General features: G+C 42.1%; 1 long non-coding RNA gene across 2 annotated transcripts; it reads right to left on the reverse strand.

Annotated features, from left to right (window-relative positions):
* Positions 1-13,154: 13,154 nt before the first annotated feature.
* LOC149874923 (uncharacterized) lies at positions 13,155-39,382 on the reverse strand. Of its 2 annotated transcripts, none has more exons than XR_016439990.1 (4): positions 39,337-39,382; positions 38,666-38,738; positions 28,053-28,138; positions 13,155-13,685 (listed from the first exon to the last, which is right to left on the reverse strand). It is a non-coding gene; the product is annotated as an uncharacterized LOC149874923 (long non-coding RNA). The 2 variants fall into 2 exon arrangements; XR_016439989.1 differs by lacking the exon at positions 13,155-13,685 and adding an exon at positions 24,651-24,922.
* Positions 39,383-72,089: the final 32,707 nt, after the last annotated feature.

A 72,089-nucleotide genomic window follows, 5' to 3' on the forward strand; every position in this document is an offset into this window, starting at 1 on the left:
AGGTGTGATTGCTCTTCATGGGACTTCCCATTCACATTGAACACTCCCTGAAATTACACAAATCTCTACAGTCTGCTGTGCTTATGGAAAATTTCAAGGATTCTCATTTTGTACAATCACTCAGATATAAGGGAATAACAGTTGCAGAAATCAGACACCTAGAACATTAGTGTAGCGAAATGAAAAACTCGACTGCATGGAGTCCCTGCATTCTACATGACTGGAAATATTTCAATTTTCTCCTTCCCTCTCTCAGCACCAGCTCTTTGCCAGTGTAAAGGCCTTATTATACCTGACACTGTAAGCCACATGTAGGTTGATCATTGTTAGTGCTAGTACAAATTTAGCAGGGTTTCTGGTTGTAGCCATGTTAGTCTAAGGACATAGGCAGGCAGTCTTCTTTGGGTAGATGTGATATCTTTTGTTAGGTTAACTGAGTAGTTGGAAAAAAGTTCTTTGCAGGCTTTTGGGCACAAGCACCCTCCTTAGTTCAAATTTAGAGCAATCACATGTTCCAGCCAGCAGGGGTCCAGAGGACTGAAAAGTAATAATCCCTCCCTTTCCCATTTCAGGCTTCCCCTTGCTCCCTGGATCCCCCAGCCTCCCTGGCCTCCTCTCTGTCCCCTGCCAGTTATTCATGTCTCCCTGGTGTTTCTGTAACAGGGGAGCATGCAAGGAAGGTTTAAGCTCCCTCTCCAGCTGGTGGGCTTCTGCTCTTCTCCAGGCTGAGCCTGCTCAGAGAGCAGCAGCAATGGCAATGGCTGGGCAGGCAGCCCTTCCCTGCCTGCTCTCCTGGGAGAGACAACATGGGCAGCCACAAACAAGCAGGAGTAGGTCTGGAGGGGACTTCATGAAATCGAATCCAACTTTCTTCTCAAGACAGGCTCAACTTTGATTAAACTATCCCAGTCTTTAAATACTTTAAATACTTCCTTATACTTTAAATATTATATTTATCTTAATGGTAATACTGTTGGTTTAATGTCATGGTCAGTAGGAGAAGACTTCCTTTAGCTTTTTTTTCACTGATTTACTGTATAAGGTCCAAAACTAAGTATATTAATTCCAGCAGGAAGTTTGATGGTTACTGAGTTAGAGGTGTATCTTGTCCTAATATCACTATAGGCACTGAAGATTTTAATTTGCAAATACAGATCCTTACAACTTCTACTTTTTCCATTCTTCCTTCATCTCAATACCATCATTCTAATTTTCATAAGGATTTTCAAAAATATGCCTAATTCCTTCCTATGCTATTTTGTTTTCTGCTGCCTTATGCTGATCTCAGCTATTCTCCTATTTGAGTGTGTTGATTGAAAAAATGGAAGCCACATTTTATGTTAATTTAAATTGCTATCTGGGTTTTATAGGGGTTAAGTTGATGATGAGGTAGTTAAATTGAAAGGGGGAAGAATAGACATCTGCAAGAAGGAGGTGTGATTATGTGATCACAATCTTTTATTCATCAGAACACAAATTTATTGAGAATTATAATACCAATACGGATGAAACCAGTTCCAATTTGGTATTCAGCAAACAGCAAGGGCTTGATTCTATTGTTATGTATATGCATGTAAGTCAGGAATACCTTAATTAAATAAATAGAATTATACTGATATAAAACCAAAGTGATCGGAATTAGGCTGTAGCCTATACTGCCGGCATGAAAACGGGTGCTTATCTAACCCATCATTCTTCCATCCTGGGTAGCAGCATGCAAGTTTTTATGTTAATATGGAGTTTTCCTCTCTCTCAAGGAGGAATGAGAATTCTGATTTAAATATTGCTGAAGAAGGGAGGTCAGGAAGCCATAAGGAAAAAGTTATCACCCAACCACAATGCTAGCTAGTGCAAAATGGAGCCAGTTCAAGAGTACAGGAGTTCAGTGAGCTGTGAGATCCCATTCCCTCTTTCTTCCTTCAGGGTAGGAGAAGCTAAGTCCCCATACTGCTGAGTCAGCTTCCTTTTCCAAAGATCCTGGAGGATAGAAGTAGCTGTGCCAGTGAGAACTTTTACCTAAATAAGAGTACAGTAATTTTAATCTATTACTAATGCATAATTAAATGCCTTGTGGACAACTTCAACTTTATGAGTATTTCAGATTAATTCAGTGACCACTGCTGATAGTAGAGGAGGAAAAAGCTGTGATTGTAGAAAATCAAAGTTTATTTAGTTAATATAAATTAATTTTCTATTAAAAATAGCAGTATGCAATAATGAGGAATATATCATCATCCTCCCCCTCCGTTTTCTCAGCGCACTTTGAGTCTCATTCAGAAATTAAACTGCTATATAACAAAATAGAAAGGTCATAAGTATTTATAGCAAATATGGACACAACTTCTCTGGAGGACAAAGTAACTCAACATGACCATGCAACTGAGATGTAGACCAGTTGACCATTACTGGACACACAATTGTGCTCTATCACAATAACAACTTACAAGATCTTGGTCCCAAGATCTGTAAATTCTTTATATAAAACAAACCAATTTCTAAGCCAGATCGCAAATCCTTGAGGAAGCTGGGACCTTACTTTGAATAGCACAAATTCCACTTGTTTTAAGTGGAAACAGCTGCAATCTCTCCATTCTCTCAAATGCAGTGGGCTGAGAAGGGTGCCTAGGCAGCTTTGGGGCCCTTCAGCAAATTTGCCCCTTTGGAGATTATTAAGAAGCTGGCCTAAAACCAGGGTTTCTATTAGAGGTGCACCAATACATTGGTCTGATATTGGAACTCCACTGATATAAAGAAAATTGACTGTATCGGAAATCGGCCTGATGTGGCTGATAATTTGGCCAATAAATTCCATGCATGATGCTGCAGCACAACACACTTGCAGAGAGGAGCACAGCCTGGCAGCTTGGAGAGCTACATGCAGCTGGTGTGTCTGTTGTGGTGGAAGGGGAAGGGGAGGGAAGGGGAGCGGGAGCAGATCAATGCCCTCTGTGGTGAGGAAGGGAATGGGGCTGGGGCTGGGGCTGGGGCAGGTGCTGCCCAGCCAGGGTGGCGCAGATGCAGGGTGGAGCCATGGGTTGTCCAGGGTGCATGGGGAGTGGGGGCAGCTCTTGCCATTGTGGCAACCCTGAGAGGGCATGGAGGCGGCTTGTGCCTCCCGGATTTGCATGGCATGGGGTGGTAGGGCCAGGACTTCATTGGTGTCTTCCTGGTGGGGGCTGTGCTGGGGGTGGGTGGTAGTGGCACTGGGTGGAAACTATGGTGGGGGCTGCAGCCACCACAAATTTCACTGTAGCCCCTGATAGTCCCCCTCCCAGCACTGCTACCACCTGTCCGGAGTGCAGCCCAGCCCAGTCCCCACCAGGAAGGGCTCAGCACAGCTCCATTTCCAGCCCACAGCTGCAGCCTGCCCCACCCCATGCAGGTCTGGGGGCACAGGCCCCTCCCCATGCCCTCCCAGTGTGCATGCAGAGGCAGGAGCCACCACCCCTGCCCATGCCTCCTGGATGAACTGCAGCTCTGTTTCATGCCCTATCCCACCCCAGCTGGCAGTGCCTGCCCCAGCCCTAACCCAGACCCCCTGCCTCCCTCATCTCAGGGGGCATTGCCACCTCTCCCAGTTCCAAAACAGAGAACCAAGCAGTTACAGCCAGGGCACCAAGGCCAGGACTACAAGGCTTCTGGCTCCATATTAGAAAGTCTGAAAGCTCTGCCTGGACCCTGGATTCTAAGAAAAATGTTCTAGGAATACAGTGAAAGCCAGCCTTGGGGTCCATGAAAGATCATTCAATCTAAAAAGTTCATTATTGAACATTTAGCCCTCAACATTGGAAATTTTGAGCTGTATCATTCTGCTACAAGCTTGAATAATAATTGCTGTAACTTATACTATTCTAATTTATATGACATCATCACAGAAAAGCAAGGAGGTTTTAAGAATGTTTGCTTCTTTCTTTTTAAGTCCGGCACAGAGTCAAAACTAAATATATGAGCCAGAAACATTAATCAGAGCAGCACTTGTTAAGGAAATGTTGTCAGTGTGCATGATCAGCAAAAGGCTTAGGAGATATTATTGCTGTAGCATTACAGTGCCAGTGGGAGTGCAAGATGAAGTCAAGGACTGTTTCATCTCTCTTGGCAGGTGCACTAATGCTGAAGGAACAATGGGGTATTATCGCATCTTATTATTTCTTTTCCTGCCACTTTTGGTGACTTATAGATAGTTGGAGGAACTCACAGAGACTGCGAAGACTTATCAAAAACATGCTGTTGTGAAAAAAAAAAGTTTTCCATTCACTTCAACATGCTTTAGGTCTGACATATGGATTAGGATTTTGGTTGCCCTTAGAATCATAGAATCATAGAATCAATGAGTCAGAAGGGAACTAGACAGATCATCAAGTCCAATCCCCTGCCATGGGCAGGAATGAGCACTGGGGGTGGGAGGGGTCATAAGCCTATCCTGTCTCTTCTTGAAGATTTCCAGGGAAGGTGAGAGCACCACCTCTCTGGGAAGCCTATTCCAGGCTCTGGCCACCTTTACAGTGAAGTAGTTCTTCCTAATATCTAACCTAAACCTGCCTTCCCTCAGCTTGTGGCCATTGTTCCTGGTGACTCCAAGAGGGCTCTGGTGAACAGACTTTCCCCAAGTCCCTGCTGGCCCCTGATAAGGTTGTAGGCAGCCACAAGATCCCCCCTCAGTCTCCTCTTATGGAGACTGAAGAGATTCAGGTCCCTCAGCTTCTTCTCATAGGGCTGGCCATGGAGACCCCCAACCATATGAGTGGCCTCCTCTGGACCCTCTCCAGGTTCTCCACATCCCTCCTGAAGTGCGGTGCCCAGAACTGGACACAGTATTCCAGCTGCGGCCTGACCAGCGCTGCATAGAGGGGGAGCAAGACCTGTCTGGATCTGTTAGTGATGCCCCTGTTGATGCATGACAGGGTGCGGTTGGCTCTGCCTATTGCTTCATCGCATTAGTGACTCATATTCATCCTGGAGTCAATCATGACTCCAAGATCTCTCTCTGCCTCTGTGCTGCCGAGAGGGTGAGCCCCTAACCTATAACCATAATGCTGGTTCCCTCTCCCCAGGTGCAGCACTCTGCCCTTGTCCTTGTAGAACTGCATACTGTTCAGGTCCACCCACTTCTCTATCCTATCCAGGTCTGCCTGGATGCGGTTCCTGACTGCTGGTGTATTCACTTTACCCCACAGCTTGGTGTCATCAGTGAACTTGAGCAGGGTGCTCTCCACACCCTCGTCCAGGTTGCTAATGAAGATGTTGAACAGCACCGGCCCTAGGACTGAGCCCTGGGGGACTCCACTGCCCACACCCTCCCAGGTTTACATTGACCCATCCACCACAGCCCTCTGGGTGTGCCCCTGGAGCCAGTTTGCCACCCATGTGACTGTGCATTTATCAATGCAACAGTCCCTCAGCTTGCCCACCAGAATTGGGTGAGACACTGTGTCGAAGGCCTTCTGGAAGTCCAAGAAGATGACATCAACTTCCTCCTTCCCATCTAAGCTCTTTGTTACCTGGTCATAGAAGAAGACCAGGTTCGTCAGGCAGAAACGTTCTGGCACAAACCCGTGTTTGTTACCCCTCAACATCACTTCCCCTATGGGGCTCACACAAATGTGGCCCTTGATAATTTTTTCAAAGATCTTCCCCAGGATAGAAGTGAGGCTGACTGGCCTGTAGTTGCCAGGCTCTTCCTTCCTCCCTTCTTGAAAATAGGGACCACATTGGCCCTTTTCCAGTCCTCAGAGACTTGGCCCAAGCACCAGAAGTCCTCGAAGAGTCGTGCTAATGGCTCTGCAGTGACACCAGCCAATTCCCTCAGCACCCACAGATGAAGGTCATCTGGACCTGCTGACTTGGATACATCTAAGCCCTCCAGGTATTCCTTAACTAGGTCTGAACTAACAGTCGGGGGACTTGCATCCTTCCTGGGCCTCTACACTATCACCCGAGAGCACCCCATTGTCAGCAGACAGGAACGCGGAGGCAAAGAACTTGTTAAAGAGTTCTGCCTTCTTTCGCGCATCCATCACCAACTACCCTGCCCTGCCCTGCCGTGTTCTGCCCCGTAGGGATCCAATGTTACCCCAAGACTTCTTCTTGTTACCTATATACTTGAAGAAGGACTTTTTGTTATCCTTAATCCCAGAAGCTAATCTAAGCTCCAGTGCTGCTTTAGCCTCCCTTACCAAATCCCTACAAGCTTGTGTCAGGGAGGTTTACTCCTCTTTTGTCCCTGTCCCCTGCTTCCACTGCCAGTACAGTTTTTTCTTTGACCTCAGGCCAGCCTGGATATCTGTGCTCAGCCATGAAGGTTTTTTGGACCCTTTTCCCACCTTCCTGCGCAGTGGAATTGTGTCCTGCTGCACTTCAAGGATAGCCTCCTTGAGGAAGGACCACCTTTCCTGGACCCCCATACTAACTATAACTTGGGCTCCGAGTGCCTCCCTGACTATTGCTTTGAGCACATCGAAGTTGGCTTTCCTAAAGTCAACTGTGTGCTGTGCGCTGTGCTAGTTACCCTCCCGACCTTCCTCTGAATAGCAAATTGGATCATTTCATGATCACTGTCCCCTAGCCTCCCTTGTACTACCACATCCCCCACCAGGTTGTCCCCAGAGGCTAACACCAGATCCAGTATGGCATTTCCCCTTGTGGGGACGAGTACCTAATGCATGAGGCACCTCCTTATATAGTTGTCAGTATTAGTTATACCCCTTTTTTCACTATCCCTTTTTGTACCTGTAGATGGGGAACCTAACCTTGGGTGATCTTATGAGACAAAGTGAAATCCAGGACACTACCCCCCTCCACTCCCTGCACTGCTGCAGGCTGCAGGGCATCAATGGCCCATTAATGACCCATTGTTGTTTCAGTGACAGGTGAACAATCGCTTGCGAAGTAACAGTCTTGGTCATTCCACTCAATGGTCATTCCACCAACCAAACTAATCTATTTTAAGGTAATTTTGCTGTTTATGAAAGTCAAGAACATTGGCAGAATAACATTCTTGAGGCATGAGTATGGCTGCAGGGGAGGACAGAGGCAATAAATTTAGTTCTTAAGGAATTTGGGACCATTGGGGTAGGAGCTATGATGCTGAGAAACGGTGAAAAGCCAGGTCACAGCCCAATTTGGTGAGTCAAGTTGGGCCCAAGAGAAGAACCTAGCATAGTCAGAAAGCCCCCAGAGCTCACTGGACTCTGAGGGCAGCCTCCCCTTGTCATCTCTAACATCTAGGTGTGGCAGGTGAAGAAGGAGAGTGAGATCCTGAAAGGATGAAGTGGAAACCAGGCAAGATAAAGCTAGCCACTAAGGATCATACTGTTACAGAACATGCCTGACCTTATACAAACTGTTAGTAACAGTCTGTCAGTCATCAGTCTCTCTGGTTAAATCTATCACACTACAATTTTTTTTATGTTTATTCATGTGAAAATTGGGGTGAGGATTCTCTTATTAATACATAAATATTTTTGCTTTGCAAATCAAACTACCAGATACAATCGATTTCTCCCATATGTTACATTTTCAGTTGCTTTACAATCTCTCATCCTGGCAATCAACTCATATGCAAAAAATATTTGAATGGATACTTAAACAAGAAATGAAATTATTTAATTTGAAAATGAACATGCTCCTGAACTGAGGATCCCAAATGTTATTGGGCATGTCTACGTGAGACACTATTTTGCTGTAGTGACAAAATACAGTGACGTAGCTTGTCACTATGGCGACATAGCATCAGCAGGAATAAACATGACTCCAGTGCTACTGTGCAGTAGCAATGAGTTGGAAATGACCCTTAGAGTTGGAAATGACCTGTAGAGCACAATGTAGTCGGAAATAATCCATGCACCACTGGGACTGTGCAATTGGCAGTTGGGGGCATGTGTAGGCATGCCCACTGTGATACAAATAATAAATAGCAATTATCCTAATGCTAACAACACCCATATGTATGCTTTCTACTCTCTGGAGAAGACTAATTTTTGTTCTATAAAAGACATGGATAGAAGTATGTATGAATCATGGTTATAACTAGGGATCCTGATTTTCTCTAATTTAAAAAAAAATCCCCAATTTTCAGTTAAAAAACATAACCCAAAATTCACGTTTTTCCACAATTAAAATGAAACATCACATACACGTGCACGCGCGCGCGCACACACACACACACCCCTATATGGTGCTTCAGTTAAATCACAGAAAAATGTGGATTTGGGATTAACTTTTTTAACTGAAAATTGGGGATTTTTTTTTAAATTAGAGAAAACCAGGATCTTGGGTTATAACTCTACTACTGTCCACATTGGGCTTAAGAATATGGACAGTGCGCTGAGGGGTGGGGGGGAAATCAATCTACTTAATTCTAAGAGATAGCTGATTGGTCCTGCTTGTACAAGTTGAATCATGGGTGGGGGAACCCTTGATTTTAGGCATAGTATCTCTCTTAGGGCTAGTCAGGAATATTTCAACAATACATTTTTTGACAGAAAATGCTGATCCATCAACAGAGATGATCCTAGTAGGGCCGGAGGAAAATCAGCCTGTGCAGGGCCCTGATGTGAAGAAGCCAGCAGTAGCAGTGGCAGCGGTGGGGGGAGGAGTAGGGGTGTGGCAAGCAGCTGAACGCGAAGTTGGCAGTGGCACGGAGTCACCAGCACTAGGCAGGCCTTGCTGGAGGGGCCACAGACTCTCTGCCCATCTTTGTGGGGTCACCCAAAGTGCGGGCCCTGGGGTGGCCACCCAATTCACCACCCCAGGATGGCCCCATCCTTCAAAACTGAAACTTTTAATAGGAATGTTTTGATCACGCTTTTATTAGGAAATGATTCCCATGCCCAGGATAGAATTTCATACCTGGATCCTGGATTTTCAATGATAGACTTGAGTGATATGGCCACAAGATTATTGGCTAGTCTGGTATAAGACTGTTCCCAAAGTCTCTTACTGAAGCTGTTCCACTTCTGAATCTAAGTAATAATGAACAAGTAGGCAAGCCTACAGTCCTGAAGTTAAAACACTCATTTAGCATGTAAGGAAACCCAAATCTGAGTATCTGATAGGAACTAATCAGGGTAAGTAGTTAAAGGTATGTTTCTCATGTGTAAGATGAATTATTTTACTACTAGATTATGCTATCAAATTCTCTAGCTTTTTTATGACAAATTTTATACAATTTCTGGTCCAGCTCAACTCTTTGCTTCTTCTTTTGGACAGTGAAACCCCTTTCAGCTTTCTTCTTGGATCATAGTATAGCCATATATTTAGATAGGATTATTTTAGTGTATTTAATGTGATTTAAAATTTTCTTATTATGTGGTGAGAAGCTGCAAGTGATTAGGATTTTTATATGCCCTTATAATTTGATGTATTTATTTCATTATGTGCACTAAGTTTTACATAATATATAAGAAGTCAAGGTCTCTGAAAGACAGACAGATGATGGGATAAGGTAAGAATCCTTTCTAGGAAATGCTTCAATAGTAATTAACAGTCATGGGAAAGCTTTAATATGACTTCCCTGTAAGAGAAGTTGGCACACCCACACAAAACTGGATTAAAGAGCTTTGTCAGTCAGAAAATGTAAATACTTCAGTTGAAAAAAAAAGTTTAGCATACTTACTTTTTTTTCTTTTATAAACATTTCAGCTAATTACTTACAGCTTTTAAAAGCCTCATTTTATCCCCAGAGCTCTCTAAAGCTAGAAATCTTTATCTGGGTTTAGTAATTGTGGCACAATGCCAGTTGCTCTAAGTGATTGGTGAGATGTTGTCTACCGCATCTGATGTCATAACACAGAAAAAGTCATAGAAAATGCTGACATGCTAGGGACTTAGCATACACTGTCTCACTGAATAGGTAAACAAGAAGATATACTGTGTCTTGAGAAAAATCATATTCATAATTTGTGCCAAAATAAGTTCTTCAAATAAAGGTTAACAAAACCAAACTTTATTGCTTATTAATTCACAAAAGAATAGTTTTTGAATGTTAAAGAGTGAAATGAATATAAGAAAGATTTAACAATTTTTCCTTGATTTGCAGAGCCTTGTATTTATGTCTGATATCAAGATATTTGAATTACATTATGATTTAGAAACTGACGCCTGACACTGTCTCTCTCTCTCTCTCTCTCTCTCTCTCTTTTGGTAAATCTAGCTCATGGTATCCATGCACTTGTATGACTAGGGTGGCATGTAGTCTTTTAACCTGTTATGCAGTTGTGTAGGAATTTCTCTGTAGATTATTTTTAAAATTTCCCTTTTGTTGAACCTATATTTTCAACAGCCCAATACACTAACTATACAATAGTCCCCATTTTCTTCACAGCACACCACCTCAAATAAGGCATGCACCTTTTTTGGGGGAAATCAGAATGAAGAAGGAAAGGTTGTTATCCCATCAGTGTCTTCCTGCTGTGTGATGCATCCCAAATTGTTCTGTTCTTGCCTGTAGACTAGGCCTTACTATTTAGCAAGTAGCCACTTTCAGTACAAATCACTGGGAAGGAGAAGAAAAGGCCTTGTGCCATTGGATTCTGCTGGTAAAAGAAAGAATAATGAACATCAAAGAATTGGCAAAAGTCACTGAATGGGTTGGAAGTAAGATTTATTAATAGAAATAGGAAAGAACAGCACAGAGGAGACACTGAAGTCCAACTGAAATGGCTTTTATAGGTTTTCTATGAATTGAGGTTAGAAAATGTGCAATGCTTTTAAATAATATTACAACACAGTTCAAATGGATTTTTTTATTTATTTATCCCCAGTTCTTATTTCATCTCATCATCTAATTTATGCCCAGGTAAAGTATTATCCCCAAGCATATCCTTATTGTATCCAAATTGTTGTACAGGTGTTCTGAAAATGATATACTGTAGCAAACAGAGGAGAAGGAAACAAAAAGAAAGTTTTCCTAGGAATTTACTGCACTTACAGTTCACTCTGTGTATGTGCACGTGTACTTGCAAAGGTATGGAAAAGGGCCAGTGTAATACCCCTTTTTTTAAAAGGCAAAAAGAAGGCTAATACTTGGGAAGTTACTGGAGGGAAGTATAAGGAACTCTATTTGCAAATGAGGAAAGGTGGAACACAAGTAGCCAACATGGATTTACTAAAAGCAAATCATGTCAAATAAACTTGATTCCCTTCTTCAACAAAGTAACTACTTGGGTGGATGGAGGGAATGCAGTTGGTATGGTGATCTGGACTTCAGCACATGACCTTCTCATAAACAAATTGCAGACCTATGGGCTGAATAAAACTACTATAATGTGGATAGACAACTGCCTCAATAGCCACAAGCAAGTTGATTGGCAACACGAAACTATGAAAGGTTATGAATACACTAGAGGATGGAAGCACAATTCAGATGGATCTTGAAAAACTGGAAAGCTGGGCTAGAGCTAACAAGTAGGGATGTGCAAAGTGGGCTGTATTCAATATGGATTCGGATTCAGCCTGATTCAGGGGACAGTGATTCGATTAGCTGATTCAGATCACTGTCCCAATTCAGTTCAGCCAAATCCAAATCTGATGATTTGATTCTGATTCAGAGAATCAGTGATTCTGCTGTAAACATAGCTTTATATATTTTTCTACATACCTCAAGATACCAGGCATGGCTTATGAATGCTGAGATGGTGGGGCAGATGGAGCATCGAATAGGAGCACAGGAAGCACCCCCCAGCATGCTCAGCGGTGGACCCGGAAGTAGATCAGAAGTATTTCCAGTCCACTTCTGGGTCTGCCACCAAGTGTGCAGGGGACCCCACCACACCCTCCACCCTGCTTCAGTGATTGGCCACGGGAAGACCCCGGATGCCTCCCTAGACCCAGGAAGCACAAGTCACCGAGCTGGAGGGTACAGGGCATCCCCCGCACACTTTGTGGCAGACCCAGAAGTGGACCAGAAGTGCTGAGTGTGCTAGGGACCACCCCCCCAATGCTCCTGTGGGATGCTCCATCTACCCCACCATCTCAGTGCTCATGAGCTGCCGGGTACCTTGAGGTATGTAGAGAAAAATGTATAAAGCTGTGGCTATGTCCAAATTGTCAAATCTCTCTGAATCTCTTTGAATCGAATTGAGGAGGCATCCGATTCAGTTCGGAGAGATTAATAGGTCTCCTGATTCGATTTGGATTCAGAAATTGGCTCCTGAATCAGGCTGAATTTCTTCCAAATAGGATCAGGGACAGAAGCTTTGCACAGCCTTACTAACAGGGTGAAGTTCAAAGCTGACAAATATAAGGTGCTACACCTTGGGAGGAATAATCAAAAACAGGAATACAAAATGAGTGATACCTGACTGGATGGCAGCACTACAGAAGAGAATCTGGAAGTTTTGGTGGATCACAGACTCAATGAGAATCTGCAGTGTGATGCAGTTGTGCAAAAGATGAATGCAGTTTTGAGTTGCCTCAATTAAAGAATTAGATGCAAGACATTGGAGATGATAGTATGTATTTTACATTGGTTAGGACTCATCTAGAATATTGTGTGCAGTTTTGGGTATCACATTTTTAAAAAGACACGGAGAGGGTCCAGAAGTAGGGGAACAAATGATAAAGGCCTTAAAAAGCAAGTTGTATGAAGAGAGGTTGAAAGAAATGGACATGTTCAGGTCGTGGGAAAGATGCTTAAGAGTATCTTTGAAGACATGATAGCATGTCTTCAAATACTGGAAGGGCTGCCATAAAGAAGGGAGAAAATGCCTTTTCCCTCTTGCAGGGAGCATAGTGCAGACCAATGGCTTGAAGTTGCAGCAAAGTAGATTTGGATTGAGTATCACAAAAAAGTCTTCACTGTAGAACAGTGAGGCAATGAAATAGAGATTCCATAGCTTTCCTAGACAGTCTATCATTGGAAGTACTTAAGAAGAGGTTGGATGAACACTGGTCAGGAGCGATCTAGGAGTAGTATGCCTAAGCTCTACTATGGTATTTCCCATGTTCCTGGGATTTGGTGACTGCCACATGGGGCTAGGAAAGAATTTATTCCCCCATTCTGCTGCTACATATGCCAGGGGCTGAGGGCAGGTAAGGATTTGCCTTCCTCAGGAGCACTGGATGTTGATTGTAACCAAGGGGCATTCCAGTGCTCCTGTTGTGTGGGCAGGGTGTATAGCGTGAACTAAAAACAAGCCGGAATGTTATCAGGGGATAAGGCACAATGCCGCATTTATTGGAACATAAAACATGCATCATAAAAATAATAAAGAACAGGAAGGTTATTTGCCTCACTCATTCCCATGCATATTCATTCATTCATTCATTCAAGGAAACAAGCACATACACACAGAAGTTAGACAGTCCTGCAAAAGTTAAGGTGTTACCAAATTTTAAAGTTGCTCAAGCTCAGTCTTCTGGCTGGCCAGGCTTACCAAGAGAGTTGGAGTCAGGTCTTGTTGGATATGCCCAAAACTCCTTCTTGCAGGTGGAAGAGACCCAAAGCCTTGTCTTTGTGTTCATTCATTATAGTGATAGCTGTCCATACCAGCCTATGGATTCCGCTGAGTCAGACATGAAGGCTATTCTCCTTGTCCTGTTGGCAGGCTGGGATGAGTAGGTCATGATCTTCTGGCTTTGTGGTCTGTGATCATCAGGGGCCATTGCTTGCAGTCTTCAGCCATCAAGATGGAGCATGATTTAGTACTTGGTAATCCTTCACTGCTAACTCAACGTCCACTGCAGCCCTTAACCGTTAAACCAAAGAAGGTTATTTTCACCTGCTGCAAGAGGCCTGTCTTCCTCCATTGCTGTCACATACGTCCATCATTCACTCTTTTGTTCCACATAAGCGAGACATATCGACACACAACAAACATACCGCAAACCCTGACACAAGCGTTTCCCTTATACTAAATTTAAGTTCCAAAGTCATGACAGCAATATGTCAAATACATTTACGCTAAGCAATAAGAAATTTAAAATAGATGGTTAATTCCAAGTACTAATAATGACTGATCAAATTATAGTAAAAAGTAAATCATAACAAAGTAAATCATAACAAAATTAACCTTATCTTAGTGGTTAAATCTTCTCCTTATATAAAAAGAGAAATAACAAAATAAACAGTCAAAGCAATTATAGTCAATAACAAGGTAAACAATCAAAGCACTTGTAGTCACTGCAATACTATGCTCTTTGGATGTCCCTGGCAAGAGGGTTTTGCCCCTCTGCTCAGGGTTAGACTATTATATTTGGGGTTTGGAAGGAATGGTTAGATTGGTATAAACTGCAGAGATTTTTGCCTTCATCTGTAGTGGGGAACATGATTATATAGCCCTCTTCCTTGGATTTGTTGATCATATTGTAGCATCCCTCACAGCAGCAGGACACTGGTCACTGTTGTCCCTCTGCATTACCTGTGGCTGGTTAAGATGTGCCTTGTGGTTGTGTCAAGGTTGACTGTGTAGTTTTTCTACTACATTAGAGACTATTTGTGCAGAATGGTTTGGGTAGGGATGATTCTGACTCTGGTCAGGGATTGGACTACTTTTCTATGCTTACTTTTTTATGATTCTACTGTTGCAAGGATTTACTGCCGATTGTATTGCAAGGCATATAAAAAAGAAAAGGTGTTTTTTTTTTCCTTTTTTTGACTATTAATCAAGTAGTGTGAAGTAGGCATTAATGGTTTTGTAAAGCTTCTAACATTATTCAAGCATAAACAGTATAGGGTGGCATTTTGACTGGTCTGTTTGTTTGAGCAGAGTATGGGCAAGTTATTTGGTTTAAGCAGATCTTGCAAAATGTGGTGACCTGGAAAAGAATACCAAAATTAACTGCAGATGTTGCATACAATAATCAGAATGTTCTCTGTACTCGAGTGTTTATGTAAACGATTGTGACAGTTGAGGCAATTTGCCAAATAGAGATCCAGAGTTTGACTGTTAGCAAGAGGAAGGAGTCAGTCTTGTCCTTAATGCCCTGGTGTGGGACTCAGGAGATCAGAGTTCATTTGTGAACTCTGCCACAAACTCCCTATGTGACCTTGGGCAAATCATTTAAGCTGAGCTCCACACAAGCAGGTCAGAGTCTAAAACAATGACATTTACAGATTCACAGAAGGTTAGGGCTGGAAAGGAAGTGTGAGATCATTAGGTCCAGTCCCCTACTCTGGGCAGGAAAGACTGTTGGGTTCAAATAACCCCAGCAAGATGTGCATCCAGTCTCCTTGTGAAGTTATTTAGTGTAGGTGCCTGCATTGCCCCAGCTGGGAGTCTATTCCAGAGTCTGGCCACACAAACTGTGAAAAAGTTGTTACTTATATCAAATCTGAAACCTTCTTCTAGGAGTTTAGGACTGTTGCTCCTGGTTTTTTCCTTGGGGAACTTTGGTGAATGGTTGTTTGCCTAGCCCCTAATGTTCACCGCTACTATATTTGTAAGCTGCCCCCAAATCCCTGCAAAGTCTTCTCTTTTCTAGGTTGAATAGTCCCATATCTGTCAGCCTTTCATCATATGGCTTGCTCTTCAGGCCTCTAATCATACAAGTGGCTCTTCTCTGGACTCTGTCAAGCTTCTTCACATCCTTCTTGAAGTGCGGCACCCAGAACTGGATGCAGTACTCCAGCTGCAGCCTCACCAATGCTGAGTCAAGTGAGAGAATAACTTCCTTATTTTGTTTGAGATGCATTGGTTGATGCATGCCAGTGTATTGTTTGCTCTGCTAACTGTACCATCACTGTTGGCTCATATTCACGTTATGGTCAGTTATGACCCCCAGGTCCCTTTTGGATGTGGTGCTAGCTAGTGAAGCACCATCAAGCCTGTAAGTTTGTTGAAGATTTTTTCTCCCCAGATGAAGCACTTTACACTTCTCAGTGTTGAACATTATCTGGTTCTGGTCTGCCCTGCTAATTAATCTGTCTTGGTCTACCTAGGGAGACAAAGAGACTTTGGCCAGCCCACAGGTTTCCAGCGAGGGTCTTGCTGGGAGAGAAGAGCCTGATGGTAGGCCGACTCCTTTTCCACACACCTCCCTACCAGAGTTCCCCGCACAGTGAAAAGCCAGAGTAGTGATTTCTGACTGCAGCTTCCAGGTTGCTTGGGCACCAGGGGGTGTCAATGGGCCTCCCCTGCCCTGCTGACCTAGACCAGTGCCCCAAGCCATCCAACTGTGGTAGGATCCTTGCAGCAGAGGGTCCCTTCTCCTCATTTTCTTCCCCAGCCACTGCTGACAGTCACCAGCTGGCAGGGGGTTAGGGTGCGGATTGGGACTGATCTGGCAGTGGCTGTTGTGAGAGAGACCCTGGACTCCTTCCCCCTCACCACCCCTCAGGTGTGCCGTGGCACCCCATGGAGCCAGGCAGCTGCAGGGACAGAAACACCCCTCACAGCCCTCCCTGCCCTGGTCAGGCTGTATGTGGGGCTGAGATCAGAGGTTCAGTAACAGCTGAGGGTATAGGGCCAGCCTGACTGCTCAGGCAAAACAAGCAAGCTCTGTCTGAAGCTAAAGGATCATAGTTTCATAGTTTGTAGGGTCAGAAGGGACCTGAGCAGATCATCTAGTCCGACCCCCTGCCATGGCAGGAAAGAATACTGGGGTCAAATGACCCCAGCAAGATGTTCATCTAACCATGCTCTAAGTTAACTCTCAGTGGGATCTGGCACAGACGTTAGATAAAGCACTCCAACAGAAAGTGCTTTAGGATAGCACACATCCATCTAGGGTTAACTTAGAGTGAGATCTGCCATTTTTAAAATGCTTTGTGAGTCATTAACCTGCTTTCTGTTACAGTTGTAAACTGTACAGCTCCCTCTGAGTTCTTAAAGCTCATTAAGTATAACCTTTGTATCTAACCCTATACTATGCCACTTACAGAAAACTGTAACTTAAACTGATTTGGGCTTTTTGTACCTATCCTAGGAGGGTGGTAAAGCAGTGGAACCAGTTATCCAGAGAGGTGGTGGAATCTCTATCCTTGGAGGTTTTTAGACCCAGGTAAAACCTTAGCTCTTATAATCTAGTTTGGGATGGACCTGCTTTGAGTAGGGGGTTGAACTAGATGACCTCCTGAGGTCCCTTCCAATTCTCATTTTCTATGATTCTATTAATATAATCCTTTGGGAAAGGAAGTTGCTGCTGTTGAATTTTGTATGAGTGTTTCTTTTAATGATACTGGGACATCCTGTTACTAATATAAAGCTAAACACCATTGAAATGTGATGGACATGTTTAGATAACACTGTGGAATTTCTAATGTACAAGCTTAACCCAAGTGGTTAACCTTAGCACAGCCTACAAAAGCCCACAGCAGTTCCAATTAATAGGGCTTAAAAAAAGGTTTCAGAAAAAGCAGCTTAGCTGCATATCTGTATTCTCCCAATCAGCTTTCTCTTATATTTGCGTACACACAGTTTAAAACTGGGCATCTTGGTGGCTTATACATTTTAACAGAATTTATTTCCACAGGACCATTTATATCAGGGGAAACATACTCGCCTAAAATTCTAAGTATAAATTATTTATTTAGGCAGAACTGTGGGGGTTTTGTACATTATTTGACTTTATATAAAATGGCCAAGTAACTAATGACAATGCTTATTGCAGAACTTTATGTTCAACTAGATTTATGAGGCCCCTTCACATCTGAAGCAGAAGCACAGATATGACTTTGTAAAAAATTTATAAAACATAACATTTTATCATTTTGCTAATTTCTTCAGTATCATATAGACATCTTTATACTGACTGTGCTGCTTGAAAAATTTGGCCTATTTTTGGTTTAGTAATTTTAGAGGGCATTATGTTTTAATGAAGTAAATTTGTAACCTGATATCCAAAAATGACAGACCTGGTCTCATAGGTCAACTTAAACATAGTAACAAAATGGTATCTCTGAAATGACTCCACTGAAATATTAAAGCATAGAAAGCTGTGTTAATAGAAACATTCATTCTTTTCTCTGGGCTTTTACTATAGAGCCACTGGACTGATCTGCAAAGGATCACAGAGCCTAAACTTTCTACTGAAAAAAGCAGGAAAGGACTAGATTTTTGGCCCCAACACTACTGCTTTGTGCCATTCTGGCAACCCAAGAGAGACAGCTAACCTGTCTTAATTTATTCCTAAGGATTGCTTCTTCCTAAGGGGAGTCTCCTAATAAACAAAGATCCATGGTAGTCTTTATGGGTGTCTATATACAAGTGAGGGGGCTGGTCCAAAGCGCTGTAAGTACAACACGTCACAGCAGCCTCAATTAATCAAGTCTGCTAGAGCATGGCAAATAATTTCTGTGCTCCAGCCATCCCCCATGTCCCATGTATCAGCATCCCTGCATTTCAAAATGGCAGGGGAAGTGTTTTATCTAAAGCTCACTGATGAGCTTTAAAAAAATCACCCCTGCCATAATTCTGAAGCACAGGGACACTGATACACGAGATGGTCCGTGCTCTTTAATTAGAGCCACTCTCAGAGCCCCACTCCTCAGAACACGTGTATACATGCCCCATAATCCCTTACCAACTAGGCCTGTGCGAAGCAGCTTGTATTCACTTCGGATTTGGATTCAGCTGATTTGGGGGACAGTGATTACATTCAGTGGTTAGTATCACTGTTCCAAATCAGTTTGACTGAATCTGATTCAGAGATTCGGCTGCTGCGGAATCTCTGAATCAGCCAGGCCAATGGCTGCTCCACCCAGCTTAGCTCCCATCACTTTGGAAAAAAAAAGACCTGGCTTACCGGGTGCTGTCAGGTGGAGTGGCAATCCTTGCTGCTCCCTGCTGCATGGGTGGCTCTCCCATAAGCCCCCACCCCCATGGCTGCCCTGCCCACCATGTCTCTAGCCCTTTAAGAAAAAAAATGAGAAACTCCCCGCATTCACTCTTCCTGCCATTGGGGGGGCATCCCTTCTGCCCCCCACTGCCCCCTGCCACATGCAGGGGCATCATCCAGGATCCCTCCAAAGCCCTGAGGTTGCTACAGGAGCAATGAGTCCCGGGGCTTTTCTTGTTTGTTTTTTTTTCTCAAAGGGCTGGAGCTGGGGTGGATGGGGCATCCATGCGGAGGTTGGGGGAATGAGGGGGGGCCAGAGGGCTAATGGAAGAGACCCCCCATGCAGCATGGGGCAGTGGGGGCAGCAGGGATTGCCCCCCCACTGGACAGCCCCCGACGAGTAGGGGCTTTTTTTTAAAGCACCGGGAGCTAGAGCAGGCGGGGCAGCCATGGAGCAGGCTGGGGGGGCAGATGGGGGTCAGGGATCTGGGGGAGCAAGAAGGGAGTGGCGGCTGGCTGGGGTCCCTCCATGGTTGCCTCGGAGAGTTTTGAATCAATTTGGACTTTTTAATTGGTCCCCTAATTCAATTAGGTGATTGGCCACCGAATTGGGCCAAACCTCCTCCAAATCGAATCACCACCCGAAGCTTCACACAGCCCTAATACCAACCACAGATACAGGGTATGGTCCCAGAAGAAAGCGGCTGTGTCCAGAATACCTCTGTGGCTTGTGAATGGTTTATGTGGATAATACGCAGATGCCTACAACTTAGGGCCTTGGCACAGGTTACCTGTATAATGTCAGGAATCTGTGGAAAGTTGTGCTGTCATAAAATTATGGAATTTTTAGAACAGTGTCAGTGTCAGGAGCCTTCACGCTTTTTCAGACCTGCATAACCTCCTTGGGCAGAGAGACCATGAGGCTGGGATGTGCAAACTTCTCCCTGCCACACCATCTACTTTGAACAAAGCCCCCAGCAACTCCATGCTAAGCATGGAGCTCTCAGGCAGTGCAATTATGAAACTGGGTTACATGGTCTCTCTGCAATTATATAAGATTTGGTAGGTGGGAAGGAGTAGACTGGTTGGGACCCGTGTATCCTGTGATGCTGGAAGAATGAAGGTAAGATGTTTGATTTCCAAAGAGCATCCATACAATACCCTGGAACATCCAGGGCAAAACAAATCAAAGATACCCCTCAGCTGTAGTGGCATATCTTTGAAACTTTTAGAGGGTACATATGACCGTTTACCACTCTTTAACAAATGACTGCTTTTATTTTAAATGCCTTTATTACTTTTTTAAGTTAACCTGTGCCAAAGCCCTTAGACTTTCACACAGTGGTTTCACAGCGGGTTAGTATCTGCCAGAGCCTCAGCTTCAGAGCCTAGCTCCTTAGCACAATCTGTAGACTCATGGGGAAAAGAGGAATGGTTAAGACATGTCAATAATGTTATTTTAGGATTTTGGATTCCAGTTCCTATGAGTTCTGGGTTTTTTGTTTGTTTGTTTTAAAACAGCAACAGTATTTAATGTAAACTCCCTTTGATTATATGAGACATTATCTTTCAGTGAGCTTAATCTTAAGGATGAGCAAACTTTCTAAAGTTCTGTGTTAGAGAGTGATCAGCAGGGATCCAGGTTCTCCATTTCCCACGGAAAAATGAAGAAAACTACGAATTCCCCATTTTTATTGGAGAAAACATGGAGTTCCCCTTTTAGCAGAGAAAGACTTGGGTTCTCTGCTTTGCAAAGAGGTCTCGTAGGCTGGCACAGCTCTGGCCTGCAAGAACTGATTGCAGAAAGGGCAGGAAACCTTCAGTCCTGGCCAGAAGGGGAGGGAGAGGGAAAAGGGCTGGGCCTAAGCCTCTGAGGCAGCCAAGGCTGGACTTAGGCTCAGACTTGCCCTTTGCCCCTGGATCGTAGTGGTAAATGGGGCTTGGGAGCTGTGGGGTAGGGCTGGGGAATATGGTTGGGGGCTGAGGGAGCATGAGGTGCTGCCAGCCCCAGGCAGCACACTGCAGCCAGGAGCAGGGCCAGGGGATGAGGGCTGGGGTGCCCCTCTGCAGGTGGCCTTTGTGGGCAAGTGATGCAGGGCACAGTGTGGTGGTGCCCACCATGTGTGAGCCACACACATGCTACCTGGCCAGTTGCCCAGGGGAGGAGGAGGGGTAACCTTGTATGTGGCCAGCTGCACAGCTCGGTGGCCACTGCCACTTACATGTGGGGCCATGCCAGCAGTGACAGATGCTGTGTACACAAGCTCCCCACACCACTGCTTGCCTCCACAGAACCATGCTTGGACCTGTGTGGCCAGCTGCAGGGCAGCGGAAGCAGTGTAGTGGAGGCTGGGTGGCACGCAGCCATCCCCACCACCGTCCTGCACCTTGCGGCAGCCACGGCCAGAACCACACTGCTGCTGCCACCCTGCAGCCAGCCACACAGCTCCAAGCATGGCTCCGCAGCAGCAGCAACAGCACGGGGAGGTTTTACACGCAGCAGCTGTCACCGCTGGCACGGCCCCACAGGTAAGCAGCAGCAGCCGCTCCATGCAAGCCCTGCCACCCCCCCAGCCACTGTCCCTCACTGCCACTGCAGAGCCGGACATGGAGCTGTGCAGCTGGCTACATATGAGCCTCCCCCTCTCTCCCCCGGGCAGCCGGCCAGGTGACATGTGTGCAGCCCACACATGGCAGGCACCGCCACACTGTGCCCCACATCACTTGCCCACAAAGCCCCCTGCAGAGAGGCTCCCCTGCTCTCACCCCCTGGCTCTGCTCTTGGCAGTGGTGTGCTGCCTGGGGCTGGCAGCATCCCCCACTCCCTCAGCCCCCAACCATCTTCCCCAGCCCTGCCCCACAGCTCCCAAGCCCCACTTATCTCTATGATCCAGGGGTGAAAGCCATGGCTTTGTGGTGGCAGCACTTGCCTGCAACGTCCCCCCACCCAGCCAGCATGCAGCTGCCACCACCCCGCACCATCGCAGAGCTGTGCAGCTAGTCGCAGGGCATAAGCAGGGGTGGCCGCTGCATGCAAACCCCGCTTTGTACCCCCCAGCCGGGCAGCATGTATGTGGCCCACACACGGTGGTTGCCACTGCACTGCCACTGCCGTGCACTGTGCCACTTGCCCACAAAGCCATGCAGGTGCCCGTGGGATGGTAGCACACAGAGCAGTGGCAGAGTTGCAGTGACAGCCTCTGTGTGCGAACCCCCTGTCAGGCCGGCTGGCATGTGTGTGGCCTGCAGGGTGGCACCCCTGTCCTCACCCCCTGGCCTTTCCCCTGCTCTCTTGATCTACCCCCCCAGCACCTTCTCTTTTCCCTGCCCTGCCCCACCCCTTTCCTCCACACACACTTACCTGCTGGGGTGGGTGTCAGTGTCTGTGTGTGCCTCTATGTCTGCATGTTTGTGTCTGTGGGTTTGGGGGGGGCTGTTGTGAGGGGGAGTGCAGGGCTCCAGCAGTGCTGGTGAGGGCTGTGGGGGGCCTTTAATTTTTATCATGGATTTTGGGTTTTTAATCAGAGAATTTGTAATAAGAGAAAAAAAGGATCCCTGGTGATCAGCCACTACTCAGAAACTTATTTCCTTGGAGCCTATCATTGCTGTTCCTTTAAATCATGAGTGTTGACTTTGCACTGCTCCTTTTATGTGTGCAGAATAGTATATTATGCCCAGTGAGCACAGCTGCAGCTGTGACTGAGCTTCCAGCTGGTGAAAAATATTGAGGAACATCTCCAGATTGGGTAGGCAGCTGCATGGGAGTAAAAGACAAGGATCATTTTCAGGGTTGCTATATTTGAAGATGTTTTGACTACATACTAGCAATGAGATTGAAAAGAAGTATGTTATTTGGGGTTGTTTTCTTTGTTTAGCTTTGACCATGTTTTTTAAAAGGTGTGTAGATTCATTTCATAGGAACTTATTGGCCAAGGATTAAGGTCAGCCTAGCTTGTAATCAAAATCAGAAATGACACTCAGTACTTCCTGTCAGACTGGAGGAGGATGACTTTGCTTTGACCTACTCTCCAGGTGCCCACCAAGTAAATAACAATGGTCTAAGATGAATTTTCTATCCAAACTGAAGCACTGGATATACTGCTCATTCATCATTCCCACTAGATACATTCAGAGACAGCAGACACCCGCTCCCTGCTTTACTCCTTCTGCATTAGCCATGGTGTATAAAACACAGACATGATACTTTCTCCTCTAAACTAATCTGCAGGCAGTAATCCATTTCAATCTGTCTCTTTCTATGCTGGTGTGACCCCCCCGCCAACCAAAGGTGTTTGAAATGTGCATACTGTGCTGCGAATAAATGTGTGTTGGCTTAGAAGTGTAAATGTGCTCTTATGTATGAATACCTGTAGCTTTTTGATACAGTTTCCATGTAGCTTAGTCCATCTGTCTGTCACCTTTTGTCATAAATTAATCTCACCTCCCTAATGATAACTCACACCTGAATATTCCCTCTGAAAAATCATTTAATCTAAAGGCATATACCGTTTCTTCAGGAAACCATATTCCCCAGCTAGTTATGAATGTATCTCAAGTGCAATTAAATAAAAAAATGACAGTTTGTATTGGGATAGGACCCTTATTAACATCACCATACAGTGTGTGTAAATATGCTGTATTATTTTAGTTCCTTGAAGAGCATGGAGTGCTGTACAATAAACTATAAAGCTGAAACAATTTGGTAAATATGCATTCTAGTAAAAGAGTGCTGTTTGTCTCACTGTGGAGGAGTAGGTTAGTAGGTCTCACTGTTTGCATTATTCTCTTTCTTTTCATACACTTCCGACAGCAAAGGAAATTGTCTTTTACTTTTGTTTTGCCTTCTGAGGTCCTGCCATGTTTCTTTCCAAGAAAAAAATGTGTTAAGAGAGGAGCAAATGTGGGTAGCAAACATTAATGCTTTCTCTCTTCTTTTATTATATTATTTGTATTCAACATATTCCTTCTCTTGCCCTTGGAAGAAGTCCTAGCACCTCTCTTTTTCTGAGGTGATATGGAAACAAATAATAATCATGTCATGTTATATCCAGCAACTGCCTATGACTCCCAGCTAAGCTTGAGGAGCAAGCTCTATGATAAAAACTACACTGTGTCTGTGTTAGCAAAATTCGAGTTAGCTGCCTAAACAGGAAAGGACAGCTTGGTCTTGCGTCATGGGCACTAGCCGTGATAATATGAGTCAAGAGACACAAGAGTGCCAGTAGAAAATGTATTGCTTCTGCAGAAGGGTAGACTCCAGTCTTAAGGACTGAGAGCTACCCAGAGGAATTTTTAACTTCCATATTTATATGGTTCCTTCTACATATGCTTAGTTGCACGCGCAATGAGATTAGTCATAACATAATTTTTTCTGTTAGTTATAATTATCTCTTGCGATGGGAATCATCACAAGGGCATTTTCCTCTTTCCAGTTGGGTCAAGCCGACCTCGGCATCTTCCTCTTCCTAGTTGGGTCAAGCTGACTCCGGAATAGTTTTCTTTCTATATTAGTACTTATGTTTTCTAAAATTATATTTAGCATTAGTTATTTATGCATAGGTCAAACTGCTCACTAAACAATTTGTTAGACAGATATTAAAATACTTGAACTTATGAACTTAGGAAACTTCTGAACTACTTGTACTTATTCTTATGACCTACTCAATTAAGCAAGCTAACCCATCTTTATATCATCTGAAGTCTTGCCCCCAGTTAAATAAAAAAGTTTTGTTACTGACTCGAGTGCACTCAGGTTTCCATTCTTTAACTCTCAGGCATCAAGAGGATTTTAGCCTTAGTACTGTTCCACTAAAAAGTAGTACATAATGCATCTTCAGGCAGGGGACACTGGGTGTGCTAGAGACAGTTTCACTGTTTGTCCTCAGCCAGCATGTACACCACACCCATTCTTATGTCAGCATTTATTTAGGCACGCACTCACAGCATTGAACTAAGTTGACCAAGTTTATCTAAACATAGTGTATCTTAAAATTGAAAAGGATATAGAGCCCTCTTGCATTTTTACAGCTTTCTTCTTTTTCTTATCTGTCTTTTTCTCCTTCGTCAAGTTAAGAACCATAGTCAGTATTTTCCAAGTAATGAATTCTCATAACTATTCACGTTTTTCTTCTCCCTACACAGCCTGATGAGTCCTTGCAGATAGATATCTTTCTGAATCATCTACAGATGTGAATCATAAGCTCATCACCTATAGGATAGAAACATCAACATTTTGGTTGCTGTTCACAACGATAGCCTTTTTTAAAAATCAGAAGCTATCTATCTACAAATGTATAAGGGCAGGACATTTCAGATATGCGGTTCATTTTAATAATCAAGAACAGGAGACTCTTGAATCATTCCCCCAAATGAGTATCCTGCCTTCATCAAAATAAAACCATGCTGGTTTCATAACTATGCATGATAAAAGAGTGGAGAAGATGACTGACTTAAAACATTGTATAAAGACTGATAACCAATTAGAAGTATTGTTCTTTTGACCTTACTTTTTCAGTTATATATTGAGTCAATATTTAATAAATGAGTTACTAAAAAAAGTGTTGTTTTCTAAAATAGTCAGTTAAAAGTCATTCTTCTTGAGTTCTTTCAGTTTGTGGTGATTCAGCTAACCTCTCTGTAACATAATCGAAATGAATCATACTTTTTGTCTTCTCATTTTATCATTAATTTTCTGCAATCATGTTGTCCATGCTTTAAGCTTTCAGGATGGGCTTTAGCTGTCATTTCTTACAAAGGAGACATCTATTTATATATTCTCCCTAACTATTGTTTATCAGAGCACAGTTACAGAAATACGTGCATATAACTTGGTTCTAGATCTTCCTTTGCCAGGACTCAAATCACCTCTCCCACCCACAAATACCGCACACCACAAATACAGCACACCAGCAACTTGGTTATAGGATAGCTGAGGTAGAGATATTTTATTTTCCACCTTCCTATTTCAGTCTTCAGGCATGGTCCCAAAAGATAACAAGGAATAAAGAACATGCTTCTCTAGCCCCATGATGTGGGCCTTCCTGAGTTCTGGCCCCTAATATCAGGACTGCTAATGAATATTTTATTAGAAGGTCAGTAGTTAAAATAAAGGAAAAGCCAGAAATAATCTGGTAAGACTAGTGCCCAAGGGTGTGTGTAGACATGCTGCAAGGCTGCTCTGATGTGCTGTAACTAAAGTGCATCAAAGGAGACTTGATTAATTGAGTCTGGAGTGTGACAATTACCATGTTCCAGCCAGCCTCCACAGCTCATGTATCAGTGTCCCGACACTTCAAAATGGTGGCAGGAGGCTCTTGATCTAAAGTTCATTCAAATGAGCTTTCAGAGCTCTCTGAGCCGCTCTAATTAAAGCACCCCCACCCACCCCTGGAGCACGTGTAAAAGTGCCCCAAGATTCTTCAGGGATGTTCCCTCATCCCTAGGCCACATGACTTTTCCAGTTTTAGCTGTCCAGTGAAAAGCTTCAATAGCTTCAACAAGAAAGGTGGAGAATGCCTCTACCTAGACTATTCTATATTCTGGTTTTTGGACAATGTGCTAGGAAATGGGAAATGTAGGTTTGAGTTTCTTAGAGTAAGAATGACTTAGAACCCAGGTCTTCCACTTTCTGGACAAATGCTCTAACCACTAGAAGGGAAGGTAAACAATATTCCCACAACTGGATATAAACTAGAGTGACCTCCGGAGGTCTCTTCCAACCCTCATTTTCTGTGCTTTCTATGACTTCATAGGAGTTGGTTCTATACCCTGGTGTGATCCTCACCCCAGGAACAACAATCAGCTGATCGTTGAACCCAACCATACATTAAATTTAAGGTGCCACACAAACTAGCCATAGAAATGTTGTACACTCTCTGTGGAATGCTTTTATGGCACCTTAAATTCGGTATGCATGTAGCACCCTGCCCACTTATGCCATGATCAGCGTGATAATTGTGGCATATACACAATGTTAACAGGTGGCCATAGGCACCCAGATGCCTTCAGCATACTGACAAGTACTTGTGTAACTTTTATTTCAAATTACCTAAGGGTGGGAACCATACAACCTTCCAAGCTTCTAAATTGCCACTTCAAATCCTCACATCCATCTACAAGGCACAATACCCAAGACGCCAAGAAGCCTTTATAACTAGGGACCTACTAAACTTGCAGTTTTGTAGATTTTGTGGATTCTGTGAAATCTGGCATTGTCCAGGAAATCCAGGGAATTGCCATAAAATCCGTGGAAAAAAAACCTTACAGAAAAGAAAGTTCAAGCTTCTCAAAGGGAGCCAGCAGTCTTCAGCTGGCTGGCTGGTATGACTTTGAGTTAAACAGCAAAAACATCTAGCCATGAACATCTGTGTTTTCTAGGTATTGACAAAAAATCAGTGCATTCCAGTCAACACCCCGTGCCTTGTCCTCCAGAGTAGGGGCTATAGCCCCACGGTCTCTCTTGGAGCCCTAATGTGCAGGCAACATGAGCTTTGTTACCAGATTTGCCCACTACTTTGGGGTGTGCTCATTTATTAGGGCTAGGGTCTTGGTAATTCTATGAATGTGCTGCTTGTGTTACTTGTGTTTCTATATGGAGCTGTATCTCTCCCTTCTGCAAGCCCTCACCCCCAATGGAGCTATCTTGCAGGACTCAGTTCAGTGGGGCTGGGTTCCTCCAGTCCCCAAATCAGTCATACACACAAACACACACAGATTAACATGACACGCCTGACCTGGCCGGGTTGATCAGCATGGACAGGCTGACACCCTCATATGCCAAGAATCAGTTCATCAGAGCAACAATAAACTACAGTCAGACACAAGCACACAGTTAAACAGAATACCTCTGAATCTGGCTGGGTGTCCAGATGACACCCTCATGGGCCAGCATTCAGTTCATTAGGGCACATCTGAGCCAAACTGGGTCAATCAGCCTGTACAAGCTGATCCCCTTATGTGTTTCAAACTCAGCACGCCCCAGTCTTTTAGCCTCTTGATGAGCAGACCCCACAGTATTTCTGGGCTTCACAGGGATCTTTAGCTTAGGTAAGAGGGGCGTTGCTGCAGAGCAAGTGGGGAAAAGAGAAATAAAGAAGGCAAAATATACCCAATTACCACCAGTTTGACTATAAAAGTTATTTATTGCTAAGTAGATGAAATATATATTGACACTAGTAGTAATAGACATGCAAAGGAAAAACAAACACAAACAGTCACAGTATACCCTGGTTTCACTAGGTATTTTGGGAAACTTAGCTCAAGCTTAACTAATAAACTTCAAGTTCAGAAATCTATGCTTAGAGAGAGAAGAGAAAAGAGAGAGAGAGCTGGGATCTCACCACTCCAAGGCACTCAGGTTGCAGAGCTGACAGGTCAAAGTTCTCAGCATGATCCTTGAAGGGAGATGATCTTCCTCCTGCAGCCTCTCCAGAAGAAAACACGTGGTGTCAGCACACACACTGCTGCTTCTTTTACAGATTTTTATACCCCTAGTTCAGCTTCTTTCAGGCTTTCTCAATAGTGTAAATCAAATTGTCCTCTCTATTGACAAGGGGTTATCTGGGTAGAACATCTCAGGAACTTGATTGATACTCAGGAAACACCTACTTGGGAGCCAGCTTGACATTCCTATGGATAGCAGATTTACTTGATGGGATATCTCCTGGTGTCTTCAGAAACCATAGACTGCAGCATCAGGATTTTGGATTTTTACTTGCTGTGAACAAGCCTCAGCTTAGCATGACTTTTCCAGATCTTACTTTAGTCTTTTAACAGACTTAAGGCACTTATTGGAGTGTTCATAACCTGTTGTGGAGAGGACTTCCACCAGTCGTCTCGGGAAAAGTATGACAACACTTGTGGACAGGGCTCCAATGGGCTGGACACTGTGATGAACCCTGTACCATTGTTCAAATGTTGCCCATACCCACTCTGACTCGGTCTATTGCCTCAGCATTCCCTAACCCGGCAACCGAGTTTTAGCCAATTAAGTTTACATAGGCCTCCCATAGTGGGACTGGGGAATGTACAGCCCGAGATGCCTAGTAAACTTACTTTCGCTTAGAGGTGGGGGGGGAGGGGGAAGAGGAAAAGTCCTTTGTAAATCCAGATTAGAACTGGTCTGATAAATGCTGAGCTGGGTGTGAGGGTTGATGAGCATTTGGAGCACAGCTTCCCCATCATGCAGAGCTCCCCTGCTTCGCTGATCCCAGAATTCACTGCAGTCTCTGCTTCAGGCTTTCTGTTCTCCATCTCTCATGTAAATGAATGGTCATCTGTTCCCATCTCAGATGCAAATGAGACCTAGGGCAGTTGTTTCACTTTTGTCACCCTTATCTGGAGGGTTTTAGGTGTCTCTCACTGCATCTTAATCAATTTCTGTTTAGGTAGAGGAAGGGGGAGGTGCGATTCTTTGTGAGTCAGACAGTCTGTGTCCTGTGTCAGGGTTCCCCAAGAACATGGAGCTGATAGGTAACAGCTTCCATGTTGCCACCACCACATGGGCAGTATGAGCCCCCATCACTATCATCCACTGAACAGTGAGAGCTGCAACCCAGGCACCATCATCCAAGCAGTACCTGCTCCACTGCTACAGAAGCAATGTGAGCCCCCCACTGCTCAAGTCCTCCACTGGGCTGCTGCATGAGCAACCAAGTTACTCCCCACGGACATCACATAGGCAGCAAGCTCACTGCCACCCCTCCCTTCATACTGCTCTGCTCCAGAGATCCTGGATGCCATGTAAATAGGATTAATAGAGGGAATGGCAACTGAGAAGGATCCCAGGGGCCACATCTTAATCCCTCACTGGCCAGATGCAGCCCACAGGTTACCAGTTGGCCAGACCTGTTCCGAAGGAAGGAGACTCCCTCCCCACAACCTCCAAAATATAAATTCATCCTCCAATTGGTAATCAGCAAAAGCCCTGAGGTATCAGATTACAAGGCATTTTAGACACAAAAGAGTTACCTTTACGCCTTAACCTGGGGACTGCAAACTCATGCTTCTACATCAAACACATAGATTGTTGAACCAGAACTCCCTATTTTATCATTTCATCCCTTTCATAAATGTATCCGGTGCAGTCTTAAATAGACTTGAATTACCTGCCCCCCCATTACTTGGTTTAGAAGACCATGGATAGATACAAGACTGTGCCAAAACCTCACTCTCAGATAATTAGAAATTCCAATCTAAATTGGAGTTATAATTAGTTTATAGCCAGGTGATCTTATTTTGGTGGTGCTTTTACAGCTTAGACAGTTCTTCTTCATTCGTAATATTCACCTCACAAATATACATTTAAGGAGTTATCATATCCCCTTTTAATCTCCATTTTACTAAACTAAACAAGACAAGCTCCTTAATTTTCTTCCTCCAAAAGGTTTCAGTGTTAAATATTTCATTGGTTTCTTTTTAACTCATTTTGATCTAAGTCCATGTTTTTTAACACTGCTATTCTAAATAAGATTTAACCAGCCATACTAGTACGTCTCTGTCTCCTGCAAAATATCCTGACTAATACCCCCTCTCTGTTAGCATGTTTCACATCTGTGTTACACTGGGGACTCATGCTCATCCTGTGACTAAGCAATTCACCCTGGTTCATCTCTTCCTCAGATTTCTCCAATCTATGCATCTTCATTTACGGCAGAAGCCTTGTTATTGGTCTCAAAGTACATGATTACACTTCAAGTCTAATTCCACTTCATATGTTCCATTCCATAAGATTATCTAAATCTTTCTGTGTCATCATCTGGCCCTCTTCCATATCATCAGTAACCCCCAGTTTAGTGTTACATTCACAAATGTCATGAAGACACATCGAGCTTTAGTACCAACATAATAGAACAGTTAACCAGGATCCTAAAATCAAACCCTTAGGAACACCATGGAAAATATGCTCCTGTGCTTCCCTATTCTTATTGTTAATTTTTTTCCCCGAAAAACCTAAATCTCACTTGCAGAAAATTAAGCTGATGATCTCTTATTGTACTCTGGCTGGAAATCAAGACCAATTGATCACCCTCCTCCCTATAAAATTGTTTTATATATTGGAGGACTGTTATCAATCTTCTGTTTTTTAACCTTAACAAACTCATCTCTTTCAGCCTTTCCTCATATGTCATGGTTTCTAAAACTTAAATTCATTTAGTTGCTTTGGACCCTTTCTGTTTTCTATACATCTTTCTTAAAATATAATTCCTAAAAGTGGACACAGTTCGTAAGTGGAGGAGCGAGCTGTGTGTAAGTAGGGAAATAATTTATTTGTATGTTTAATTAAGACACTCCTATTCATACATCCACAAGTGACATTTATTTTTTGCCACAGCAGTATATTATTGATAAAAATATCCAGAATGTGATACCCCACTACAAATCCCAACTCTTCTTCTGCATTACTGCTGTGTAGCAACTCATATCCCATTTTGCATCCACGCATTTGCTTTTTCTTGCCTAAAGGTACTACGTTCCACTAGTTCTTATTTAATTTTATCTTATTGATTTCAGACTCTTTCTCTGATTTATCATGATCTTTTTTGGTTTCTAATCCTGAGCTCCAAAGTGCTTGTAGCCCTTCCTAGCTGGGTGTTATCTACAGTTTTTATAAGAGTATTCTACAAGTGTACCATATATTTCATAAGGAAGCCCATCATTCAACTTCTTCATGAACATGTTGAATATTACCTGATTATGGAAAGAACCATCCTGTCATTGAATTATTGATAACTACTCTTGGAGTGCAGTTTTTCAGCCATCTGTACACTTCCCCTAAAGTAATGTATGGGAATTTCATCTATCATCTTATTTATACTCTGAGAAGTCCTTGCTTCTATTTTTGCGTTTCTCTTCTTCGAAGTATTTTTCTTTAATGATTTCATTTTGTTTCCCTTCTCATATCATTTTTCTTATAGCTTTTCTTTTTCCTCCCACCATATATTCTGCTCTTCTTACCTTATCCATCAGCTAGCTCAAAGTACTTTCGAATTTCAACCACCTAAGCTTTGTTTTCCTCCATTCCCTCTTCCACACCTGCATGCCTACTCCATAGCACTATAGCATATAGTATGTGTTCAGTATGGTTAATCTTTAGCATTACTCCAGTGTTATTCAGACATTTCTACCATATGGTCTGCCATCAGCAGGCAACATTTGTCAGTGGCAGGCTGGAATGGTTCACTTAAGGTCTAAGGTGGCCCTGGACTACAACCCACTTGCTGCTGCCACTACCCCTCCTCTCCATTGCACAGGCAAATTTCCTGCTGCCTGATTGCCTAACCATCCAGCCTCAACATGGCACAGGCAAAGCCCCTGCCACCAAATGTCACCAAGAACCCCTTCCACCAAACACCAGTAGCTACATGGGCCAAACCCAGTCCACATACCATAGGCTGTTAACCCTTGCTCTAGTGAGCCACTACCAAAAGCAAAGAAGCATGTTATTGATATCCAAGATTTGTTATAACTCTTTAGCTCTCTTCAGAGAGCTAGTGGAGTCTTTTGACTATAGAGAATATTATTTTCATCTTTCCTTCTGAAAGTGTTATACTCTATAAGCAACATTATAATTGTTTGTATGTTTATTACTGCTAGCCTCCCAAACTACAGTCACAGTATTGTGTCTCTTTTCATTGCAGAAGAGGAGGGGTAGGTATCTATGCTATTTAGTTCAGGGCTCGCAAACCTGTAGTACATATGCTACAAGTGGCATGGGCAATCTGTGTGTGGCACAGGCAGCATGGGAACAGTCATAACAATGGCAGACAGAAAACAGAGCAGAAAACTGGGAAGGGAGCATAGGGCAGAGAGCAGAAAGCAGAGAAGCTGCTTGGGCAGAGAAAGGTATTCAGAATAGCACTCGGGGAGGGTTTGGGCTATTTTGTAGCACACCTGCCAAAACAGTTGGCCACCACTGATCTAGGCCTCATTGATCTCGCTATAAACTTATGAACAGGGAATCCTGTATCAGGAGAATGGGATTTTATGACCCTTGGGGTCCGTTCCACCCTATGATTCTATATTTGTTTCCACACACAGTAAACAGTAGTAGTCTAAACATATGGTCCTTTCTTTTTACATACTGTGCCTGTCATGAACAGATGCCATTCATTTTTTAAGAAAAGAAAACAAGGATGGGAAAACACCCAAAATGACAGCAATGCTGTTATACAACACAAATAAAAATTTAAAAAAAATTAAAAGTTTTGTTTCCCAGAGACAAAATATCAATTGTAGACTGTATATTTTATTCTGCTTGTGTTCCCTATTAGGGAAGTCAGAAACATAAGACCTTTTTTCTGTTTTGTGAAGTTGATCTTGAGCCAGGCATCCAACCTTCAAATGTATTCCTAACCCATCCTGTGTAAGAGCCAATAAGTTGCTTGGCCATTTAGATTCCGCATGCATCTCCATCTTGGCCCTACAGCATGCTCAGAAGGGCTCCCTTGTAGCATCTACCATCATTTGCATTCTGCTGTTACATAAATCCACCCTAAAAAATGTCTATATGTCTTATGTAAGTCCCAAATCCTTAATCACCAAAAAGCAATGACTAACAATCGGAGGACAAGGACCCACCCAGATTTAGTGCAATAGCCCTAAAGTAATTTGCCCAGGAAACAGCAGAGAGGTTCTAGGGCCTCTTGCCAAAGGATGTTTGGACCTGCATCTCCCACTTCCCACCAATCACCTGGTGCCCAGGGGCTATTGATGATAATACCAGGCCAGGGGCTAGCGATAATAAGCATGCCTTCTACCCTTCCTGTTCAATCTGTGCCACTGAGCAGCCAAGATAGAAGTAGGTATGGGTTCAAACACTCTTTAGCCAGATGAAGGGAGGACTAGATCACAGATAGCTCACTAACCGGACAAGTTTATTAACTACTATAACTTGATTTTCCTCTACTCAGAGTGGGCTGCATCTTTATAAGATAAAGTAATGTAGGGTCTTTCACTGGAATAGGATATAGCTGTGTATTGGTCCTGGATGGATTAGGATCACACACTGAGACAGAAAAGGCATACAAGCCAATGGCACTTAACTTAGCTAATTAACATATTAACATAATTAACAGCCTTTTAAGAGGCTGTTTGAAATTAAGTCACAAATAGCAAATGAACCTAGGTGTTATACTTGGAATCCTAAAATACTTCTAAAGACAGTTCACTTATTAAAAACAGTTTTCTTCTTATTTAATGCTTTACAGATCAGATTATCACTTGCAGGATGTGACCTTTCACATTTTCCAACCCCCCCCCCAAATATATTTATTACTGTAAGGAGCACATTAAAGGCCTTGGCATAAGTGCCGTCATCTTTTATATATCCTCCGTTATAGAAGGATCGATCAGAACTGTATGTTGTTGTGTATGTAGTTGGTTCAATAAAAGCATAAGAAAGCAATGGCTGTTGAATATTTAAATAATAGAAATTCTGTGTTAGCTGCAGAGAGGTGGCTAAAAGCAGAAGGCCCCAAAATTCCATTTCTGAGTGACTGCAATGGGAATGTTTACAGACTATTAGCTTGGTTAGCAAAGGAAAGCAAATTAAACAGCAAAGGCCTCAGCTTTGATAATCCAAATATACCATGCCATAGTCTACTCATGTTAGCAGGAATAACTGAGGCATTAGATATAGTTTTGATAGATCTATTTATGTTAGGTTTCTTAGGTGGCGGAGAGGTGGTGGAAAGAACAGCTTGTCAATTAAAACTATAAATACATTAACCAAAATACACTGGTGGCACTTAACATTTCTGGAAGGAAGGAGATAAAGAATCCCCCTTCCAGAAGTGCAGTTTTCACAGGAACATAAATCTCAATTAGCATCTTTCACATCCATAAAAGGACTGGTTGAGTTCAGTTCTAAAAGTTTCAGTGAAGCAAATACATTTGAATATATCCAATAAAAAGTAGATACATGCATATAATGAATTATTGTAAATCTGTGGTTATAAATCTGGGGAGTTTGGGGAATTATGGACCTGAGTAGTTGGGAAATAATGGACTTGAGTTGCTGGGGGTATTGAACAACTAACAAAAACTCAAAGATCCTAGGGTCCAGCCTACATTCATCCTCCTATGCCTGAGTATGTTGCCTGATCTGAATGTTAGTTAAACTTGTTTAGATTTCCAATAAAGTAATTCCCTTAAGAAGAGATATGCATGCTTCTCTCTTAATTCCGGTCCCCATCTGACAAAGTAAGCTCCCTTTGTCCCAATTTTGGGACAGAGGACTTCTCTTCAATTGCCATCACATAAAGCCTAAAGCTACTGCAACTATTTTACAAACAAGTATTTTAAAACTTTTATCCTTAAAAATGATAAACAAATGTATCATTTCATGATGCAACTGCCAGCTTCCTCCATCTTAAATGTTAACAATTTGTGCTGCAAAAATCAACTCAAGTTCCACCCTCATCCCTCGTGTTTGGAACTCTCATTAAATAAATGCACATGTTTCCTATGACAAAAAAAGAATTATAACTCATTTATTTTTTTTTATTTTTGTACCTTTTCCAAGTGAAGTCAAATGCAAGCACTGAAAATGCTTTATGAAATAGGTATGTAGGCAACAAAGCCATGTGAAGATGACAATTCCTAATTGCCTGCAGTGCATCTGCTAATAAACTGCCAGGGTTCTGAAAGTACTTCTAGGATAAAGGCCAGCACTATTGTAAAGGCTAAATTATTAATTAATATCAGGCAGCTATCATAACTTGCTGGTTTCTTGCCATAGTACAGCGTGTTAGTGGGGGACTTAGATGGAGGGCAGGTTTTATGCATCATGATGACTAAAGAGTATAATAAATCTTAACAAGTTCTAACTTTACATAAACCTTCTGCAACCTTCATTTGCTGGTAACAGACATGCTAGAAAAGCTGTGATGTCCTAATTACTTTAGATAATTTGCTGAGGATCTAAATTAAATGCAAATGGATCATGTCTCAGAACGTATAACCAAAATCTAGGGTGGCTTCATATTCTAACCTTTTAGCAATTTTTGACTGCTGAATACTGAAGGACTGCTTGCTTATTAAATCTGCCAACTGTTAGCAGAAAGAAGTGGTATTTCTTACTTGTGCCAAACAAGACTATTCAAACTACAGGACAGTATGTGCAAATGTCAGGTTTCATTTACTGACTCACTTAATTGTGCCTATGTGTAAATTAATAAAGAGGACATATGGACTTCAGAATAAGATGAAACAAAGAAGGGGAAAGGATAATGGAGCCAGTTCTATTTAAATATCTTGATTTTTAGAAATTATGTTCTATACAAAGGTCTAAATAAAAGCTATTGGGTTAAACATAGCACTAATGGACACCAGACGACTTACATGCTATATTTTACTACTAAAGATTTATTGTGTTAACTTTTTAGCACAACAGATGTCAATAGCTTTTCGTATAGATTTTAAAGTTTAATCAGTGGGTAATTTTGCTTGTGCTTCATCATAAAAATCAAGGGAATAAATAGCAAATTACTTATAATAATGTCCAGAATTCTGTTATTCTTACCACCACTGTATTAGGATCTGGATAACAGGAAGGGTTGCATAACTGTGATGTGTCCAAAGAAAGGCAAAAGCCCACAGCAACCCATCCTGCCACACCAGGATTTCACAAACTATAGGACAGTATAGTTAAGACACACCAGTCCCAACAACTAGTGGCACCCAAGGAAGTAGCAAAGTAGAATCACATCAACCCCATCATTGATTTCCTACCCCAAATGACCATATGCAGAGTCTGACTATGAGCACCATTTGGAATAAGTCCAGACCACATCTTAAACTTACATTATAAAAACAATAGCAGGGACTCGTAATCACCCTGCCACTGTTACTTATTAACATGTGTAGCCAAGAGCTACTTTCCTGTAATATATGCAAAAGTTTTCAACATCTGTTTTATAGGAAATATTCTGATTCTCTGTATCCTCACATAGGGGCAGTTGGAAACCAATTAAAAAAATTCTACTTCCCAAAGAAATAGAAAGTATGACTTCAATTTTAAAGTGTTTAGTATGATAAAGTATTCTTTATATCAACAGTGAAAGATCCGTCAGTGGGGACCCCAAAACCCCAAGTTTTCCTCCACTGTACTGCCACTTGCCCCAAGGAACAGACGTAGGTTGCCTTGGGATTACTCCTTACCTCAGCAAGCCTCAGTTCCATTGCCCTTATACAAGACTTTGAAGCTCCAGTAAAGGAATCTCTGAAGCCCTAAATAGCCTCCCTGCTGAGTTCTGAAAGAAATTATAGGCCTCCCCCTTTCCATAGAAACGACTGGCCTGGAATAGCATTTGCCCAGAAATCACTCTTTCTACAGGAAATCAGTAAGGAGAAAAAACAGCAAAAGTATTTATTATATAAGAGAAAATAATTGTACTAGGAAAACTAACCATATATTTTGGAGACAGAAAAGCAAAAAAAAATGTTTTAAATTGCTTTCTCATCTGGCTATACCCTCGTTCTCCTAGAATTCAGTTTTCAAAGCCTGGAATCTAAGGCTGCCTACCGCATCCTCAGGGGTAGAGGTGGGCAGGGGTGACTGGTGTCTCTTGAGTCTGCGGAGGCACAATTTGTGGGCAGGTACCAGGGGTGGGCCAAAAGCCCCATATCCACTTCTATATTTCTGTGCCATGGCTTAGTGCTCCCCCCAGCATGCTGCTGGCCTGTGAAGCAATAAAACTGTCCTGTCCTGTGCAGTGCTGAGTTGAACGGGGGCCAATCTCATAGTGGCGTGTGCTGCACTCCTGTGCGCCCCCTACCAGTAGCCTGTTGGGGTGGGGGCTATTTTAATTACAGTGATTCCCAGATAGCCACTCGCAGGGGACTTGCATGGGCTCAGCACTCAGCTGGCATGGCCTCATCACCTCCAGGCAGTGCTGGGCTTGAAGTTCAGCAGCACCACTCACAGCAACCCCATCTCCTGCAAGCCCAGCGCCACTTGCAGGGGATGGGGCAGGGACAGGGCTGTGCCCAGCCAGGCTCAACACTTGGCTGACATGGCCTCATTCCCTGCGAGTGGCACCAGCAGCACCATTCGCAGGGGGTGGGGCCATGCCAGCTGATCACTGAGCCCAGCCAAGCCCAGCCCCATCCCCTTCTGGATTGACACTCTTTTGGATTCCTGAATGGTATTGACTTTGGCTATAACTCCTAGTTCTAGTTCTGATGCCAGACCCTTTGGACCTCCACCTTTGGTGCCCCAACCTGGAATGTATCTGTGCTTCAGGTGAATAACCACTAGGCAAGACTTCCTATGCCCTGGTCCCTAACACATTTGCAATATATGATCTCGAAATATCTGTGTGTTTCCCCATAATGTATATGCCAGACAACATCCAAGAACCACAAGTGAACGACTGTTTCTGTTCAGATATTTATAGTCAGATTAAAAACTGAACCACACAGAGGACAGTAAAGAAGGTTTCCTTTTTATTCTGATAACCACAGAATAAAAAGTCACCCTACTGATATTTTTTCACTTATTTTTATCCTAAAGGATATCAAAGCACTTTACACTGAAACACCTTGTCCCCTGGAATGGAAGGAATCACTTAGAAATGCACAATTAACTGTACAGTGGGTTTGGGAAGAGGAATGTTAGTCAGGGCCATAAGAACAGCTCCCATACATTTAAATATGGACTTTTTAGCATCTTTGCAGGGCAGACAGTATCCCTATCATGTAGAATATAATGTTGCACTCATGAGAATCTGCATTCATTGGAATTCCTCCACGTGCTTATACAGATCTCTTCAAAACTAAGGGCTAAAGGGTAAGCTACTGAACCTGCCTGTAACTTTTTACTGTGTATATATTTCATTTTGTGGAAAAAAAGTACTAAGAATAACATACTAACTTAAATATGGCTGCTCTGTATGCATTTCTGTTTTAGCCCATATTTGTTAGATTTTTTAATGGTTGTAGAAATCTTTACCTCTTAAACCAGGAACAAGCAACTCTTCAGAAGTGGAAGAGAAATTGAAGTCCAATATCTGCTCCAAACTTTCCTAGGGAGAAACAAAATCAGAAGCCAAAGGGAAAATCAGAGTAAATATAAGGTTTTTTCTTCCTGCAAGAAGGTGTTGTGTATTTTTTTAGGGGTACACATTGAAACTAACAAAATATAATCACTTCTATAATTTGGCATTGAGAGACTTTTTTTACAAGCATTGCATCAAAAAGCTTCTGCAGGCCTCACTAGATGAATAAAAATATTCAATCTTAAGAATCTGTATTGTCGAAAAATGAAATGTTATTGCCATTACTTTATTAGTTCTTGGTTTCCTTTTCCTCTATACTTTATCTACAATTCTATTAATATTTTGAAATGCTTGAGATAATTCAACACATATTTTAGTGACTCTGAAAGTGTTTGTTTGGAAAAAAGTAAAATTCTGGGGAGAAATCATAATTTGCATTGAAGTCATGGTGAAATTCTGGCTGACTTCAATAACTGATTTCTAACTTCAGCCTAAAATGCTTTTGGAGAACAAAAGCTTTATCTCACCCTTCTAATAGCTGAAAGTTAAGGGGTCTAACGATGTGTAAAGACGATCCACAACAATCAGAATAAGCCATTGTTTATTTGATCATTATCTCACTTACCAGTAGGTTCCACTGAAGGTGCATAATTTGGTGTGAAATGGATGAGAGAAAAACCAGCCCATTATTCTTGGTCTTGCGTTCCAGCAGTGGAACGACAGTGGTGGGAGAACAGAACTGATCTAGCATGTCCTAGAAAAGACAATGCTGTGTGCAATCAGTCTTGCAGTGTTAAAAAATATGGACATATGGGGTGGAAGCTTTGAACTTGAAAATATTCTTAGGGTAGCAAGCTTTGCAGATATTGGAAGCTGAGCAGATTTGTAAGAAGCCTTCTTCTTTCTTGTCATCCAGTAGGAATTCAGTTAACCTTATTATCTGAGATGGGCCCAGTCACATTTTTACAACATCACTATAATGCTGCAAACAGGGTCATACCATCTATAAAACGATGGAAGTAAATTTCTTCTTACTGAACTACAGCAGAAACAGACATCTAACTTTACTGTCAAAAGCATCCTGACATCAAAGAACTTTTATAGAAACAATTCACTCATCCCTATCCTGTCTTGTACAGTATTTTTTCTGAATAAATGCAGTTTGCAGGACACTAATAAAACTCGGGGTGAAAAGCAAATTTAATTCCAGCCTGAAACCAAGGTCAAAAACCCCCCACTAAGCATCCTTTAGCTAGTTTAGAGCCTGCTGGCATACAGTAGACAAACTCCAAAAATCAGATAACATTTCAGATACTGTGTGAAGGCTATGTTTCACACAACCAACGGGATATTATATAACACCACCAGATCCACTTTAGTTAAAGTTTCAAGTAATGCTACATCAGAAGACAAATCTTCTAAGTATTCTAAAATCTGAATGCTTATTTGGATTACATTGAGATTTTTGCTGTGTGTAATGGAGATTAGAGTCACTGTAGCATTCCATATGTGGAAAAAAAATAATCAAAGTTTACTGAAATATATCTCCTGGAGCAGAGATTGTGGGGGTAGGAAGTGGTTAAAGCATTTTTATAAAATCAACAGGTTTTATTTAGGCAGGCAAGGTTCTTTGGGTAGACATGATATATTTATTAGAGCAACTGAGTAGTTGGAAAAAAGTTCCTAGCAAGCTTTTGGGCACAAGCACCCTTCTTCAGGCATAGGAAGTCTTTGCTGTTCTGAGATCTCCAAGGAATGAAAGAAACTAAAAGTGTGACAGGATATCAGTGAGAATGTAAATAGGTGAAAATTAGGAAAACAAACAGTAGAAAAGGGACGGGAGGTGGGGAAACCAGGGGGAAATAATGTCAAAGGTAAGCAAGGGAGACTTTACTGTAGTTGAGTTCTCCAAGGTAGAAAAGAAGCAGTCTGTGAAAAAGTAAATAGCTGAAGATTAGGAAGACAAAGGATAGAAAAGAAAGGAGTAGGAGGAAGGGGGAGGGAGTGTAAATGGTAAGGTCAGGCACCTACCTGGTGAATCAGATGTCAGGCAGGTTGTAATGTGTCATAAATCCAATGTCTATACTGAGTCCATGATTTATTTAAATATTTTTGCACGCACCTGGGGCTCAGATTATCCCCCAGCTGACTGCAGTCTTTCAACATTTATCCCAGTTGCTACATGTCACCCACTCCCCATTTGGGAAAGAAATGTTATAAAAGTTATTCAGGGAATTGGCTTGAGTCTCAAGAATGTTACCTGCCAAATGCTCATTTGACAGAGATTGAAATAGACGTGTGCAATGAAAATAAGACAAATTCTTTTATCCTATCGCACTACAAAAAAGACTTCTGGGCACTATTTTTGACACATGACAGAACTTGGTGCTGAAATGAGGCATACTGAATCCCATTAGATACACATTCATCTCTTTCATTTAATTGCACATTTGAGGGTTTAGGGCACGGGGCTCAGACTGCATCCACAAGTTCAGGACTGTCCTATTGTCCTCATTTTACAATTATGGTTCGAGAAGCCTGCTGTGGTTACTCCCCATACCATTTTAAACAGCTACACCTAACAAAGCAAAAAGGACCAGAGGTACAAGCTGATAAAACCCAAAACTTTTCACTCTCTCTGGAGCCAGTACTGTAATAAAGCTTTTTGATGTGTGCTTTAACTCTGCTTGCTGAGGTTCAGAAGTTTTAGTTTTGCTCTAGCTGATGTTCAGGAAGGGGAATAAACGTCACAGGCAAGCTGTAAGTGTGCTCAACAAGTTCTTGTAAGCGAATACGTTGGTGTATAATAGAAAGCTGCTGTATTAGTCCACATTTTAAAGTCACTCACTGTTATATATGGTATATACAAACAGAAGATTTAGCAATCCTTTCAAAAACAAAGTAACTGTCATTTAAAAGAAAGTGTAACTTTAAATTTCAGGCACAAGTTAATGTATTTCAGAAGCTTACAAATGCCTTGATTTATGACTATGTTGTTCCAGTTTTATGTTACTGTGACACTTTTTACTGAATGCAGTCATGCCAGCATAAAGCATCTGTAACCAAGTACTGAATCAGACCAAAATATGGTAAACAATACGTGATAGATGATAGGAAAAGTATTGTGAGGCACGGTTTTGGTGATTTTTGTGAGTTTTTTGTGTTCCCCTGACCCTCATATTACTTCAACAGGCCCTATCTACACCTTACACTTAAGGCATGATTAACCATATTAAATGGTCAACTGGCCACACATTCAATCAATTAATGGCATGCTGAAAGAAAATAAACTACAGAGTTATTCCACAAGCTATGTGTAAATCACTTTGTAGTTGCTTCCTATTGCATTATTAATTGAATATGTGCTCAGGGGCCCTTGTGACTGGGAGCCCTATCAGCTGTTCAGAGCTCCCTGTACCTGGGAGCTCCTGCCTGATACTGGCTCCCAGACCCAGATCTGGGAGCCCCATTAGCTGGGATATCACATCAGATCTCTTGGTCATAGGGATGCCTGGTGCACCCTCACAGCTGGGAGTCCTGTCAGCTGAGGAAGCTTCTGTAAAGCTCTTATTTTATTTCTGTATAACTGCTGTGCAGCACTCTCACATTTATGTAACCTTGAAGTTTTGGCTTTTAATCAAAATGAACGCTTTGTACTTTTCTACGCTTGTATTAAGCTGCACATGTGCATTCTGAAAGTTTCATTTCTTATCTGTAAGTGTCATTTCTGCAGAAACAAAACTTATGTAGAAAATCCGCCTAGTAACTATTATGTAAAAGAAACTATCCTATCCCTGTACGCTTAGCTTATATCATAGTTAGTGTCACAGATGCAGTCCAACCAACATCTATAAAAGAGGTAAAAAAGCAGGAAGTAGCAGAGATGACGACTGAATGACCCTTCAGGCCTGATCACCCTGCAGCCAGTCTTCAGCTCTCCGTCTGGGCGTATCCCAGTGAAAACCAAGGCCTCGAAAATCCGACAATCGACAACGATTCACCGTGTTACAGTTTGTATGCACCATCCTATTCATGAGCTGTTGATCAGCCCTAGGACTAACTAGTAGGCAGCCACACCTATCCCGCAAGGGGTGGAGAATAAGGGCTTACTAGTGAACCCTGTGGGCCAACAGGCCCCCTTTGTATCCGGCATACTGTAACTGAAAAAACATCAGAGACTACATCTCTTGACTGCCTCTCTTCATAGCTTAGACAGCATATCTACGCTTTTTATACTTATATTTACTGCAACTTCATTCCAGCCGGCCTCCCCTCTTATTCATAAGAGGGTGAGGCCAGGTGAGTGAATAAAACAAATTTTTACTTTACCTTATATTTACTCTGTAATAACATCTATTACTAACATCCCATCTCAATAAGCTGTTGACCAGTTCTGGGACTTAAGGAGTCGGCAGCCGCACCCATCATTGAACTAGTTCCAGTGGTGGAAAGCAAGGGCTTGCTCCAGAACCCCGAGAACCAACAGACATCCTACAAACTTATTATAGAAAACTAACAACTTACTCTAAGTCATCTACTTGCACCAGCTCGGTGAACCTCAAAGGCAGTCATAAAGCTACCTCCAATCCTGCCCCACAAGCCGCGCGCTCGCCCGCTCCATAAAGCCCGCGGCTCCCCAAGCGGTGCCGGAATCGCTAGCCCAACATTCCGCCACAGCTTCCATCAGTGGGAGTTTCTACTTGCTGATGCAAAGGGAGTCTGGGATCACAATCGGGGTTCCCTCTGCACTGGCAATAAGGCATGATAGAATCTAATTCCTAATCCCACAATCACACTTCCTGCTATGAATGCATAGCATGGCACAAAGAATGAATGTGTGGATCATGCATCAGATATTATTGTGCCTGTACCTGCAGATCTAGAGGGGCCCGCAGAAAAGCAAACAGCTTATGTAAGATAGCAAAATGAATACTAGATCATGAAATCATCACAAGTTGCAGGAACAGCTTCCTGGAAAAATGTCAAGATCTTTTCAGGCAATGAATAATCCTGTCTCAGAAATTTTCATTTAATTTTCACTAGTCACTTTTAATCTACTTAGAGTTTTCACTCAGGAAGTAGCACCCATCCTAGTCCAAGAAATCAAACCAATGGAGAGAAGATGCATTCTTGAAAACGGAGAATACAGCTGGCACTGCACAATGTTGTACAAATCTATGCGATTCGCTAGATTTGGACAATAAGTCATTTCAAAATGTATATAGTTACTAGTAAAGGCAAAGACAGATAGTTTAAACATGTTCAGCATTCATAGAGTGTGGCAGATCACTTTATGGTGCTTGCTACTTTAAGGGCTTAAGTAGGCTGTGAGGCAGCCTGCAGGTGACAGCATAGCCAATCAGGTAGTCACATGACAGCTAGGAAGCCACCTTATTGGAGCAGGATGGAGCAGCCTCAGTAAAAGAGCAGGCCTGAAAAGCAAAGCCAGCAGTTGCTGTAGGGATGCTGCTGAGGTAACATTGCTCAAGTTGAGATTTGCTGCTTTCTGGAACTTTCTGGAGATCAGGGTAGAAACTATGGGGAAGAGGGAGGCCCCTAGGGACCTAGGGTGGTCCCAAGTCCTGAGGAAGTGGCTGTAGGCCTGGGGCTGTGAAGAGGCCATGTACACCTAGGTCCAGAGAAGGCACAGATCAGCCTAGGAAGGGGCTTAGAGCTTGTGGGTCTACTGAGGGGCTAGGTTAGAAGTGGTGGTGACTGAGGGCAGGGGCTGAAGAGAGCCCAGTGGAGTGAAGGACTGCTTGATATAAGATTGGTGGGGTACCAGGAAAGCCCAGTGAGAGCAGACTGCTGTAAGGTATGGCCCAGAGGTGGACCCCTGCTGAATAGGAAGGTCAGCTTCTTCCACACTGATCCTTGGAATCTTGACTGTTCAATGCAAGGGGGCCAAGGCCAAGAGGCTAAACCTACTGCAAGGGCAGGTCAGGGCTATGGAAAGTTACTTGCACTCTGGCTGACCTAGAGGCAGGGCCAGAGCCTAAAAAAGGCTGAAGATCCCCTCGAGGGGGCCTAAAATCACTGCCAAGACAGATCAGGCAGTCAGCTGGCCAGCACACTGAAATGACAGAGGCTAAAGACCAGCTTCCTCATGGGAGGAATCCTATAAGGGGGTCTGAGAGAGTTGGGGCCAGGATGGGAGAATGGTTATGAGGTGGAAGCAGAAACAGACTGTCTAGGAGTCAGCAGCTTGGATAGAACATCAAAGAAGCCCAGAGAATGAGGGAGAAGTCAGACCAGCGCAGGTAGGCCTGTAATGGTCCTGGGGCATGACCTGAAACTACACCATGCTGGGGTTGGATGGTATGGTTAGGCAGTCCCCAGGAAATGTCACACCAGTGCCTCCCTAGTGAAAGGCAAATATGGGGCACCAGAAAGCCTCAGCCCTCACTGCTTTGTGGGTGACCCTGTGGATGAGAGAGGCTAGGGGTGCATACCATGAGAGAAAAGCACCAGGCTTGGGTGACAGCATGGAGCCAGGAGGGTCCAAGGCCCAATGCCTAAATGTAAGTGAGGCCTAGAGAGAAGCCTGGATAAGAGTGAAGCCTAGTTGGAATCTGAGAGTGAGGACCAGGTACATCGACAAATGCCAGAGGCCCAAGGGGTGTAAGGCCTGAGTGGGATGTAGGCCAAGTTAGGGGTCTAGGCATAACAACAGACTCCTGAGGCCTGAGTGGGACATAGGCCAAGAGTGGGGTCCAGGCACATCAACAAACACCTGAGGCCCAATGGGCATAAGGCCCAGAAGCCCCAGTGAGGGGGCAAAGTAATTACCCCAGTGAGGGGGCACAGTGTGAGGGGCTAGAAGCCTAATGTGAGGCAAGTAGCCCAGAGTGCTTGGAAGCAGAGGCCCAGTGAGGGAACAGAGTACAGGACATAGCAAGGGGGCATGTGATCCAGGCACATCTAAGTGAAAGGCAGACACCACTGACTGTCCTGGACACTGATCACCTATGAGAAATCTAAGGGATGGAGGGTTGTTAGGCCTCCTCAGACAGCCAGGGCCTTCCATGTGTTATTTCTTTTAGGGGTGGATTTTGAGGTCAGGGATATACATAGAGCTACTGGCTTGGGTGACAGCATGGGGCCAGGAGGGTCTGATATATATGGTCCCCTTCATATACCCTATATAAGGGCTCCCGATATATGAGGGCCTCCTCATATACCTTATAATTACACAGGGGTGCCAATAAAGTTCAAAAGTATGTTATAAACTCATGATCATAACAAAAACAAGATCAACAGTAGGAAATAAACATAACATCAAGCAGTAACTATATACATTGGTTAACTGCAATACACCAGACCTGCCAGGGGGCAGTGAAGAGCAGTGTCAGGGCCTTCACAGGCTCACTGAGCTGGAATGACAGTCAGGGCCTCAGTCTTTTCCCTTAAAGGGTACTCAGTCTGAGAGTGAGGGAAGGGTGATAATTACCAATCCAATGGATGATCGAGGTCCTGATCCAATAACACTGTTACAGATAAGTATCCAATTATAATCCAATTTGATTGGTCACCCCTCTCTCTCTCTCTCTCTCTCACTGCTATAGTTACTGCTCATATGCCCCAGACACACAGGTATGATCACCAACCAAGTAAGCTTTCTACACCATTCAAACCTCAAGTACTCTCAAGTCTCCATGTTCCATTTGCATGCTGAATCATGCCTCAGGGTTCCATAAATACTCACCAAAATCACCCCATGTGTCAATCATTCTTCTCACCAATCATACCCTTGTGCACATGACACCCTACTGTTGTGCTCTCAGCACTTGGGTGTAGCACATGACATTCTACTGGACCACATAAGCTACTGTATGTTCTCCCCAGATGTAAGTGGGTCACTGACATCATCAAGGTGGAAGGTTTAGCTATTCTAGGCACCACATTGGCCTTCTTCCAGTCTTCGGGCACTACACCAGAGCACCAGGAGTTCTCAAAGATCTGTGCCAGAGGCTGGGCTATGATGCTCGCCAGCTCCTTGAGTACCCTGGGGTGTAGATTGTCAGGGCCGGCTGACTTGAAGGTATCCAGCCTCTCAAGGTGTTCCTTCACGAGGTCAGCATTGATGGAGGGCAGGAGATCTCCCTTACCTGGACCGCCCTGTCCTGTAGTGGGCATGGGCGTCCCATGGAACTGATGATTGACTGATGAAAGATTCACTTCCTGGGAACTCTATGAATATGCTATAAACCTCTGTCACTGTGCCCTATGAGGTGGAGCCAAAAGTAAATCAAGCCATGTATTTGTGTTCAATAGGATTTGTCCATTTTTTTGGACGTTTGTTTAAAATAAACCCAAAGAACAACCTCATCACCAAGGATCCTAGTTTTCTGATTTAAAATATATGCCCAATTTTCCATTCAAAAAGTTACCCCAACCCACATTTTACCCTGATTTAAATGAAACACCACTTATATATAGATATATATCTATAGTGGTGTTTCATTTAAATCATGGAAAATGTGAATTTGGGGTTCCTTTTTTTTTAACTGAAAATTGGGGGGGGTTTTAAATGAGAGAAAACCAGGATCCCTGCTCACCATTGGGAAGCTCCAAGCCTGATTCTGTTACTCCTATACAAATAAGTCAGGAACAGATGTTGAATTTGTCTTGGGTCAAGTTGTGACTGGGTTTGTCCCAAAACAGAGAAGTTCCCTTATAGTCAGGTACATGCATTGTTCCTCCAACCATGGTTTAATGAGTGGCTCAATGCAACTGCAGCTTTTCTTCTATTGATTCAATGATGCAATCCCAGGACAACCATTCAGATGTACCTCACAGTGTCCCCTGACAAACTGTTAGTGCTTCTTATCCCATGAACCTTTTCAAGGCTTGTCCCAGGATGTCTGAATGATTACACTTTATCCTAGGAGAAAACTTTTTATTCTGGGAGAAATACAATATCTATTGATAACCCATAGAGTGGTACTCTACCAATCAGTCATTTCATTTATATCAGTAGCAATACTTCTGGAGCAGCATGCTACCATTAGGAGGCACAGCTTGGTTGGTTCAAAGAAAGGGGAAAAAAATGATGTTGAAAGGGATGAGAATGAAGCTACATTACTGGAGAGAAGCATTTCAACTAAGAAAGGGTGGAAGAACTGCATATCTAACAAGTATAATCATGAGAATTTTATCTTAAAATAAATTGAATTTAGAAATTAGTTGCAAAAAGAAATGTCCAACTAAAGCCAGACATAGCTGACTGTTACTGTTCATAATTTCATTTTACATTCAATACAAACATTGTAAACTGGAGATTTATAAAGCTTGTGGCACCAGGGCCTAAGATAAGACAAATATCTTTATCCAAACATAAGTGCTTATTTTATTTCTTTCAGACTCAGCTTCTATTTCTGCATTTGTGTTGTTTGAACAAAGTGCTTCTCTAATGTATCATTCACAATACTGCATTAAAAACATGCAAAAAGAACAAGTGATGCAGGTGGGGCATGCCTCAGTCATGACAGTGAAGAAACAATTCAAGAAATTTGGTTCAGGCCAATGTTGTTCCTCAATCACGTTTAGCTTGAAAATGAAGAACATTCCTTTAAAAATGCCACATATTTCAATTTTTAAAAGGTATATATTAATTTTAAAGAGTTAAATAGGCAAAGAACCAGAATGTAAATTTCCACATCCTGTAACAGTTATTGATTTAATGATTTTTGCAAAAGTATAAAGGTTTCTTAGGAGCCTGAGCTCATTTTCAAAAGTGTCTTGGAGATGCATTTTTTTTCTTGCCTAAAGATGTTGATACATGACTACCAGAATTTTCAAAATCTTTGAGCATCTAACTCCCATTTTCATTAAGAGTTAATGCTTTAGAAAATCCCACTAGGCATCTCTGCATTTGTGATTAATGGGCTCCAGAGCTTTTTCTCCTGGGCGTGTTGTTTGAATGTGCACCCAGGAACAAAGAGCTCTGGAGCATATTTCTCCAGACCTTATTCAGGCATAACATGCGAGGCTCTGTTGGAGCTGGCTAGCCCCACACTGAAACACTGTTGTGCCCCAGCCTGCCCCTCCACAACATGTTAAGCCAGGTCAAAGCAGCCCTGGGCCCTCTGCCAACCAGGGCTGCTCCAACCTGGCTCAACGACCTACAGTCCCAGACAGATAGGTAAACGTGGCATCCAGCAGCAATAAACTCCAGCATGAACTGCCCTGGGGTTTATTCAGGTGCATTCATTTCACATGTAGCTGTACCCAGTTACATTTAAGATTTGTCTATATTATCTCTGGGAAGAGCATGATAGCACAGCTAGGAAACAAGCCCTGCCCACATGCTCCCACTCCTAGCCCGTGTAAGTCTCTGCAAATTACTGGAGCATTTGTTCACCCCTACTTTCAGCTTTGTTTCCATTCTGAGAACACAGTGCAAACATGAATGGGAGAGGCGTATGTTTGGAGGCCACAACCAGGCTGCCCCTGAATGTAGTATGGCTATTAGGCTCCCAAGACTTTATCTACAGGGAAAGTTGTTCAGGTTTAGCTAGGTGATTTAAGATAAACCAGTATAGCTTTTACATTGATATGAATCTTAAGTACTTTTGAAAGCTGGACTTTAGGCAAAGTTACTGTGCTAGGCAGCAGGGCCTTCAAACATGGCAATACTCCTGAATGAGAAGTAACTTATACTAAAAAGCAGCGTGAAAGTATCACTGCCACTGTTACTGAGAAAAGCTAAATGGAAGTGCCTGCACAGCATGACTAGGAGATGTTCTGCACTGACCAGCAGAAAACATTTGAGGCAGGTGCAAATTTGAGATAACTTTACCATGTCAACATACCATAGGATTACTAATCATTTAGGAACTTCTAAAATTTTTAGTCTTAGACCCTGGTCCAGGGAAGCATTTAAGTATGAAGTCCAGTCCTATGGAGCAAATGTCTTCAGCACATGATTGAACTAATGAGGCTTAAACTAATGTCTAAAGATAAACAGGTATTTCATAGATTTCATAGACATTAGGGCTGGAAGGGACCTTGGAAGATCATTGAGTCCAGCCCCCTGCCCCAGGGGCAGGATTTCAAAGTTCAATAGACATGAACAATTGAATCTGAGTTCTATATCAATGAAATATGGGTCTATACTGCATAATTCTGATGTGGTAACTTTTTGTCCTCTTTTCAAAACAGTGGAAATGACTGAAGAAGCAGCAAAGCACTAAAGCAGCACCTCAGTGTTTTTGAATGATCCATTGTTTGTTCTTCAAATAAGTCTTTTTTTCACCATATTTTCCTCCCACTCAGTGCTATTTTATCAGCTTTATGTAAACATAGGAGTCATCCTAGGTAGTAACTGCCTCAAGTTTTCAACCACCTGTAATTTCCTGTACATGTGATATAGCTCATCTAATAACAGTAATAATAATAATTCTCGGTGAGACTTCCTTTTGTATACAGGCAGAGCACGGACAATTCACAGGTAGAATCCAACCTTTGTTTTGTAAAAGTTTCAGAGCTATTCCAAGCCTTTTGGGGAAAGATTTGTATAAGCAGAAAGGAAGAAATGCATTATTTGAATTATCGGAGGATATAACTGAATTTTGTTTTCAAGAGATTCAAGTAAATGAGAGGGGAGTAGCAATTATTATTATTATTATACTAAATAAGTTTGTTCTTATAGGAAATATGAACAAATTCAACTGAGTTTCCTGTAAAGCAAATGACAGGTTCAACAGTATTCTGTTCCAGCTGTAGCTTTTCCAGTTGGTCTCACAAATAGTTGCTTCTTTCCGTGCATCTCTGCACATGCTGTTAGCAAGCAGCAATAAACTCTGATGCTTATTGTGCTGGAGTTTATTGCTTCTGGATGCTGCCTTTACAAATATGCGTGGGACTACAGCATGGTGAGCTGGGTTAGAGCAGTCCTGGCTGGCAGGGGACCCAGAGGGTCAACTTATGAGCCCAGGGCTATGCTGACCTATTTCAGTGTGCTGCAGAGGGGCTGGCTGGGGCATGAGGGTGCTCCAGTCTGGGTCTAGCCAGCAGCCACCTCCTGCTCTGAAGCACCATCATGCCCCAACCAGCCGAGTCAGTGTCTACACATGTGCTACTGTGGAGAAAAATGCTCCTCAATAGGATAGTATTTTTATTTACCATTTCAACAGTACCTGTAAATTTACAAGTACTAACCTACTGTGGGGTTAATTAGTTTACTCCATCCTAAAAGCAGTACACATGTAGACACTGACGGTGCCTGTAGACATGTCGGGAGGCTGCTCCAATGTGCTGTAATTGGTGTATCACAGCAGACTCGATTAATTGAGTCTGCTGGAGTGTGCTAATTAGCATGCACCAGCAGCCTCCATGTCTCATGTGTTGGCATCCCCATGCTTCAGAATGGTGGTAGCAGTGCTTTAACTAAAGCTTGTTTTAAGAGCTTTAGTTAAAGTGTCACCATTTTGAAGCACGGAGATGCCGATACATGAGATGCTGTGGGTGCTTTAATTAGAGTGGCTCTCGGAGCCACTGTAATTGAAGCATCACCCTCCCCCATCCCTGGAGCATGTATAAGAATACCCTGAGACGTTTACTGTCAAGTTAATACAGCAACTCCACAATAAAAATCATGTGTAGTCAATTAGATAAGAGTTCACTTTCACTTGACAAAGGTGAAGAATGTCAGGTGGCCCTGCTACAGCTTGCCCCTGTAAATCTGTTTTCAGTGGCCATGCCAAAAAAAAATCTGTATTGCTGAGGTTAGCTTCCCAAATTGCTCTGTACCATGTAACATTATGTAGCACGTAATATTTTGATGGGCCAGACCCTTAGTAAAAAATCAGCATAACTGTTAAATTCAATATATCAGTGCTAGTTTGCACCATATGAGAAACTGCCCCTGTGTTTGCAGCTAAACTATACAGGACAAATTCTGGGATGAATTCTGTTTTTTTCAGTTGTTCAAATCTGGACTTACTCCATTAATGTTAGCTAAAGTAAATATATTTTTTTCCAAGAATATTATCCACCCCATAAAAACAAACTTTAAAAAGATGTGCTGCTTTTCTACATGAAAAATACATTGAAACTGACCATTTTTCAGTTTAATATAAATACTATATATCATCATGTAGTAGAGCTTTACATTCAGACGGCTACTGTTATGTTTATGTCAGCATTTCCTCTATGAAAGGGTTTATCACTCTGCAATTCCTTTTTCCACATGGAATCAATATTTACAGGTTTCAGCCTGCAAGTACATGTTATAGCTTTTTAATAATATGTTAGCCTTATTTGAAACCAAAACAACAAGATATATTAAATAATCTCAAATTATTTTAAATTTCTACTACTAAGCTATTATTTCTACTTTATCATATGCACAACTGGGACATCTATTAGATCCATGAATCCTTCTCCAAAGAGCTCACAGAGACAAAACTCTGTTAAATCTGAAATCCCAGATTCTGGTCTCAGTTACACTGTATAAATTAAGAGTGACTTCACTGAAATCAAATTAAATACTAATAGTGTCCATTGAGTCAAGTACTTTGTAGAGCATCCATTATTAAGTAAGTATCTGAGGTCAGAGGATATTGATTTTTTAATATTATTTCAATGCAATTTTTAAAATTCAGATATTGACCAGTGCTGGCTGTTATAGTGAAACAAAGGGAAAGGTAACTCACCCGCTTCCCTCCCCACCCCCGCTATCATCTGCAGGTACTCAATAGAAATTATTTTATTTACTCAGCATTATACATATTCACACTGGAGTCTAGAGTAATGTGATATCAATTATCTGCTTTTTGTGTAGCATCTCAGTTATTTTATGTCAATATACACTCGTGATACATTCAAGGGAAAAATTCTGTTTGACTTTGTCATATGCTGGATTTAATTTGGCCAGAAAAAATTAATGACTTACCATAATTTTCATTATCTTGCCTTTATAAAATGAGAGGCATTTTACTTACACCCCTAGGGCCATGTTGTCAGCTGGTTTAAATCAGCATAGTTCCACTGCTGCAGCTACCCAATTTACACTGAGCTGAACAATGTTGATCTATACCAGCTGAAGTTTTGTCTCTGAACTTGGAGCACAGGAGAGTGATGTAGCACGTTAAAGAGATAAATCAATTGGAAAATCTAAATAAAATTATCCTGTAGTGATATAGAATGGTTCAATCGTGGAAGCTTTGATAACCTAAAGTAACTCTCTTGCCCTGTAACATTGATTTGCATGACAGCAAATGCCTCCAGCTCACATAACTTAATATTTAATATAATTTTGATTATTGGAACAACTCATTTCTGAGTTCCCTTTATACACACAAATGAACAGTGAGAAGTGCTCCTTGGATTTTAGGATTTTGGGGAACATTTGAGCCTACTCGCCAGTTATATATAAGATGTTTTGTGCCAGCCTTCTAACTAAAACCTTCAATAGCAATCCAGCATGCAAACATACTCAGTCTCATAATAACATTGTCTGATTTTGACAATAAACTGGATTTATTCATGCTTGACCAAGTCTGGTTTCCACAAATGAATAAACCATGCTTACACGGGAAACAAAATTGGCTCATGGCTTCCAACAACTTTTACCTTCTGTCCTCCAACAGTTGCAAGAAAACTTCACAATTATGTGCGAAGGAGATGAGGGGTTTTGTTTTTTGCTGTTGTTGTTGTTTTGTTTTTATAACAATGCATATTAGATGAAATTTGGATGAGAATGAATAAATGGGATCTTCAACAAAGGAGGGAACGATACTGTTATATCAATTTCATTGTACATATAATGGAGCGGGAGGTTCCTCTTGGGTGTCAAAATTCTAATAAAATGTTATGCAGATAGTAATTTGTCATTGTTAATAATTCCACTGCTTACCAGACCTTGGAAGTACTTACCTTATTTTGTGTTTTGCAACAGTAGCTCTGACAGCTGATGCTTCAGTTTTTTATTTTTCTTTCCCTAATCTTCAATTGCTTCTTGTATTTCTATTTAATTCTGAATAAGATATCAAAATATGTTTCCAGAATGGAAAATAAGTATTAAAGCATATCACTGAATATATCTGGCTTACTGACCAGATTTATAGTTGGCATCTACACATATCCACAAAAATCTCTCTCCCTTTGATGTATCTTTATGTGCATGTATTCTCCTCATTTGTGTCCCAGGTAGTTGAATAGCATATGGAGAGGAGAAATAGGGCTTCTGGTGCTTTGGAAAACCACAATACAATTGTGTTTCACTCAGGTCTATGGCTTCCTTCCTTTCCTTTTTCATGTCCCTGTGACAAGTTATTTAACAGAATTCGCAGATTCATTGCAATCTAATAGGGCTGAGCCATGAGTGTTTCTGCTTTGGCTTCACACTTGCAATCTCTGGGCTGTCAACCATGTGCCTTAATGTCCACATCACCCCAATCACCAGATCTGTGGCTATTAAATTGAAACAACTTCCTATTTGAACCTTAGAAATGTGAACTGATAGTAATGGCACTTAAAAACAAATAAACCCCACTGGAGTTCTCAAGTTACCGCGTATTTAAAATATAATACAAATCTTTGAAGAAGACCAGGTTGCATCATGACGATACGTTTACAATGGTAGATAGGTAGGTTGGAAGGACAGTCCAATATGTGAGTGTGGTGATGCAGCACAGACTGCTGACCACCTCCTCAGATATGCAGCTCCCCTGTGTACCCAGGATGAGGACCTGGCAAGTGTCAACAATAAAGCTGTTGTTTGGCTCTGCCACATTAATGATGTGTAGATGGGGAAATGAAGTATATGAGAGAAGAGTAATACAAACCAAACCATTAAATATATATCAAATGATAGTCAGATATTAAAGAGTTTGAACTGCAATCATTTGTTAATTGGAGTATCTTATATTTGAGATGGCAATGAAATCAAGAAACATCTCTGACAAGGGAATGTGCAGCTGCTGTCAGCATGAGCAATGGAGGATAAGGCTGTAAAGCCATCTTTCCACTTCCTTAATCCTGGATTACATTATAGTGCAGCCCTAAATTCCCTTAGGGAACCCCTCTCCCTGCATCAGCAGACATGTTTTGGTAACTTCTCCAATGTACTGAGGAACATTTCTGGTATTAGGGAATCGCCACTGCCACCCTCTTTCCTTTGTATGAATGCAATAGTGTACAATAAAGACTGGTGCATGTTAAATTCCACTTTTCTACATAAACTTCACTCTTCCCCCATGACTGTTTTGCTTACCGCTGTTACAAATAACAGTTAGGGTGACTAAAACCTATAGAAGACACAGATTGAAAAAAGCCTTATTTCAGCACGTCTTGTGCCATGGCAGTACTCTGCTACATTCCTCTAGTTAGTCTATTGTTCACCAAGGTCATTAACACAGAAACAGGAAGGTGAAAATATTATAAAAAATGCAAGCGGTTTGGTATATTAGAGATTATGCCTGTGGCAGCTTTGTGAGTACCACTCTGGTTTGTGAACATCTTGTTATGTTTCAGTCACTGATTTGTATGTAATCTTGAGTGTAGCCTTGAGCATTCTTTCTGTAGCAGGACCTTGACATCTCGTGGTAAGGTATATCTTGGAAAATGTGAGAGAACAACCTTGGACGATGCCATCAACAACAAATCACTGTATCCTTAATGGAGTAATGGGGAAGAAGAGAGTGGGAAGCAGCATGGAATCCCCAAGAAAAAGAGAGAGAAGCATATGGCATTGTTTCAAAGCTATAGATTAAGGCCTGGAAACCAGGATTTAGGCTCAAAGGACTAGGATTTTTCAGCGTGGAGAAGAAAAGAGTGGAGGGGGGATTTGATAACAGTGGGTGCATGTATGCGTGCACTTTACTGCAGAGTTGATTATTTAGCTCCACAGTAAAATGTCACTGTCTACACTGTCCAGGACAAGTACTATCTTAAGGTGCAATAATTTATGCTGCTGTGATGTAAGTGTAGACAGTGACAGGGCTTACTGGGGCATGAGAAACCTACCAGCTAGCCTTACACTGTGGTACCCTTGTACCCCAGCCAGCCCCTCTGGCTCCCAATGCCTGGAGCCTAGGGCTGGACCTGGAGCCTGTGGCTTACCCTCCAGGCTCTTTGTCAGCTCAGGGCTGTTCCACTCCAAGCTTGAATTGCTGTGATCCTGGGTACATGTGATTCTGGTGTGAGCTGAATTGCTGTGATTCTGGTGTGAGCTGAGGCAAGGTTTACTGCGCTGGGATAATTGCACATGTAAATGCACCCAGTCTTATAAAAGATGAAGGGTGATTACGGAGAGGATACAGATGGACATTTCTCTGTGACTGTAGGGAAAAGGGCTAGGAGTAACATCCTTAAGCTTCCTCAGGGAAAATTAGGCTGGAGATCAGATGCATTGGAACAGGTTACCTTGAGAAGCTGTGTAATCTCCATCCCTGAAAACTTTCAAGAGCAGGTTAGATAGAAACTTGGTTGGGATGATTTAGTCAGGGATGGTTTACTCCAGCAGAGGGCTGGAGTAAATGATCTTATGGGCAAGGATCCTGGTTTTCTCTGATCAAAAAAATCCCCAATTTTTGGATCTAAAAAGTAGCTCAAAAGCTACATTTTTTCATGATTAAAATGAAACACCACTATATATATAGTCATGGTTCATTTTGATCACCAAAAACATAGATTTTGGAGTACTTTTTAAATCCCCCAAAATTTGGGATGTTTAAAAATCAGCCAAAACCAGGATCCCTGCTTATGAGGTCTCTTCCAGCCCTAATTCCCTAAAATTCCTATGAAGTCTGTTGTGAATGGATCTGACTGCTGAAATCCACATATTCTTAAGTTTCCTTTCATCCAGGTAGTAAATGTTTTTAGCTCAATTTTTCTCACATACTTTTACATATAAGCCACTACACCTGAAACTAAAAGATCCCAATTTCTAAGGAGTGTTGTTCAAATACCACCTAAGTCTTATCTTCTCTAGGCTGAATAACTTCAGCCCTTTCAGCCTGTCATGTTTCCCAGGCCTCTAATATTTTTTCTCTCTCTTTGTTGGACTCTACCCAGTCTATGCACATCTTTCTTGAAGTGTAAGGCCCAAAACTACACACAATACTCCAGCTGAGGCCTTGCCAGTGGTAAACAGAGAGGAAGAATCACTTCTCTTAATTTGCAAATGTCACTTCTGTTAGTATAACCCAGTAAGCAGTTGATTTTTCCTACAACAAGAGCATGTATCTTCACTTATATTCAGCCTATGTTCCTATGTAACCCACAGGTCTCTCTGCAGCATGAACGGTGTGTGCCCCCAGCTGCTGGGCGGGCACGGTTGCGCTGACGGTGGCGAGAGCACAGTGGTGGTGACAGGAACATGGTGGCCATAAGTGTGGAGCTCCCACAGATGCCACCAGCTCTGTCAGTGATGTGTGGGGGGTGGCAGGGGCAAACCAAGGATTGGCAACAACCCGCAGGCACTGCCGGCAGTGGTGGCAGTGGCCAGGGGTGATTGCAGACTGCCCGCAGGTGCCATCAGCAGTGTTGGTGGTGAGGTGGTGGGTGGCGACTGCCCACAAGCACCTTTTTGCAGGGGGTGCACTGCCACTCTCAGGGGGTGCACATGCACTTGCGTGCACCCCCTATGCATCACCCCTGCTCTTCCATTACTACAGCCTGGCCATCCTTTCCCCAGTATGTGTTGGTGCATGCAATTATTCCATCCCAATAGCAGGACTTTGCATTTTTCCTTGCTCTGCTTAATCTGATTGACTGTAGACTACTTGTCCAGTCTTTCCAGGACATTCTGGATGGTAGCCTTACCCTACAGAGTGTCTGCAACTCCACACAAGTTGGTGCCCTCTGCAAATGTATATCGTGTGCACTCTATACCTTCATCCAAATGGTAAATTAAGATGTTAAATAATATCAGACCAGAACAGACCCTTGGGGAACCCCACGTGATTCTGCTTTCCAAACAGTCGTTGATCTATCAATGACTACTCACTGAGCATGATGATCCAACTAGTTAGGTATCTGCCTTACAGTACTTTTATCTAATCTGTATTTCCTTACTTTGATAATGATAATGCCATGACAGACTATCTTAAAAGCCTGTCTAAATTCAAGGTATATCACATCCATTCATCTCCTTTCCATTCCCCCTCCTTCCCCACTGCCACAATCCACAGAGCCTCTCACCTTATCATAGAATGAAATCAGATTGGTCAGGCATGTCTTGCTCTTGGTAAATCTCTCTGGCTGTTCTTGATCACCAGGGATCCTGGTTTTCTCTGATTTAAAAAAAAAATCCCCAATTTTCAGATTAAAAATGTAACCCAAAATCCATATTTTTCTATGATTAAAATGAAACATCACTAATATTAGAACAACACCAGCACTAATATTAATGGTGTTTCTTTTTAATCATAGAAAAATGTGGATTTTGGGTTATGTTTTTTAATCCAAAAATTTGGGATTGTTTTTTATCAGAGGAAACCAGGATACCTGGTGATCATCATGTTCTCCTCTAGGTGCTTCACAGTAGATCCTTCCAAGACCTGCTCCTTGATCTTTCCAGGTATTGAGGTCTGGTTGATTCACCTGTAATTCCCCAGATCCAACTTCTTCATTTTCTTAAAGACGGGCCCTATATTTGCCCTTGTTTCCTTGATTTATTTCCTTTGAAAGTGTAGGACTGAACCAGGTTGTATGAGCTGGAGAACCACAACAACTGGACAGTTGGCTAGGCAGGAGGTCACAGACAAAGTACCTGAAACTATTTTTAAGGGGCGGGCGGGTTTCAACAAATTGATGTTTAAGAGGAAGATGATAAATAATATTGATATAGAATCACAAACTCTCAAAAAAGTGAACACGTATAAGATATGTATATCTAAAACATTTAAAAATGTTTAAAACTAAAACATGATATAGTGACAGGCAACAGGCTGGCAACAAAGATTAAAGGTAATAAAAAGTCCTTCTCTAAGTACATAGGGAGCAAAAAGAAGGTGTAGGGTAACATAGGGCCACTACAGGATGAACTAGGGAAACTCGTAACAGAGGATGGACAAAGCTGAGCTCTTAATTGGTTTCTTTGCATCTGTGTTTCAGGACATGGATACAAACATACCTCTCAATGAGACTTTAGTCTGGCGTGACAGAGATACCAATGCACCAATGATCAGTGCTGACCTAGTGAAGGGGCACTTGGAGGGGATGGACATATTCAAGTTGACAGGCCCCAATGATCTTCACCCAAGGGTACTAAAGGAATTGGCCAGTGTCATAGCAAAACCACTGGCACAACTGTTTGAGCACTTGTGGTGCTCAGGACCGGTCCCAGGGGACTGGAAAAGGGCTAATATGGTCCCTATTTTCAAGAAGGGGAGGAAAGTGGACCTGGATAATTATAAGCCAATTAGCCTCACCTGTATTCTTGGCAAGACCTTAGAAAAAATCATTAAGGATCACATTTCTGTGGGGGCCAGTGGGTAACACAATGCTAAGCATAGCAGACAGATCCAGCCTGACAAACATGGTTTCTTTTTATGACCAGATCACAAAGTACTTAGATGCAGGAGTAGAAGTAGATGTTATTTACTTGGATTTTTAAAAGGCTTTCAACACAGTGTTATACACAATTTTTATAAATAAATTAAATAGCTGTGACATGGATTTTTTCACAGTCAGGTGGGTGGGAAACTGGCTTACGGGACACACCCAAAGAGTGGTGGTGGATGGGTCGGCTTCTACCTGAAGAGATATGGGCAGGGGTGTCCCCCATGGCTCTGTCCTTGTACCATTACTGTTAAATATCTTCATTAGTGATTTGGATGGGGGTGTAGAAAGCACTCTGTCCAAATTCGCAGATGACACCAAACTATGGGGTATAGTAAACACACTAAAGGGTAGGGAGCTAATTCAGGCAGATTTGGACAGACTGGGGAAGTGAGCAGATCAGAATAGGTTGCAATTGAACAAAGATAAGTGAAAAATGCTGCACCTGGGGAGAAAGAATCACCAATACACCTATAGACTGGGAAGTACCATTATAAGTAGCACAGCAGCGGAAAGGGATCTCAGAGTCACAGTCAATGCAAAAATGAATATGAGGTACCACTGTGATGAGGTAATAAGTAAGACCAACCACACTCTGTCTTGCATTAGCAGGTGCATCATAAGCAGGCCTAGGGAGGTGATACTTCCCCTCTATATGGCATTGGTGAGGCCACAGCTGGAGTACTGAGTCCAGTTTTGGTCACCACACTTCAAGAGGGCTGTGGATAACCTGGAAAGGGTTGAGAGGAGGGCTACTTGTATGGTTGAGGGCCTGCAGGTAAGATCCTATGAAGACAGATTGAAGAACCTGAATCTCTTCAGCCTCTGCAAGAGAAGGCTGAGAGGTAATCTTGTGGCTGTCTAGAAGCTCATCAGGCGGGTCAACAGGGAACAGGGAATAGTATGTTTACCAGGGCACCCCTCCAGGTTCCTGGAAACAACAGCCATAAACTGAAGGTGAGCAGATTTAGATTGGACATCAGGAAAAAATTCTTTATGGTGAGGGTTGCTAAAATATGGAATGGGCTTCCAAGGGAAGTGGTGCTTTCCCCTACCTTGGAGGCATTTAAAAGGAGATTAGACAAGCACCTGTCTGGGGTTACTTAGCCCCAGCATTCTTTCCTGCCCAGAGCAGAGAGTCGGACTCAATGACATAATAGGTCCCTTCTGACTTTAGAAATCTATGAAATGTATGAAATAATGGGCAGAAAGGACAATTTTTTGTGAAATCTCTTTTTCTTGTCTTGTGTTTTTTCTTTAAACTGTATAGTAAATTGGAATAGTATTTAGCAGTATGTAAAGTTTGATCCTTCCAAAACAAGCTTTTTAACTGAAGGTATTTGATTTATATAAACATATATACCATCTTTATAGTTTTAAGAGGTCTTGAACAGTTGCCTTCAAACATAAAAAAATCCACCAGCCAGTGAATATTTTCAGAAAAATACTCTTCTTATGCAATATTTTAACAAGATTGAACTTAATGGAACATTTTGGTATACAGATTTCAACCTTCTGAAGCTCTTGCTCTCTGGTGCTGTTTTAAAATTAATTTTAAAGACAAACTTGTCCAATTTTATTCATGCTTTGCAGGAAAAAAACCCAACAGAGTGGTAATCTGCAAGGAATCTACTAAATAAACAACACATTGTTATAGCAATCTAGTGCTATAAACAATGTCACTAATAGATAATGACATAGACATTGGATTGGATCCAAGATTATTTAACTACAAAAAGACAGATTTCTATCATCTAACAACTGAAGGAGAACCTTTGGGGAAGAAAAGATTCCTGTTGTTCTCTTTTCTGAGCAAACAGCCACCAGAGGGCAAATTGCTCATATACACGCACATTACAATTACAGCCATGGAAATTAGAACAATCATTCATGAACAATATGGCTTAAATTTCCTTTATTTATAACCCTTTATGAGTTTTCTACAATATATGAAAAAGCTGAAGCCATTTTTTCTGTTAGTAAGAAATAGGCGGAAGTCAGGACTTTGTACCAAGATGCATTCCTATCTATAACCTAATGAGATTATTTTCTTTAAAATTTGCATTAAGAGTGTATATATATTAACATTTCACTTGGTGTTTAGTTTTACTTTAAAAAAAATAATTTCCAGATAAATGAGTGTCACTGGCCCCAAACACTCATTTGGTTAGCAAAGCTAACCAAACACTGGCATGCATCCACCAAGGCATCTCGAGCAAAGTAAAGGATGTCATCTTCCTGCTGTATTCAGACTTGGTGAGACAGCAACTGGAGTACTGTGCCCAATTCTGGGCACTGCACTTCAAGAAGGATGTGGAGAAGCTCGAGAGAGTCCAGAGGAGGGCCAGGTGCATGATTAGAGGCCTGAAGACCAAGACATATGAGAAAAGGCTGAGGGACTTGGGATTGTTCAGCCTGGAGAAGAGAAGACACAGGGGGGACTAGGTTGCAGCCTACAAGTATATCAGGAGCATATATCAGGGCTTGGGGGAGCACATGGGTGACTGGTGCCACCTTAGTTGGGAGGGGGGCACATACTCTCTCAGCGACCAATCAGTGACCGGTGGTCAGTCAGGGATGCACCAGTGCTCTCAGGGGGTGCACGTACATCCCTGTGCATCGCCTACACATTGCCACTGGGGGAGCGTCTGTTCACCAAGGCTCCCCAGGGGAGGACAAAAGATAATGGGGACAAGGTGACAGAAGACTGCTTCAGGCTAAACATAAGGAAAAACTTCTTTATAAGCTGAGGGCCAAGGGTTTGGAACAGGCTTCCCACAGAGGTGATCCACCGTCGTGATCTTCAAAAAATATCTTGACTCCCATCTTGCTGGGGTCATTTGATCCCAGAAGTCTTTCCTGCTCACATGGAGGGGAGCTGGATCCAGTGATCTGTAAGGTCCCTTCCAGCCCCTAACAACTACAAAACTATGAAACTATCCACACTATAATGGGCCCCAAAAACAGGTATTGCAATGGAACTTGTTAACTAGTCTGACATATATGCGAGATTATTACTGCTGCTGTGGTCCCTGTGTATCACATCTGTACATGACATCAAAGGGTCAGAATGTTGTAAAAGGGACCCAGAAGTCCCATATCTAGTTTAGGAAGTATTTCCTAAGTTCAAATACAATGGTGAAAGCCATAAGGCTGCCTTTTGAAGATCTCTTCACAACTTGCATAAGCTACCTGTTGGGATAGGTCTGGAGACTGGTGTATAGAGCCCAGACATAATCACTGCAGAGATTCCCAGGGATATTGTGACCTATTGAGCAGTACAAGAAAAATGCTGTAACTCAGACAAGAGCTCTTCAGCAACTTGGACAACTCAGGGTAAATAGGCAAAAAGGGTGGCTACAGGCCACCTTAAGACTACAACTTCCCACTCTGTGATTTCTGGGCCACATATCTTTAAGTATATATTCATAACAAAATGAAGATGTAAATGTCTTATACGCTGGCATACAACCTCAAGCTCAAGCTAACTAGTTTAGGAAAAAGTGGTAGATAAAATTTGGCAGTATGGACTTCAGTGCAAGGTAACAATCCCGGCTAGAACATCTTTATCCCCACTGTTACTCATTCTAGAAGGATTTTTAAAAGTGCAGTTATTGCATGCCACAAACATACTTTCATTTTTCTGCTTTTCCACATGGAGACATTTCAAATAATTAATCCAAATTAACAAAAGACATGAATCTAATGTGTATTATTTAAAGCACATTAAGCACTATGTGGACCTTCTCATTCTGAATTAAACTGGCCTTAATTTGATGTGTCTTACTTCATTTCCAAAGTAAATTAAACAAATTAAAGCCACTTTAATTCTGAATTAAAGTGAATAGAAGCGTCTACATGGGGATTTAATGTGGTTTAACTAATCTACTTTAAAAGTTAATTCATATGAGTTTTCCTGAGTATTCTCACATAGACAAAGCCTTATAGGTCAAGGCAATTACATTTGACTTTTCCTAATATAAGATTACAATGGCTTCTGAAATTGCAGACGAAAGGCATCTTTTACTCTGCAAATCCACACAGCCCCAAATTTATGCACTCATATGAATTATAAATAGAGTTTTGCGTTTATTGATATCTGAAATACACAATAAGGCCTGGCAGCCAAAATACTGAATTACAACTATCTTCTTTGATCAGTCATAAGAAATAGATATACAATTCATACAAGAGCAAGTCAGCAGTTTCATGCCATGAACATTTATAGGATCCATATTATTAAAGCAGAGCACAGCACAAGAGGAGGATACACTACATTATTCCAACATGTGTAACTTTTTATTTATATTCTAACTAACACTGAGTAGATACAACCCTGACAATTGTTTATAATGAACAATATAAGAGCAGAAATTTAACACCTAACAATTATATGAATTCTATATATCAGAAGATCAGGACTAAATTACCAACCCTGCATTTCCAGAGACTGGCACAAGCCAAGGAAGTATGTGTGTGTGGAGGGGGAGGGTTCCCACTTTTCTATAGAAAACCCTAGGAGTTCGGGTTACAAGCCAATGGGCCAAAGGAAGATAACAGGCAATAGGTAAATAGATATTAACAGTGTTGTAACATATACTCAGGATCTTAAGTTCTCCCCCAAACCTTCTGGAGGTGTCCCTAAACCAGCCTTAAGTCCCAAAAGCACTCAGATTCAGTCTTCACTTGCTCCCCAGTCTGAGTGCAACTCCTTCATTCCACAACCTGGCCAACTCCTGCAAGTGAGGTTCCCCACTCCACTGCTATTTGCTGGGGTTCAGTCATCACTCAGCCACTATCTATCATCTTCCTCTCTTCCTCTGTCCAGTTTCTTTTGTCTCTTGTTCCCTGGTGGCTTCCAGGGATGTAGTCCTATTTATAGTCAGCACAGTTCCTGCAGACTGCTCCCCTTGCTGTCACACACAGCACATTCACATTGCATTACATTACAATATGTTACAGTAAAACAAAGCCTGTATTTCCTTCTTTTCATATTTTAGGATAGTAGCTGACTGTATAAAAATCTAAAATCTTTACCAATATGCCCACTATTAAATGTACTTTGTTGCTATATATTATTATAAGGATCCTATATAAATTCTTTGATTTTTGTACACTAAGACATTCTCACCAAATAGGGCTTAGAGGAGAATCATTTGTTCCATTCCCATCACAAGTCTCCAGAAACATCTTTGTAGACTTCCTTTAAAGGAGCGTGTGCCTGTTACTACTAAAGAGCATTAATAAAGACTTTCTTTACTGTTAACACACGGAAATAAAAACTGTCCTATGCCAAATGATGGACAACTGGTGAAAGGGATATGTCCTGAACTGGATGATTCTCCTTGCAATTATATCAGTCTTCCATATCAAATTTACTATGTTCACTATCATATTTTAAAATATGTTTTTGGTCCCTCTATAATTCTTTATAGCTTTTAAGACCCTGTAACTATTCTCTTGAAGCCTACCATTTATTGGGGGTTTGATACATGTTTTAATTTTATATAATTAAATATTGCAACTTTATTCATCTACATTAAAAGCTATTTGCAATATATCGAAGTCTACATTTTCCCCCTTTTTAATTCACACACTTTTTTGGCCCACTCTGGATTATAGTTTGATACATCTTTATGGAGCCATCCACTTGCCTGGCTGGACTACAGCCTACAGAGTATAGGCAGCAGCATTGTGAATGCTTGTGTATCCACACTGTATGTGATATGGAACTGGTGATTATGGTTATGTGCCCAAAACACTTTGGGTGTGCCCAGATTTTTTGTCCAATAACTTAGTGGCAAAATTACTTTTCCAGAAGCTATGAAACCCCTCTGATCTTAAGGACATTCAGACATATACCTCTCACATTTCCAGAAAGTGTCCTACCCAGCAGGCTCCAAGATAGTCCCCTCCATGATGAAGCTGGTCCACTGGATGCACAGAAGAGTTACAGAGACAAAGGAAAGCAAACAAGGGAGAACTTGATTGCAAACCAGTGAGAAATATACATTCCTAACTGGATTCAAATTCAGAGGTTTAACACCAACTGCTAACACAGTCTTACTTGACTGCAGCAATGGTTTTACACTGTGCTGCACCCATCCCAGCCTACTTCCCAACTGTACCCCAACTGCCCCTCCGCCCTTGTCCCAGTATGGATCCATGTCCTTGGCATTAAGCCTATGAAATCTGGCCAGAGCCCAGGTTTCATACTTCCTGGAAAGTAATTTTGCCGTTTGGCTATTGGACAAAATTTGGGCAACCGAAAGTGTTTGGGGCTCTCCTTTATGGTCTTTTTCCCTTCCTGGCCCTGCAACTCTGAGCTGGCCATTACTCCCTCCCTGTCCTTCCCAATGCTCCAGAATGCCTGAGATCACGCATCCCTGCCTACCTTTGAGGTGAAAATCTATTACAGGCAGGTAACAGGATGCAAGGGCAGTACATGGCAGAGCTATGGAGGCTCTCATAGGCCACAATGCCCTCACAGAGCGCTCCCTGCAGGACAGTGAGCTGAGCTATGCTCCTGCTCAGACACAAAATGGTGTTCCTCTTCTCTGTGGCTTGGGGCAGACATTTAAAAAGCCTGAGAGCCTGAATTGATTAAATTTTTGAAGGTTAGTATGACCTGGCTAGGCTAAATCAGTTTTGTAACCAGGCAGACATCCCAGAAATGCAGGCACACACCTGCAGTGGCTCAGGCTAGAAGCTGGGGAGTGCTAGAGCAGCCCTCCCTTCCCTTCTGTGCTGCTGAGCAGAGGGGGGCATGGCCAGGACACTGTGATTAGTGAGGGGTCCCACCCCCTTGATAGCAGAGCATTTATCACCCCATCAGAAAACAAAGACTTGCTCATTATAAACTCTTTTTTAACAGCTTTCTACAAAGGAAGGAATGCAGAGACATTACAATCCAGCTGAGCTGTTGATTACCTCCAACAAGGTATAAGCAGACACTGCCCTATCTTCCTTACACACCATTAGCTAGCATACCACATGCTGGCTATGGTCTGTGCTGTGGGAGAGAGGAGGAAGGGATCTCTGCTTAAACAGCGAGTGGTGAGAGCGGGGGAAGGAGGGCACGAGGAAGCCAGGAAGACTCTGCTGTGCCTGCAAGTCTCTGCTGAGCTGCAGGAGCAGTGAGGACCCGATAGGGGGACAGACCAAATAATTAACACGCTAATTAATATACACAGAGGGTCGCTAATCCCCTATACCCCACTAGTAGTCAAAGTTTGGGGGCACCAAAGTATATTAATTCCCCTGAAAATTGGTCTAGAGCCCAACCTCAATCAAAGTCAGGAAACTACACTACCAGGTAAATTAAATAAGGTATGTATATAGTGTAAAAAAAATCCACAGTAAAACACCTGCACAACAAATACCTGATGCAATACCCGTAACATCCAAATTGCAACACACAAACCCAAGCCAACAACAATGACACAAATATTGGAAAATAATTCAGTTAACCTACAATTGATCAGCAGTTTGAGGATTTCTGGCTTTTCCCTTCACAAGGTACTCAGCGCCTCAGGAAAGAGGGTGGGTGATACATTACCCAACTGTGGTAGAAGTGAGGCAGGTTGAATGCAGGTAGGATGGCTTCTCCCATCAGATGCTCCCCGAGCTCTACACAACACTCACCAAGTGTCTCACTCTTTCACACAGCAAACACCCAGTTGCTCTCTAACCTTCCCAGCCAGTAGTCTAATATCAGTTACAAGCACTCAACTGATCTGCGCTAACCACAGAGGGAGAGAGTGCAAGACAGAACAAATCCCAGCGAACTCTAAACCCAATGATGACGACCCTGAAAAGCTGCTACAGACCCCCAAAACATCCTACTGACCCTGCACTGGACAGGATTTATAACTTTCAAATCACACCACCTGTCAATCGTGTGATGGTCCAGTCATCACCTACTGACACTAATTAGTCAAATTCAAGTACTGGTAACATTTGAAAGACCCAGTCACTTCAAAGTAATGCAGATCCTCATTATCATAACTGTCCTGCTAATTACCAGAACTGTCCCAATTAACAATTACATAACAGAGACACTCTGCACATTCCCAGATCTCAAAAGTAGGTCAGGGCATCATCAAGGTTAGAAGTTCAAACATATTAGAAACTCCTCACCCCTAGTCAACCTGCACATGTGTGATCATAGCAGGGCTCACACTGTTCTTCAGAGGGGGCAGCCCTGCTGTGGAGCAGAGAGCCCTGCCCAGCCCAGAGAGCATGCTGGGATGCTGGGGGTGTCTGGTTTAGTTTAAAACAGCTAGGAGTCTGGGACAGACACTGAATAAACCAGTTTGACCCAAATCAGTTAAGTCTGATACTACGTTCAACCAGGTTTATCTCAAACCAGTTTCAGCCATTTTCATACTGGTTTATGTGCACTGAACATCTGTTCTGTTACAGGTTTAAAACAGTTTCTGATCACTTAAACTGGTTTCTGTGTAATGTCTGTCCCTAGCCTTTCTGCCCATCAACAATTGCATCCAACCTCATTCCAATGAAGACTCTTCAATCAAGCTCATAATTTGTATTTATTTATTTATTGGACTAAGCATTTTTATTGGCTAAGCATTTATAGCCCTTTTTCTATAGACAGTCTATAAATTTATGGACAGTCGGCAACTCTGTTAACATGGCCTGTTCTGCCCTAAGGAATCAGGGACGTGGGTGACATTTACATGTCTCCCAGATTGATTTGGACTGAAACATAGCTTAGGGACTCAGACAATAACTTCCAACCTGGCCCACACTGCAGGGCTGAATCCAGACCCAGCACTAGCACTGGCACTGGCACTGGTGCTAAAGCCGGAGCCAGATCCACAGTCATCACTCCCCACTGCAGTGCCCCAGACATCACTTCTTCCCATTGTCTGACCACTGCATGGGGACAAAAAACCCAGCCATAGCAACACCAAATCTCACTGCTACTGAAGTGCCACAGAAGCCTCCTGGCTGCACATCCTGTATGAAGTGACTCCATGAGCTGGATCTGACCCATGAGTCTTAGATTGCTTCCCTCTGCATCACTTGGGTAGAGTGTCACATTTACACTGTTTTCTCTCAGTTTATGATGTTGCATCCTAAATACTTCTTTAGTTCCTAAATCACTTTGACATATATATTTGAGATACTTTGATTCAAGCCTTCTGTGTAGATAAAATTGTCTTATTCCTATTCTCATCAATGCATATGTAAAATGAAATTCACCTCTATGGAAAAAGCAGCTAAAGGCTAATATGTCACTTAAATCCTTCTTAACTTATTGCAGTAAAGTCCTGATCCCTTGAAATTAACAGCAAAACTCCCACCAGATTCACTGGGGCCAGAAATTTACTTTGGATTTACGACTTAAATTAGCAGATATTTCTGCACAAGAATAGGCTCATTAAAGTCAATGCAGAATTGGGTCCTTACGTGGTACATTTTATTTCTGTTGGCTCTGTGCAAAGGGGTGAAGTGTATCTTAGGTGCAGAACCAGCCCTATTATTTTAGTAGCTAAAGCTAATCCTCTGAATATGTTTCTCTCATGCATTTCTTTCTGTAAAGTTTTTGTGTACCTAAAAACCTCCATAAAGCTAAACATTGAAAAGAGCTTTTGATTAGATAGTGCTTCACAAAAAAACTTATCGTGTAATGAGCAAACCAGTTTTTTATCCCAGGAGCAATATTTTTCTCTGTTACCTGTCTATCAAAGTTGTATGCAGACACTAAATAATCTTTTCCCAACACCTCTTCCCAACTTCCAACACATTTAATTGCAAATCGTTGCATCTGTTCTTTATCTTTATACAGAATTACAGTGCATCCAGTCTTGTTGAGCTTTATTCCTTCCCAATTTCTCTAAGATTTGGAGTTCTTTTACTTCTGTTTCAATCCCTAGACAGACTCTAAGCAGTTATATTCCAGGAGTCATATCTTCTAATATTTTATAGAAAATATATATTTTAGAGTAAAAACATCATGTTTTAAGATACCTATTCAAACTATCTAGAATCCCTTAAAATAGTGTTCAACAGACATAGTTTAAAAATGTTACCAATTTTCATTATGTAATGTCAAAATAAGCATAAATGAGATATGATGGTAATTGGTAAAAAAAAAATCTTTATTGATTCATTTATTTACATTTTGCTTGATTGTTTTGGATCAGAAAACCAGTAGGAACAACAGACTTTCTTACCTTAACAGAACTTGTGACCTACATAGTTAAAATTTTATACGGAGTATTAAAAAAAAGACAATGCAATGTATTGTGTAACTTAGAAACATCTTACATGCAGTTTGAACACAAAATATTCGTACATCATTTATGTTTTGATTACACTCTAAGTGCTGACAAGGTACTGCATTTATGAATAATGCAAAGAAACAGAAAGAATGGGCTTTTTATATTCCATTCCTTGCCTCTGTTTTTCAGCCAAAATGATTTAACAATGTAAAACACATGTCATTGATGGAATGTGATTAGAAATACATTGTGTTCTTGACAGTTAACAATTATTCCTGTGTGCATTAGTGTTGCAGTCATACCAGCCATAAAAGCTAAGTGTCAAGTATCTCCAAAAATATAAGACTATTGTTATTTCAGTAATATCTAAGGCTTGTAATTCTATCTGAATAATGTTTTACCATTAATACAAATAATCGGACAGGAAAATTAAAATATAACATTATGGCATTTCCATTGATCAATTTAATAAGCATTGAAAAAATGTAGTTGTATTAGAAATACATTCTGAAGAAGTAGAGTGCCCTGTATTCAATTAATTCTCAAGGAAAAAAAAAGAAAAGAAACCACATACCCCCATCTTGAGCACTGAAGCTGAAAACTCTGAAAATCTGTTGTATTTTTAATTGAAATGCATTGCATGATTAATCTTGATTTATGAAGAATCTAATGCCTGTGCTTTTTTCATTTCCTTTTACCAAAAATATCTTTAATCATCTTTTTAATCAATATTAAAAAAAAAATCAACATTATCACAACTACAGTCGAATTCCACAGAGTCTAACTCCAACACAGACAGAAATCTCAACCTGACAAAAATCTCATGTTGGGTTAAGCTAAAGCAATTAGCCCCCTTCATTGAACAGCATTTATATGTTAAAGAATTATTTGTTTCAAGTAATTTAAACAGTTACAATAGTTTTTATAATCTCAGATAAGGCAATTTTGCTCATTAAGATTTAAAGAGAAAGTTGTTTAATTTAGTTACTGAAGCTGCATGTAGCCTCCCACTACAGCATGTTTCTTTCCTCCAAGACTTCTGTCCCTATCATTTAATTAGGGAAAAGAACTGGGAGTAGGGAATCAGAGTTCTGATCTATAGTCAGAACACCACTGAGATAGCAAACAGCTGAGTCAATTGTTCATAGCTAGTTTTCTTTTTTAAAAATAATCATTTGGGCATTGCAGCAAGAGAATGTGCAATTTTGAGTGGAGCCCCCACATACACGTGCTAGTACTTAAATAGAGCAAATTAGGATGCCACTAACTCAGAATTATCTGACTATATAAAATTATGAAACTTGATGACTGCTTTAAAATAATATACTCTTAATAATTAACAGCATCAAGGTCATCCTTAGAGTTAAGTTAAGATACTTATATACCACTGGCAATGCATAGGGGGTGCATGTGGGTGCACATTCACTCCCTGAGTTTGGCGGTGCACCCCCTGAAAAGCCTGCCTGTGGGCAGTTGCCACTTGTCACCCCCCCACACTGCTGATACCACCAGTGGCATCTACAGGCGGTCCCCGGTCGCCACTGGCTGCCACCGACACTGCTGGCAGTGTCTGTGGGTGGTTGCTGAACATTAGTGAGTACTTGCCACCCTGCACCACTGACACCATTGCGGCTGCCTATGGGTGCTCCCCACTCAATGCTAACATGCCTCCACCGCTGACACCGCCAACGCCACCAGTGGGCAGTTGTTTTGCCCCCCCCAGCCTCCAGGGCCACGAAGCAGTCATGTTAGATACTACTTAGATACCTGCATTAGAATTGCTTAAGAATATAGTTTATAACTTGATTCATTTATACATGGTTTCCTCAGTTTTCTCTGCCTACTCAGCTAAATTAGAGAGAAGTGTTCCCTTCTGCCCCACTCTTTTTGTAAGAATTCCTCCCAAGGGTCCTAGTATCTGATGAGATAGGTTGTTGCCTACAAAAGCTCATGCCTCTCTGTTTCTAAGGTGGCATCCTGCCCTACCATCTGCCTGATGTCAGACTAAAAAATAGCTAACCATCTCTCTAATCCTTAATGAGCAGCCCAAGTCAAACCCAGAAGAAAGATGTTTTAATCTCATATCACCTGTGTGAGGATGTGCAGATTATTTTGACTTTCTGTAGCTTTGAATATATTCTGGCAACCACATTTAGTCTGCAGACAGGAGAAGACTCAGAAGCCATTTGCCAGGAAGTCTAAGAGGGGACAATACCCTAGAACTGATACAAAGGCACAGGGCTTATTGACCAATATTGTTTGAAGTAAAGCTTTTAAGGAAAAGGTTTTATCTTTTGAGCAATGTTTCATGAGATTGCTTCTAATCATCCTGTCAACTCTTGTGATTTCATGAAAGTCATACCTCACTTGTAGGTACTGATACTAGTCTTTATATACTATTATAACCACCTCACTGTTTTTCCACTGGCCAAATTCACAGGGCCACACACAAGACTGATCACTGACAAAGTTAGAGTGTGTGTGCATGCACGCATGTGCACACATGCACACGTGTGCTCATTTCAATACAATGTTATTTACTGTTCTCAATCTATGAACTCTCTAACAAGAGTTTCATTTCAGGTTGGTGTGAATATGCTCCTGGTAGAGGCAATGT

The sequence above is a fragment of the Crocodylus siamensis genome, chromosome 1, assembly GCF_052110815.1.
Source record: "Crocodylus siamensis isolate JL-2025a chromosome 1, ASM5211081v1, whole genome shotgun sequence".
Lineage (NCBI taxonomy): Eukaryota > Metazoa > Chordata > Crocodylia > Crocodylidae > Crocodylus > Crocodylus siamensis.